Genomic DNA, 72,089 nt, shown 5'->3' with positions numbered 1-72,089 from the left:
CTCTCTCTCTGATTTCACTCTTGCTGCATTCCTTTTTGTCCATTGGGTAGGAGACTTTCAGTTATCTTGTCTGCCTTAAAGTTCACAATAGAAAATGAAAGGCAGAAACAACACAACCTATCTGAATTTTTTAAACATATTTTTAGTTGGTATGTGGAGAAGGAAAATCAAGTATCAGGCTTTTTAGAGAAAAAGTTGTTATAGGAATAAAAAGCAAATGTGCTTTTATTGCATACTATAAAAATGCAGCAGGTGGTTTATTTTGATGGTATGAGAGCTTTCTGCCAATGAGTCATGCTGCATGAAGTGAAAATGAGTTTTAAGAAAAAGACAGACTTGTTTTGTTTGGATTCAAATAATGACAATAAATTACAGTTGAGTAAAAATGTAATAGTCTTAGACAAGTGACACTTTTCATAGTTTTGTTCTGATTAGCTACCCTGCCTTAGATGGTAACACTTTTATTTTTATTGGGAAAACATGTTCAGTTAGTATTTTAAAATATCAGTTTGTATATACTTAATGTATTGTATAGTTAATGTATAGTGTATAACATTATGTATTTATTTCTATTATTGTGCATATTATACAAACTTTGTTTTTTTGTTTTTTTTTAAAGATTTTATTGATTTAATTAATGTTCTGTCTGCATGTGTGCCTGTATGCCAGAAGAGGGCAACAGATCTCAGTATAGATAGTTGTGATAAATGTGGTTGCTGAGAATTGAACTCAGGACCTCTGAAAGAACAGAGTGTTCTTATCTGCCGAGTTATCTCTCCATCTTCAATCTTTGGTTTTTGTTATAGAGATGAAAGAGTTCTCTTTTGGAATTAAGTGAGCAGAGACCCTTGTAATTCCACATAACAACAGAAAATTACCTTTTTTTTTTACCTTCATGATATATATTTCACATTGGTGAGAGCAAAATTTCTGATTTCACAGATCTAGATTGGACTAAAGAATAAGCTTGTTAAATTCCTGAGTGATGCTTTCCCTCTATGCACACAGAACAATAACTGTATGTCATGGTTGTGTTTTCCTCGTCTTCACTATTTCACTTCTCTTTGATTGCTTCTCTTCTTTGCATTTTTAGGTAGGAAAAGTGATTTAATGCTTTTTAATTGAAAAGGATTATTCCTTCATATAATATATTCTGACCACTGTTTTCCCTCCCTCTACTTCTCCCACTTCCGGCATACCTCCCTTCTTCCCCAGATCCACTCCCTCACCTCTGCATCCTTTTCAGAAAAGAACAGGCTTCCAAGATAGGACTGCCAAACAAGACCAAACAAGATACAAAAAAGACAAGACAAACAGACCTCACACTGAGGGTGGAAATGGAACCTAATAGGGGAAAAAGAATCTCAAGCGCAGGTGAGAGAGTCAAAGCTACACTTGTTCCTAATGTTAGGAGTCCCACAGAAGTACTGAGCTAAAAGCCATGACATCTCAGCAGAGGACCTGATGCTGACACATGCATACAAATGCTTGCCACCACTCAAGCAAGTTTTGTGCCACCGCGCCCCCTTTACATCTTGCAAGCAGTACAGATTTTAGGTGGAAGGGTTTTTATCCTGGGTTCATGTCTAGGTTTCTCTTTCTGTAGCCTGTACAATACTGTGTCACCCCAAAGAGAATAAAACATAAGGCAGAAGTCTTTCAGCCTGCATTTGGTCCACCTCTCAACCTTCAAAGCACTGTGTGTAAGCTCTCCTCCCCAGTTGGCCCTGTTATTTTTCAGAGAGCAAGGCTCTGCCTAACATGAGCCTGGGCTTTTAGGCATCTCCATACGGACCTTCTGGGACAACAACCCAGTTGCCTGAGAAAATACAATGTTGGGTATATTTGTTTGCCCTCCAACCAGTAGGGGAGGAGTGATCCCCTTCTCCAACACCCTTGTCAGTATGAGTGAGCTGTCTCTTGTCCTGTTAAACTTCACCATTCTGATGTATAAAATTAAAGCTCAAAGTAGTTTCATTTGCATTTCCTTAAATGCTAAGGATGCTGAACCTGAACAGTGTTTCTCAGCCATCTGAGATTCTCCTGTTGAGATCTGCAATCTGTTTTTTTTTAATTTAATTTATTTTATTTTTTTAATATCATTTACAGTTTATCAACTTTTTATCTCAACTGTAGCCTGCTCCCTCATTCCCTTCCAATCCCACCCTCCCTCATCTCCTCCATGCACCTTTCCAAATCCACCTTCCATCTGACCTTAGCTTATCAGATATCTTAAGGACTGGTTGCAATGTCCACCTTTGAGGTCCAGCAAGGCTGCTCCTCCCTTAGGGGGGGGTGTTCAAAGAGCCAGCCATTGAGTTCATGTCAGAAATAGTCCCTGTACTCTTTACTAGAAAACACACTTGGATGCTAAGCTACCATGGGCTCCATCTGAGCAGGGGTTCTAGGTTATATCCATACATGGTCCTTGATTGGAGATACAGTCTCATAAAAGACCCTGTGCCCAGATGTATTTGTTTCTTGTGATCAAATCAAATCTCCAGGTGATACTCATACTCTCTCTTTTTTCATATGATTCCTTGTCCTCAGAGGACCAGACCCACAGTACAAGTGATGCTCAGCACAGAACTCACTGCCTTGGAAGATGTTTTTCTAAAAAAATAAAATACAATTTCTTAAGCATAAGAATAAAAGCTCTGATCTAAGGTCTGTGAGGATGGCAACAATGTCTGATTTAATGACTGTGCATGCAGATACACACAGATAATAATAATCAGAGGTCCCCTCATCCACCCCCTCAGAAATCTCATAAAAAGTTAATTATATAAGAAACCCTCCCTTAAACAAATACTTAAAAGCCTAAGGTCTTGCCAGCCATGCTTGGACAAGCCTTTAATCTAGGCACATGAAAGGCAGACACAGGCTTTTCTCTGTGGGTTCAATGTTGGCCTGGTTGACAAAGAGAGTCCAACACAGACAGGCCTACACAATGAAACTCGGTCTTAAAAAAAATAAAACAGAAAATCTGAGATGGATTTGGTGGCACAGGCCTTGAATCCCAGTCCTCTGGCAGGAAGAAGCTGGCCAGTCTCTGGGAGTTCAAGGTCAGCCTAGTCTACAGATCTAGTCCAAGACAGCGAAGGCTAAAATAGTATCCCTGTCTCAAAATATCAAATCATAATATATATATATATATCTGTGTGTGTGTATGTGTAATATATATATATATATATATATTAGCTGTATACATACACAGAGAAATTTATTCTGTCAGTTCTTTTTATGTGTAGAGCCTTCACTAGTACAGCTTTCTGTTTTCTTCATCTTCCCATTGAAGAAGAATTTTTACCTGATACTAGTACTCCAATGTGTCATGTTTTTCCTGCTGTTTTTTCTCCTGTGTTGTCTCTTATCTTCCAGGAAAAAAGTGTCTGCAGTTTACCTAACCCCAGCATGAATTCACAGAACAAAAATCTCCTTGCATTTTCTAAAATCTCTCTCTAATTCTTAATACTCTTGGCACCCTTCCACCTGTGGGACAGACTGTTCATTCTGCTACAGGTTGAATAACAGTTGTGCAATATCCACCTTGATTCCAGCAGAAAGAGGGATATTGCATCCTGAGTGCTGGAAGACATAGGGTAAGCTAGGGGAGCACAGGCACAAATGATGATGAAATGCAAATCTCTGTAGATCTGAAGATTTGGTACTGAAAGGAAAGGCTGAGCCATAGATCACTAAGCCTTGTCCCTTCAGTACAGTCTAAACCTAAGGGAGGTGCTCATGTCACTCAAGACTCACTGGCCAATCAGGATCTTCCATCGCTCCATTTGAGGAAAAGGCCGGTTCTTCCTGGCGCCATGGTGCATGTTTTCTCTATAGCTGAGCTGGATTGAATGGCTGGTGTGCTCTGGTATGAGCGCAGCTGCTGTGTGCTGTGAGGGGATTTCACACAATTTCCAAAGATGCAACCTGTTGAGTTTGTGGTCAGTGCCCCCATCCTGGTGGAGCAGGAGGCTGAACAACAGGAGCTGCTGTGTAGGGTCTTTCATTAGGCTGGGTGGGAACCAGCAGCCAGAATCAGCCATGGGAGATGTTCCTTTTCCTAGCCCTGAACAGAGCAGAGCATCTGAATATCTTGACTATATTGGCTTTTGGTTGGGAGCAGAGAAAACTCATTTCCGGAAGAGAAGGTTAAAATGAAATCTTTATTTTCTGAGCTCAGGGAGGCAGCCAGTTCAGGATCTGAACGGCGACCCAAATTAAGCTTTATTGTATATTTAAAGAGTTAAATCCACAAGGGGAGGGCCCCTTGGTGAGTCCTGGGGTCATCCAATCAAATCACTGGGCTCAAGGTCTTTAACTGTTTTCCAAGACATTTGGTCTGGATTCCAAGGCCCTTCATTTATATCCCTTGACATGTGTTCTGGAGCTCAAGGTGATAAAGAAACAAAGACATGAGTGCTCTGTCCGTAATAAGGCAGGGCTTTGTAAGTGATATATTTTTGCAATTTAGGCACATTGATTAAGGGAACAGCAAGTTTTACCACTTAACTGATAATTAGGAAAATGTTTCAAGGGGTTGAGTGGGAGATGGCGTTGCAAGGTTGGGAATGTGTAGTTAGTTTAATCTTGCTAGTAAAATGGAAGAGCTGCTTGGAGAGGGCTGGGGCTCTGGAGGCTGCCTCCTTACACACTATGGGGTTGCATGTTCACAAAGTATTTGCAGCAGGGGCTTGATCATAGAAATGTCCTTGGTAGTGTGAAAACTCAGAGAGGCCTAGATTCTAGTATCTATTACAAGTTCTGACCTTGGCATTTAACATTCAGGTATAAGATTCCTTTGGAGTTAATTTTATGGAGGTTGTAAATAACATGTGTTGAGTAGCACTTCATTATAAAGCTGTGATGTAAATGAGTAGAATTGTTGATGTAAGTGATTTGCCAATATTTAGGTAACAGGAAATCATACCACATAGAGTTTAGCAAAGGGCTAAGTAGATAAGTACTATGCCATGCAGGCCTGTTAGAGATTAGGATGCTAGAAAACACATATTTGCTCAAGTGAATACTCAACAAATTTGTCTCCAGCCATAACCGAGAATTCAGCCCTGATTCATACCAACCATTGGCCCATCTCCATGTCAAAGCATCTAACAACTTGTTTAATTGCCACTACATACTCACAGCCAACATTAAATGCTACACCCTCTCCAGTGTCGTCTGTGTAGCATATCAATAGATTGTGCTACTAGGCAGGAGATAACTTTTCTTCGGAAATATGCCCCCTGGAGGTCCCTAGCAAGAACCCTAACATGGCCATCTAAGCCAAAAAGACGTATTCTGAAAGTCCCACGCTTATGCGGTTGCAAGATTGGATCGATGAGCTTTTTTGCTGTTTCTCTATGATTCTTGTAACAGGACAATTATGTATTCAAGAAAACATTTCTACTAGATTACTGAAAGCTTTAGCAAATAAGAGTAGAAGGAAAATAAAATTTTGGGAGAGGTAATAAATCAGATTCAGCATCAGGAATTGCTTTTGGAAAAACCAAACATAGGTAGTAAAATGACAAGAGTTTTAGGGCTTTCTAAAGAAAATGTTTAATCAGGATGTGTTAGCATAAATGCTCTGGATATTCCCACTGCAGTAAAACTACTACAACACCATTACCAAACACAGGTGTTTATGATGAGGCAAAAAGAAGATAGGCAAACATAGGAGGTCAGAGAGTTTTATATTATACTATGAGTTTTGCGGATAGGCTAGCTCCAGCATCTTATCTCTAAGGAAAGATTATAAATCCTTAGCAGACAAACAGGAGGAATTCCCCTCAATGCTTAACTCTAGGGGTGTTGTAAATCTTTAGCCAACTTGGTTTGGAGAGCAATGACAGCCCCTGGCCTTCCACTCACTAATTAGTAGCAGTAAACTGCGTAAACACCACTAGTTTAAGGTTTTGTATTTGCTTTGATTAAAAGCTTTTAGGCCAAGATTTTTTGTAGACACTGCTTCTACCAGGTTATTCTTTCAGTTAAAATGTAAACTTTGTATTGTTGGTAAAAAGTCTGAATGCTCCGGGAAATATGTCAACTTCAGGTGCTTCTTTATGTAATCACTATATAAGTGTTGGCTTGACTTTCGTAAAGCGAAGTAGATCCAAACCAACACTACCTGGTGTGGTCTCTGTCATTTTGCCTACCTATGTCTGACCTGATACCCGAACGCCTGCTTCTCCTGCGGGTGAGTGACTCCCGACTGGGTTGGCCTGGGGCAATTAAAGACTGGTGTACCATGAAGTTGCAGTTTTTTTCTTGAAAAAAATGCATAGCTCTGTCATATGTGGAAGACATTTAGTGAAAACCAATTGAACAGGGAAAGCCCTATTGTGTTGAAGGATGCCCTTATTAAATAAAGCTTTCCCCAAGACCCTCATGTATGTAGAATCACCTAACTTCTTCTCAAACTCCTCAAATACGCTTGGCAGTGCCAGTACAACCTGTGGCTTTGGGAGATTGCCCCCAGATTCTGAGGTACTTAAAATAAAGCAGTGTTTTTTGTTTTTTGTTTTTTTTTTTTTTCTAAAACCAGCAAGGTCAGGGCATTTGAGGAGGGCTTGCCTCTGATTCTAAGAACCCAACTCTATGCAACACATGGAGATACCCTCATCAGTTCCAAAGTTACTGTGGTCTTGGTAAATAATGTTCTTGAGATCCTGTGTTCCCCTTGTGCAGTTTGTTTTATTAGATTCCTCATGGTTTTATACCATTGTTATGAGCGTTTCTGATCAACTCATAGATATTTCTCATTTCCTTCCATTTTTCCCCAAGAAGAAGTGTGCAATATGCTATTCTTATTAAGAAGCTTACTTAGGATAAGACATAGCTTATGCAAAACTTTCCCATCCTAGCTTTTACATTTTCTTCCTTCTACTTTTCTGAACATTTGAAACCTCTGAGACCTCTCATTTATACCATGTCACCGAGTAATGACCTGCTGTATTAGGAGAGTGGAGTACATAAATCATTCTAGGAATATGTTTGTTGTGTAAATCTCCCAAGTGGCTCAGTGGCTACTTGAACTCTGCAATCTATATTGAAATTGTTTCATATATAACCTGGAGCATAGTAGAGACTTAAGGAGGACTGCATGTATGGAGTACAAAATCAGTTTTAGGCTATCTTCTCTTATAGCATTAACTAGAACTAGATACATGGTACTATTAAAGAAAACTTTTTTAATTAACCATTTAATTGTGTGTGGCATATGTTCTTCCTGGTGGTGAATATTAATTCTAGAATAGCTGCATCTTCATTCTTTTAGAAAAATATTTGAGACGAGTGTGGTTGGCTCAAGTCACATTGATCACAATCTATTGTTCTCCAGATGCATGGCTTTGCTTTCCTCTTGCTTAAAATTCCTAAATTCTCAAGTTAAAGGCTATACACAGCAGAGTTTTAAAAATTACTCATTTGAGACATATCATGATTTGTCTATTGTGTGTGCAGTAGGAAGACAGCTTGAAAAAAATGAAGGTCAGGTTTCTGGAAGTTTTAAACCTTGTTTCCTTATTCAGTTGTTTTGTGATAAATGTTACAAGTTTAAAAATAGGGTACAAAATGGTGTCAAGGAAGAAATGTGGATCAGACTTCAGCAATATTTGATTATCATCCTTTTTTCTTTCTACTAAGAGGAACCACAGTGATGTGAATTAAGGAACTTAATTCCAGGGTTAAAAGGAGTTTCTGAGTTGCAGAGATGTCTCAAGTATACATGGTGTTAGATGTCTCAAGTGTACATGCTGTTATGCAGTTACACAGTACAGATTTCATGTCTTGTGCTGGAACTCAATTCCAGGGTTAAAAGGAGTTTCTGAGTTGCAGAGATGTCTCAAGTATACATGGTGCTAGATGTCTCAAATGTACATGCTGTTATGCAGTTACACAGTACAGATTTCATGTCTTGAGCTGGAATACATGTGGCAAGAACGAGACATAAAATTATTATTTCACATTGTTTTGTTTATGGGAATCAGTAGGACTGGGTTTACCTTCAGTCACTAGGGGGCCATGAACTACAGCCCCATAGCCTACCTTTATGGTGACCTCCATTTACAGAGAGAGGTCTAGAGCATGGGGACTTTCTTTGAAAAAGAATCAGTTGTATCTAGAAGGTAATTTGAACAGTGTAGGGGTCACTTTGAGTTATTTTGTGGGAGTGGTGATGTTTCTGTTTATTTAATTTCTGTGTGTTTACAATCATAGGTAACATTGGCCTACTTCACATTTTTTTCTTGGTTGAGTTTCCTTAGGTATCTTGATGAAATCTTGACTGTATTTTTGGGCTTATGTTCTTGTCATTTTTGCTTAATTCTTTCACAAAATTGTACACAATTTGCATTATTGTCATTGTAAAGTAAGTACAGAAGTCATATTTTGTCTCTGTGTTAAATACATCTTCATAATTCTGCTGAGAATTCTGAATTTTTTTCACATGGTAAATTCAGTTGGCAGCATGCCATCATAAAATGGCATCCAAAGAGCATGCATGGACTGGACCTAGGCACCCTACACATATTTAGCTGATGGGCAGCTTTGTGTTCATGTCTGTCACCTAGCATTTGAAATGGGCACTATGTGTGACATGGACACAGTTGTCTGTTTATGAATCACTTTGCCCTAGTTGGGCTGTGTTGTCTGGCCTCAGTGGAAGAAGATGCACTTATTTTGCATGCAACTTGACATGATGAGTAGAGTTGGTGTGGGGAGGCTTCCCTTGCCTGAGAAGAAGGGGAGGAGGAGTAGGCGAAGTGGGTGGGAGGATGATACCTGGAAAAGAGGACTACGAGCTGTAAGAAGGATATAAAGTGAAAAAATAAATAAAGTAATGAGAAAATGGCTGGTTTCTATGAAAGTGAGAGACTGTGTTGACTCATGATTTTTATAGAAGGATAGTCAATTGAGGGTGGCAGTATCCTTAAGCAGGCAGCCCTTAGCTCGACAAGAAAGCTAGCTGAGCATGAGACGAGGAAGAAACAAGAGAGCAATGCAGGAAACAATATTTGCCATGGTTTTTGCTTAAGTTTTCTTGAAACTTCAGTTTCTATCCTAGGTTTCCAAAATGATGGACTGTGGTCTGACAGGACCAAACAAGTAAACTCATTCATGACTGGAGATGTTGGTGGTTAGGGTATTCAATCACAGCAACACAGTAGCAGGTTAGGAGAAAAAAAAATTATGCCTATGTACATACATAGGAAGTGGAGGTGATAGGATTTCAGTGGAAAATAGGCTCCATGAAAAATTAAGCTAGAGGTCATTTGTGTTGTAATTTGGCCTCAGATATTTCTTATCCTGCTCATGATCTAAAAAATTAAGTAAGGTAGAATTAAAAATTCGGGACTGATTTCTTAGATGGTGATGTTTGTTTTCAAACCTGGTTTGGATGTTAATAATTAGTCAAGGCTACATTTGAATTCTTGATTCTCATGTGTCAGCTTTCTGAGTACAAGTGCATGGATGGAAGATGTACCCCCAATGTGTTCTGTTTTGTCAGCATATTTTACCAATGTTAATATTAAAATGCTCAATACAATTTATGTATGCATATATGGTTTGAAGTTACATGTGTCTTTATGTCCTCATTTGTTACTATATGGCACATCATGCTGAAGGTCTGCCTTGTGAGAGAATTTTCTACAGGTTCTAGATAATGCAACAACAATGAAATTTATTAAAAAAAACATGTTGTATGTGTGTAATATTTTTCTTAGGCTGTGACATATATGAAGACGTGATGACACTTTTGGGGGTTCATTTTGAATATTCTAATTTGATGGTCAAGTTCATGTTGCCAGTTTTCACTGCATTTTTCAGAGAATGTATAAATATTATTTTTTTCTGTTTTATTTATTACTTTCATTTTATATCCCACCTATTGCCCCCTCCCTTATCCCCTCTCAAGCCCACTGTCCCTCTCTGAGTGTATTAATTTTTTTAAGAAATTACTTTGTTTTTTGACTTCACATCCATAGGGTAATCCCTCCTTCCTCTCCTCTCAGCCCACCCTCATCCTTCTTTCTCCCCACCCTAAACTTCTTGTAGGCAGGGTAATTTTTGGATCATGATTTTTGTGATTCAGTTTTTGTTTCCTCTATCCACTAGTCCTGTCTGCTAGCAGGTGGTTACTTCATTTTCCATGTCTCTTTCCTCCGCCCCTCCATTAGGAGTCTCAGTGAGAGTCACACCAATATCCTCTCAGGAACCTTCCCTGTCAAATGACTCCAGCTTGTCAAAGAGATGCCCCTCTCAGTTTCCCTTCTTGTTCTTAACCCTCTCACCTCCTACTACAATTCTCCCTACATCTGATGCCCACATTTGTTTCCCTCCCCATTTCAACTTCTGCCGAGTTCTCTCTTTTTATCCCCTTCTGCTGTCTCTTCTGTTTTCTATTCTGAGTGACATTCTGGCAACCTACCATGGACCCTTCTTGTTTCTTAGCTTCTTCGGGTGGATGGATTGTAGTATTGTTATCCTGTACTATAGGTCTAATATCAGTTTATAAACTATGTGTTTCTATGTCTAGGTTAACTATCTCAGGATGATCTTTTCTAGTTCAATCCATTTGCCTGCAATTTCCATGATTTCTTATTTTTAATACCTGAGTAGTATTCCATGTGTAAATGTACTAGAACTTCTTTATCCATTCCTTAGTTTCTGACTGTTATGAATAAAACAGGTCTGACCATAGTAGAACAAATGTCCTTGTTCTATAATGGGCCATCTTTTGAATATATTCCCTGGAGTGGTATAGCTGGGTATTGAGGTAGAACTCTTCCCAGCTTTCTGAGAATACACCAGATTGATTTCAGAGAAGTTGTACAAGTTTACACTTCCATCAGCAGTGGAGAAAAGTTCCCTTTTTAGTTCCCTTTTCTCCACATCCTCACCAGAATGTGTTGTTACTTGAGTTTTTTATCTTAGTCATTTGAGTGGTGTAAGATGGAATCTTAGAGTCATTTTGATTTCCATTTGTGTGATGTCCAAGGACTTCAATCATTTTTTAAGTGCTTCTATGTCTTTTGAGATTCCTCTCTTGTGGCTTCTCAGTTTAGCTCTGAACCCCATTTTTAAATTGGATTATTTGATTTGTTGATGTTTAATATCCTAAGTTCTTTGTATATTTTTGATATTACCTTTCTGTCTGATGTAGGGTTGGTGTAGATATTTTCCCGGAAATGTTGACTGCTGTTTGTTTGAGTGATAGTGTCCTTTGACTTATAGAAGCTTTTCAGTTTCTTGAGATCCCATTTATTAATTGTTGATCTTAGATCCTATGCTGTCCTTGTTCTATTATCTCCTGTGTTAATAAGTTCCAAATTTTTCTCCACCTTGTCTTCTAAATGATTTAGAGTTTCTGGTTTTATGTCAAGGTCTTTGATCCCCTTGGACTTGAGTTTCTGCAGAGTGATACAAAGGGTCTATTTTCATTTTTCTACATGTAGACATATAGTTGTACCACCACCATTTGTTGAAGATGCTGTCTTTTTTTCCCATTGTATGATTTTATCTTTGTTGAAAGTAAAGTTCCAGTAGGAATGTGGGTTTATTTCTGTGTCCTTATTCCAATTTTACAGGATTGGTCTGCTATCAAGGGTATTTTGTTTTTCATTTGAAGTTAATGTTTGCTTTTTCAAGGTCTGTAAAGAATTATGTTGGAATGTTTTTGGGAAATGGATTGAACCTGTAGACTGCAGTTTTTTAAAGAATGCTCTTTTACTATGTTAATCCTATATATCCATGATTTTGGGAGATCTTACCATCTTCTGATATCTTCAGTTTCTTTCTTTAAATACTTGAAATTCTAGTCATAGAAGACTTTCACTTGCTTGGTTAGAGTTACAACAAAATATTTTATACTGTTTGTGGCTACTGTTCAGGGTGTTGTTTCCCAAATTTCATTCTCGGTCCATTTTTTTTTTTTTCATTTGTATACAGAAGGGCTAGTGAAATTTTAGTTTATTGTGTTCTCATCCACTTTGTGGAAAGTGTATATCAACAGTAAGAATTCTCTGGTAGAATTTCTTGGGTCACCTATGTATTTAAAGTAAATCATCTTTCAATAGTGATACTTCTTTCTTTCTGCTTTGCATCTCCTTGATAACCTTCGGTTGTCTTATTGCTCTAACTAGGAATTAAGGAATATATGAAAGAGATATAGAGAGGGTATGCATCCTTGTCCTGTACCTCATATGAGTGGAGTTTCTTAAAGTTTCTCTTCAAATAATTTGATGTTGAATATCAGCTTGCATTTTACTGCCTTTGTTATGTTATGTATGTGCCTGATTCCTTGTATGTCTGATTTCTCCAAGTCTTTTAACAGGAAGGAATGTTGGATTTTTGCAAAGGCTTTTTCTCATCTAATGAGATGATATGATTTTGATACTTTCAGTTTGTTTATATGGTGGATTACATTGATGGAACCATGAATGTTGAACCATCCCTATATCCCTGAGATGAAGCCTATTGGTTCATCATATATATCTTTAATCTGTTCTTGGATTTGGTTTTTTAGTATTTTATTGAGTATATTTGTGTTACAAACAGCTATGAGCTGTCACGTGGGTGCTGGGAATTTACTCTGGGTCCTCTGGAAGAGCAGACAGTGTTCTTAATCACCGAGCCATACCTCCATCCCCCATGTTGCTTATTATTACCAACATTTACATTGCTAAAATTTTCATCTGTCCTTTGTAAGTGTTCAAAGATATATTTCATTTTAGCAAGATCATACTAATGTTACAGTTTAAAATGAGGCACTTCAGGTTTCTAGACATATATACTGAACTGTAAAGAATGTATAACTCTTTGTAGAAACTTGAGAAAGATTTTTAAGTTCTTTCTTTTTTGTTGATCAATTTTTGCATAATATTCAGAGTCTTATTATGTACCTCTGAGTGTCCCGGAACTTATTGCATAAAGCAGGCTAGCCTCTAGCTTTATGAGATAACCCTGCCTCTGTCTCCTAAGTGATTTTGTGATTAAAGACATCAGAAAATACACCCAGCTTGTTCATTATTTTTAGAGTCAGGAATCATTTATACTCTTTCTCTTATGTGGGCCTACTACTGTTGATCTTTATGCTCTCTCTCTTTCTTAATTGGCATTTTTCTTGAAAGAATATATCCTTATTAGAGGATGCAGAAATTAGAGAGGTGAACCTCATTATACAGTTTCCTACTGAATGGAGTTAGGTATTAGACACACATTAGAAACTGTGTGTCAGAAAATAAGCAGAAGAAACAACAGGATTCCATGAAAATGTTGTAAATGAAGTATACGTTTTCAGTATTCTAAGTATCATGCTTTCTGTTGTACACATGTATGGATTTTCAGAGTACATTGACCTACAATGATGTGCATGTGAACTTCACTCGAGAAGAGTGGGCTTTGCTGGATCCTTCCCAAAGGAGTCTCTACAAAGATGTGATGCTGGAGACGTACAGGAACCTCACTGCTATAGGTAGAACAATGAATTTTCTTTACTTTTTAATATATGGGGAAACTCTATTCATTATTGGTATGCTTCTGTAATTTCTTCTGAATGAAGAAAGGAGGGATGAAGAAGGAGGTCAATGGTTCTTTGATTGAACCAATACCATGACCTAAATTTAGCCTTATTTCCAATAATAAATCATACATTTTCTTTTACTCTATTTTAGGTTATAATTGGGAAGGTCATAATGTTGAAGAGCATTGTCAAAGTTCTAGAAGACATTCAAGGTAATTTTCATCTGTAAACTGATGTGAATATGGTTCTGTGAAAATTTTAATATGTCCTGGAAGACATATTTGAAAAAGAAGGAACAGTGTCAATGAACTGCTTTAAGTGTATATATTGAGGATTACTATCTTGTTACTAAACCATGTACCTTCATGTTAGGTATTTGATGTGTGTTTGCAAGGCACTCCTCTAACAAAGAATACAAGGAAATCATACCTTATGCAAGATCAATGTTTAAATCATAGACCTGTTAGCGCTGTAAGGTACAATCTGCAATTTGTTTAATCTCCTATAACTTAGATATTGCCAAAGGTATTCACATTAAATAGGTGATGAAAGTATGTCCAAAACAGTATACTAATAAACTAGTCCATAGTAAAGCTGGGATTACTCATGTACTTATAGTAATGTTGCTAAGTTTTGTGAGAAGTGCAGTTTTTTTTAGAGTCAAGAATATTTTGGAAAAACCATAATCCCTATAGCACGTCTATAATGAACAAAAATCAAATGTGTAAATGCAACATAAAACCATGTCATTTATTAATTTTCTTTTAATAGGTCTATTATATATCACACTGAATACAAGTCATATTAGTATAGGTTTATTGAAAGAAACAATGTACCACCAAGAACAAATAAAATATATAGTATTCCCCATTTTGAGTAGATGTTTATAAGGTGATATCTATTATGCTTTATATGGGGTATTCAGAGATGCAAGCAGTACAAATAATGACACAGAGGCTTTTTTAATATTTTACAGCTTAGGCAATTTAGGCAGATTCTGAACCCTCTTTTTCCTAACTCAAATGAACCTAGCACAGTGTCCCAATACATGTCCAGCTGTACCTCTTTGTTCAATTTCATGTCCATCTGTTACACTCAGCGCCCTGCTGGTGAGTCGCCTGTCATTTGATTTCTTCTTCCCAGCAATCCTCTCTCAAAAGCTCTGGCCTCCATTTTGTGCCCTGCTATCAGTTATCAGCTCTTTATTATTTACAAAAGATAAGTAAGGATGGACAAATATCTACAAAATATAGGGCAGGTGATGAGCCATAAAAAGAGCAATTCTGCAATCTGGTAAGCACTTAGCTCTCTGCTGACTCAGCAATCAGCATTCACACACACTGACACATTTTCACACAATATACACCAACATCAATTAACTAGTCATTCAACTTCATTAGGAATTCTCACAAAATCACACTTCAGAAAATGTAGTTTTAAGAATATAAAATTCTGCTTGTCACATTTATCTTTGCCAATTTACCATGGTGCACAGTATAGGGAAATTTATTAATCTAGCCACTGTGTTAAAGCTTTGAGGTCTTGCAGTTTTCTACTAATCTGTGGAAAAATATCTTATAGAAAAAAGTATGATATAAATGTGAGACAGGTGAATATTTTTACCATCACAAGTATTTTCAAATATGCAAAACAATCCCTAGAGAAGGAGAACACCATGAACGTAAAAATAATGATGAAAACTCAAGATGTAATTCCTATTTACCTTTAAACCAAAATGTAAAATTATGTGACATGGACAATTAGATTCATCACTGTAATGAATGTGGTAAAGCTTTCATATGTGCCAATTATCTTTGCAGGTATGAAAACAGTCATAGTGGACACAAACCCCCTTAAGATACTCAATATGATGAAGTCTTTACACATCACAGGAATGCCCACACATATGAAAGTATGCATACTGGTGAGGATCGCTATGAATCAAAACAATATGGTAACACTTTTGCAAATAACAGTTATCTCCTAAGACATAAAAGGTCACATATAGAGGAGAAACCCCATAAATGTAACCAGTGTGGTAAAGCCTTTGCACACAACAGTCATCTCCTAAGACATAAAAGAACTCACACTGGAGAGAAACCTTATGAATGTAACCAGTGTGGTAAAGCCTTTGCACGGAGGAATGCTCTCCTAGTAAATAACAGAACTCACACTGGAGAAAAACCCCATGAATGTAACCAGTGCGGTAAAGCCTGTGCACATAATAATGATCTCTTAATACATAAAAGAAGTCACACTGGAGAGAAACCTTATGAATGTAAACAATGTGGAAAAGCCTTTGCATGTAATAGTAATCTTCAAAAACAAAAGAACTCACACGGGAGAGAAATCTTATGAATGCAATGAATGTGGTAAAGCGTTTTCAACTAACAGTAATCTCCATCTACATAAAAGAACTCACACGGGAGAGAAACCGCATGAATGTGACCAATGTGGTAAAGCCTTTGCACAGAGGAGTACTCTCCTATTACATAACAGAACTCACACTGGAGAAAAACCCTATGAATGTAACCAGTGTGGTAAAGCCTTTGCATACAAGAATGTTTTCATAATTCATAAAAGAACTCACACTGGAGAGAAACCTTATAAATGTAACCAGTGTTGTAAAGCCTTTGCAAATAACAGTCATCTCTTAAGACATAAAAGATCTCACACTAGAGAGAAACCTTATGAATGTAACCAGTGTGGTAAAGCCTTTGCAGATAACAGTGTTCTTCTAATACATAAAAGAACTCACACTGGAGAGAAACCTTATGAATGTAACCAGTGCGATAAAGCCTTTGCACACAACAATCATCTCCTAGTACATAAAAGAACTCACACTGGAGAGAAACCTTATGAATGTAACCAGTGTGATAAAGCCTTTGCACAGAGGAGTGCTCTCCTATTACATAACAGAACTCACACTGGAGAAAAACCCCATGAATGTAACCAGTGCGGTAAAGCCTGTGCACATAATAATGATCTCTTAATACATAAAAGAAGTCACACTGGAGAGAAACCTTATGAATGTAAACAATGTGGAAAAGCCTTTGCATGTAATAGTAATCTTCAAAAACACAAAAGAACTCACACGGGAGAGAAATCTTATGAATGCAATGAATGTGGTAAAGCGTTTTCAACTAACGGTAATCTCCATCTACATAAAAGAACTCACACGGGAGAGAAACTGCATGAATGTGACCAATGTGGTAAAGCCTTTGCACAGAGGAGTACTCTCCTATCACATAACAGAACTCACACTGGAGAAAAACCCTATGAATGTAACCAATGTGGTAAAGCCTTTGCATACAAGAATGTTTTCATAATTCATAAAAGAACTCACACTGGAGAGAAACCTTATAAATGTAACCAGTGTTGTAAAGCCTTTGCAAATAGCAGTCATCTCGTAAGACATAAAAGTTCTCACACTAGAGAGAAACCTTATGAATGTAACCAGTGTGGTAAAGCCTTTGCAGATAACAGTGTTCTTCTAATACATAAAAGAACTCACACTGGAGAGAAACCTTATGAATGTAACCAGTGCGATAAAGCCTTTGCACACAACAATCATCTCCTAGTACATAAAAGAACTCACACTGGAGAGAAACCTTATGAATGTAACCAGTGTGATAAAGCCTTTGCACAGAGGAGTGCTCTCCTATTACATAACAGAACTCACACTGGAGAAAAACCCCATGAATGTAACCAGTGCGGTAAAGCCTGTGCACATAATAATGATCTCTTAATACATAAAAGAAGTCACACTGGAGAGAAACCTTATGAATGTAAACAATGTGGAAAAGCCTTTGCATGTAATAGTAATCTTCAAAAACACAAAAGAACTCACACGGGAGAGAAATCTTATGAATGCAATGAATGTGGTAAAGCGTTTTCAACTAACGGTAATCTCCATCTACATAAAAGAACTCACACGGGAGAGAAACTGCATGAATGTGACCAATGTGGTAAAGCCTTTGCACAGAGGAGTACTCTCCTATCACATAACAGAACTCACACTGGAGAAAAACCCTATGAATGTAACCAATGTGGTAAAGCCTTTGCATACAAGAATGTTTTCATAATTCATAAAAGAACTCACACTGGAGAGAAACCTTATAAATGTAACCAGTGTTGTAAAGCCTTTGCAAATAGCAGTCATCTCGTAAGACATAAAAGTTCTCACACTAGAGAGAAACCTTATGAATGTAACCAGTGTGGTAAAGCCTTTGCAGATAACAGTGTTCTTCTAATACATAAAAGAACTCACACTGGAGAGAAACCTTATGAATGTAACCAGTGTGGTAAAGCCTTTGCACGGAGGAGTGCTCTCCTATTACATAACAGAACTCACACTGGAGAAAAACCCTATGAATGTAACCAATGTGGTAAAGCCTTTGCAGCTACCAGTAATCTCCTAGTACATAAAAGAATTCACACTAGAGAGAAACCTTATGAATGTAACCAATGTGGTAAAGGCTTTGCAGGTAAGAGTCATCTCTTAGTACATAAAAGAACTCATACTGGAGAGAAAACTTATGAACATAAATGATGTGGTAAAGCCTTTGCATGTAACAGTGATCTCCTAATACTTAAAGGAACCCACACTGGAAAGAAACCTTTTGAACGTAACCAACGTGGTAAAGCCTTTGCACTGAACAGTCATCTGGTAGTCCATAAAAGAACACATATTGGAGAGAAATCTTTTGAATTACATAACGTGATAATGTGTATGCATTTCAGAGTAATTTATGAAAACATAACTTACCTTGGAGAAAAAAAAAACACTTTATTAATGTAATCAGTGTGGCATTTCCTTTGTACAACATAGTCATCTCTTAAGTATAAAAAATGCATGTTGCGGGAAATCTCTATGAATATAACCAATATCATAAAGGCTTTTCATGTAAGAGTCATCTTGAACAAGAACACCTCATGCAGTGAAACCCTATTAATGTAACTAATGTGTCAAGCCTTTAAATGCCATAATAATATTCATGTACATTGGAGAGTACACACTGGAGAGAAACCAATGTGATAAAGCCTTTCGATGTAATATTAATGTCCTATAAGATAAAGAACACATACTGGGAAGAAGCCTTACAAATGTAACCAATGTGGTAAAACTTGCTCTTCAAAATCATCTTGAAATTCATGAAAGAATTCATATTGGACAGAAAGACTATGAGTGCATTTAACATGGTGAAGCTATTCCACATTTGTATACTCTTCATCATGAAAGAATTCCTACTCGAGAGAAACATTATAAATGTGTTAAAATATGAGGGTTTTGTACATATCTACATTCTTCATTATCATAAGTTTATACTGGAGAGAAATTCTCAAAATATAAGAAATATGGTAAGGCCTTTGTATACTTTGGTCTGCTGAATCCAAAATAACTCAAACACTAGCTCAATGCAAATAACAAAAATTTATTGTCACCAGTAACTACTTAATGATTAGTAACATAACACTCTTGGGAACTGATCTGTGATACATACCCACCCAGTGAACCAGAAAGTTATAGAGGTTCTGAGCTTGAAAATCATAATATCTGTGCTGTTTTACAACTAATTTTTTTAATCAGTAATGATTTAGGGATATTGGATTTGTTTATGTCATTGAAGGTGTCACCTGATGTAAAATGTCACTCTAAAATTTAGTGGAGGCTGGTACCTAAAAAGCAATAAATAGGAATTATTTTTTTTACCATGTTCCAACATGCAAATTAATTTTGCATGTTTTGCATGTCAAAGTCAACTTGAAAGTCAAAGTCTATAAAGGGATAGTAGAGAGAAACCTTACACATGTAAGCAATGTGATAAAACCTTTCCTTAATGCAGTTATCTCCACATACATAGAAGAACATATACTGCACTAAGACCCTCTGGATAAGCAATGTGGTAAATCCTTTTCGTGGAGTTGTCTTTAAAATCAGAAGAAAAAGTCATGCTCCAGAGAAACCTTATGAACGTAGTCAGTATGGTACACTTTTGCACTTCATTATACCATTATAGAAGAGTAAAAGTTTTGGTGTGTGAGCAACCTCTTAAAGCCTTTGCATATCACAGTAGTCTTTGAGAACCTGAAAGAACTCATTCTCAAGAAAATCTGTTAGGATAAAAGATTTGTGAAGGTCTTTGATCAACTAACTTGCATTCAATTACAGGAGATTATTTGGGAGGAAAATTCTAACAAGTGTCAACAATGTATTCATGCATTATGACATTCCATCTTTCTTTTGTTTCCAATTAAAAGTCAATATGGAAAAAAGGCCTAGGAATTTAAACCGTAAGGTAACCTTCTTAGATTTCTCAATTCTCTTCAATTACTTGAAATAAATCATCCAGTTATAAAATTTATGTGTGTGTATTAGTGCTATTTCTGTAACAAAGCACAATGTCAACTTCCAAATGTGTTGGTTTTGCCTTACGGTTCCAGTGGGATATGGGATCTCTGTGAAATGGGAATCACAAGTGTCATACATGGTGGCTAAAGCAGGAAGCTCAGAGCTCACATCCTCAACCTGCAGCATGAAGCAGAGAGTGGGAATTACAGATGCTATGCAGTTGAAACTATCAATCCCACGCCAAGTAACATACTTCTTCAAGAGTGCTGCTTTTCCTAAACATTCACAAATGATTCCAACAATGAGGATTCATTTCTCTGACTTCAAAACTACATGTTTGATTTCTATTACATGAAGGACTTTATGAAGAAAAACTCTGTAGAAACTTGTAGATTCCTCAACACCTGAGTTCCAGGAATGAATGCCTACACAACACACTCATGAGTAAACATATTAGTTTAAGAATTTGCTTTAATTTCTGTTATGTGATCTCAGTATGTCTTTTTGAGTTTATGTTCCTGTCCATTCTGGTTTCCATGAAGAACAGACCTTATGAACTTCTTGTAACAGGAATTATAGAACATTGTAAAAACCTGACCTAGGTTCTGGGAATGAACTTCACTGACAAGCCATGTCTCTAGTACTGTAAATATCTTAAATCTTTATATATCTTGAGATCGAAAAGTAGAAAAGAACTCATAGAAGAGAGCGACCCTATTTGTTTATAAGATTTGATGACTTTGGATTTAGTAAATGTATTCAATTTTGAGAAAATAAACTTTTAAATTTGTTTTTACTATAGCCTTGATAGGTATTTTTCTGCTGGAATGTATAGAATGGGATCTCCATCATCATCTATGTGGTCCATTGCTTATTTCTGTTGGGTAGTGTGTGATCATAGTTTTCAAGGAAGGGTCTCTGAGAAAGTGTGGTACTTTTTTAATGTTTTCATAAATTCCTTTGCTTTCAGCCTTGGCTAAATGTCAGTAATTAATTAATGTTAAAATGTTCAATAGTATGTGTTTATGTATGTACATATTGTTTGATGTCCCATGTTTCTTTATGTTCCCATATTTACTAGATGTCACATCTTGAAGAACTGCCTTCTAAGAGAATTATCTAGAGATATTAGATAATGTAACAGAAACGAGATTTATTTCAAAAAAAAAGCATGTTATGTGTCTGTAATGTAAGTAAGGGATCTTAGGTCATGGCAGATATATGAAGGGTGTGTGACACTGGGGATTATTTTTGTCATTGTTACATGATCTTCAAGGTTACTTTGCCAGTTTTACATACCACAAACTTTCCCCCTGAACTCATTGGTACTCAAACTTAGTTGAAACAGTATATTCATACAATATTATCTTCTATTCAGATTATAAACAAATTGTCATCTGAGGATGGAAGAAAATGATGTGATTTGAATAATAAATGCTCTTAACAAATGAAAATAATTTACTAATTTCCTGGTTTGAAATGTGTTACTTCATTCTTAGGAATAAATACTTGTTCTTAACACTTTCTCAGAACTACAAGTGAATGTCAGAGAATTGTCTCAGTGGGTAAAGTTGGTTGTTGCTAACCTTGATGATTTGAGCTCAACCTCTGGGTAGTAATTATCACTCCTACAATTTTTTTAATATTTGTATAAATATTAAAAAATTTATAATTTTTAATTATGAAATTTACAGTTTGCTGCTGTATATGCAAACTCACACACTAGCACATACATAATTTTTTTCAACCTAAATGAGGGCCATTGTGGTCACTGGCTAAGACTCTTTGGGTTCCATTTTGAGAACTCACATATGGGATGTAGATAATAAATAACAAGTTGTCCTCTCACTGGCACATATATACCGTAGCATAGTTGTATACACACAAACATTTTTAAATAGATAATATTAAAGCAAAAAACCACTTATTGATGACAGAAATGTTTTTCAGGTGTAAATCTAGCATTTGAAGATTTAGTACTGTTCATTAAAAGAAAAATGGTTCCTTTGTACATCTTATTTTATCATTTTGTTCCTTGATTCAAGGATAGGTCATTTTATAAACATATCTCCATTTGGCTCAGAAGTGCATCCCTGTCATTCTAGACCTGGGAGTCCATGGTAGGCTAATCTCTCTGAGATTGTGGTCAGCTTGGTCCACAGAATGAATTCTTCTTTTGTTTGCTTGTTTGTTTGTTTTTCAGACAGAATTTTCTTGTGTAGCCTTGGCTGTCCTGTTCTCAATTTGTAGACTGGGTTGGCAGCAAATTTGGGCCTCATTCTTCCTGAGTGCTGTTATTGTTGGTGTGTGCCGCCATGCCAATATCCACAGATCAAATTCTAAAATATCCATTGCTATGTGGAAGTATCATGTATCAAAATGATTTTAAAAATAAACAGTATATTGCAATTTATAGGTTTGTTTCCCCTCAAGGATACTGTCCACAGTGCTGACAGATGTATTTTGAATTGAAGTTTTCTGAATTGGTGCTCTCTGTCCTTTGTATAAGTGGGAAATGTTGCATTAAAACATCAATCTGATAGATCAGAAATCATGATTACTAAAAGGCATTACCTCCTGAGCAATCTACTTTAGTGGAGTCATTTACTTGATTTTCAGGTAAGAAATTGTGGTCCAAAATAAAAGTTCCAAAGGCATTTCTTTCCATCATTCTTTGAAATTGCATATGTTTCAGCATGATTTTGTGCAAAAAGTGCCCTTAAAGCTCTGATTTTACATTGTGATTACATTCAGAATAGGATTTACTTTAGCATAGATATTATTTAGCATGGCTCAGAGTAGTTGAACCCACATTTGGTCCTATCCATATTCCCAAAGTGAAATCCCAGTGCTTGCTTTGTTGAAGAAAACCATTGCTTTGGAAATGGCTCACATGCTCTTATTGCCTGCCCCAGCAAAAAACTCTTTCTCAGTTCTTCTGCATTGCCTAGTGTGTTGGCTAGTCTAGGCAGTCATTTTGACTATATCTGGACCTATGGCAAACACAAAGAGTTGGGTACTGTGGGGAATTTTTCATACTCACAGCTTTTGAAGTGGAAAAACCCTTCTTTAATCTGAGTGTTTTAAGGTGATAAAATTCACCTTTAGTCTCATCCACAGCTCTGTCTAGTCTGATTATATCCTGTCTATGTAAAGGACATTGAAAGTATTAGCTTTTTCTCTTTTTCTGCTTGCCCTACCTCTGGCTACCCAGTTCATTTTTTTTGCTACTCCTTGGAATTCTGTTATATACTGAAGACCATCTGAGATATTCAGCTACCTGCACTGAATAACTATTTGTTTCTTCAATTTTCCATTGATAGCCATTGTTTGGACTAGTTGGACTACAGCTTGTGAGATATTCAAATGAATAAACTTTCTATATACACAGAGATTTATTCTATGAGTTCTGTTCATCTATGGAATGTTGAAGGATATATATGTGTATATCTGTTTCGTTTTCCATTCCTCACTGAGGAAGATGTGCAGGCTAACAATAATGAACTTCAGTGTTTATCATTACTTTCTTGCTATTCTGTTAGGTTTGTCTCATGGCTATCATTTAAAAAGTAGCTGCAGTTTACCTGAACCCAACATAAGAAAAAACTCAAACCCTTGTTTCCTAAACTCTCTTTCTGTAATTGTGGGACAGACTGATGACTCCACTTCAATTTCATTATACTAGTTATCCACCTTGATTCCAGTAAGAAGAAGGGGAAGGAAGTATTCGTGGGTGACCTGGAAAAGTTTTGTCCTTGGATAGGAAGCCTGAACCAGGAACCAATATGCTATGTACCTTAAGCACATTTTAACCCTAACAGAGGTGTTGATATCACTCAAGATTAAATGGCCAATCAGGGCCTCCATGCAAAAGAGAAGGCAGGTCCTTCTAGATGCGGCACTCTAGGTTCTGCTCTGTTTCTGAGCAAGCTTGAAGGCCCCAGTGTTCTGAGATTTGAGAGTGGACATTGGATCTTTTGAGGAAAGCTCAAGGAAGTTCTGAAGGCCCAAAATGGTGATTGGAGTGTCATTGTTCACAAATGGGAGGTGCAGGATGATGAGGATCACTAAGTAAAGTTCTGGGTCCTCCCTGGGCTGGATGGGAAGACAGGAAGGCTTTGAGATAAGGCACCAAGTGTTATTGAATTACAAATCTCTGCATACCTAGAAAAGTTTTGTCCATGTATAGGAGACTTGAATCAGGAACCAACAGGCTAGCTACCTTCAGCACATTCTACCCCTAACAAAGGTGTTCATGTCACTCAAGACAAACTAGCCAACCAGGGCCTTCAGGTAGACTTGCCTGTCAGGCCAGGAGGCAGGTTCTTCAGGGAGTTATGCTGGAGGTTTTGCTCTGTTGCTGATCAGGTTTGAATGATTCCATATGAAGTGCTCTGAGCACTGCTGCTAGGTGTTGTGAGAGAAGTTCAAGCAAATTCCAAAGTACCAACATGGTGAGTGGTGTGTCACTGCCCATAAATGGAAGGAGTAGGCCACTGAGCAGGGCTGATTGAAATGATGGGCCCTGCCTGGTGGGATAGGTGGAAAGATAGATGGAAGACAGGCACATGTGTTACTGAAATGCACATCTCTGCAGGTCTGGATAAGGCATGGGCCTGAATGGCTAACCTGGGACTGGGACTCTTATACTGTGTATCTTCATCAGGCACTAACCCTAAGGGAAGGGCTCCTGTCACTCAAGACACTGGCCAATCAGTGTCTCCAGGGAGACTTGCCTGTCAAGCTAGAAGGCAGGTTTCATTTACTGTGCGTTAATTTTAAATTGATGACGACCGTTTTTATTAATTGTTGTTACTGTTTGACTTTGAATAAGGGGCTGCAGGGGTTCTCAGCTATGAGGTAGGGATATCAACACTGGACGTTGAATGTGTAATTGAATGTGGAAATGAATGTGCCTTTTAAGAGGAACAAGAAGAGCTCCTGGAGATTGGAAAATTATACAGAAATAGAAATTTCTCAGATGAGGGCCCTGTTTGCCCCTAGCTGGAAAGGCCTCAGCTGTCTGAGTCATTTGATCTCTGATTCCCAAGCAGAAGACCTACTCGCTGCTAATGTTCTGAGGTCCAGCTGGGTTGTCCAAGTTAATAGGAGACTCTGTCAAGGCCTAGTAATCAGGAACATCAGTAGAAGATAGTATTCAAGTTCTTTCCTAGATTCTCCCCTGATGTAGCTATTGGACACTCTGAGGGAGGCTATAAACCATACAATGGTATGTGTGTGAAGTGTGTTTTCCCTGGGCCAGGATAAACAAGTCTGCTGAGCTATGTATAAGAGTCTACTGGGAATGACATGGACCTGGGTCAGACTGTGGTTCTATTGGTCTATTGGGTGACATGGGCAGAAGCCCTTGTCATCTGACCCTTCCCATGTGTGGTTTCCCAGGAACAGGGAAGCTCTTTAGCCCTGGCAGTGGAAAGGTATCGTTGTTATACTAGTACTGTCAGTGTGCACAAACAGTTATTGCTTCTGGTGTGCTATTGGATGACTGATTAGAAAACAAAAAGTCTTGTTCCTAGAAGTTCTGAACCTTGCCTTCTACATCCAATTTTATGTGACAAACTCTATACATAGTTTTGAAACTAGTAGACGTGACATGATTAGGATCATGTTTCAGCAATACTTGATTAGAATCTTTAGAATCTTTATTGGCTTTCTAGTACCACCAGTTTCAATGGCACAATGCAGGGAAATTCAATTTAAGGATACTAAAGCAATTTCTGAGATGCAGAGGTTTCTCAGGTGTGGATGGTGTTAGGTAGGTTGGATATGGCAGATTCCACATCCTGTGACACAGTCCCTGTGGGAGGAAGTAGATGTTAAATAATTTTTCATCCTTGTTATGTATATGGGATTCAATAGGGCTGGATTTGCTTGAATACACAATTGGGGGTGAAGGGCTGCAGAGCCATAGCCCACCTTTTGATAAACATTATTTCCCACAGAGACTGCTTGAGTATGGGGCCTCTCTGTTTGGAAGAGAGATCAGTAGTAGCTGAAGGGTTAGAAATACAACAGTATTAAGGTATCACTTGCAGTTGTTTCTGTAGGAGCTGTGAAGTCTGTTTCATGTATTTTTTTGCACATAGAATGAAAACTTACAGGTCAAATTCACATTTTTCTTTCCATAGTTCCCTTAGATCATTTGGTTAGAACTTGAATATATTTTTAGGCATGCATTTTTGGCTGTATCTTACCATCCCCTCATTCTTTCAGAAATACTGTACATATTCTTGATTGTTTTAGCTTTGTGCTAAGTACAGAAGTCACATTGTCCCAATTTGTGTACAATTTCTTTGTAATCCTTTTGAGAATTCTTAGGTTTTTTTTTTTTAACATGACACATAGCTTTGGGATCTTATACATTTGTAGAAATTTCCTCTTATACATTTGTAGAAATTTTCTTTGGATTGCATTGAACTTATGCTGCAAATTGAATATAGCCAACAGTTTTTAATACATCATTTCAGTTGTGCTATTTACAGTAGTATAAAGGGGTGAAATACCATTTGTTTTTCAAAGGACACTAAGTGTGTAAATCTGAAAACTGATATGAAAGAATGTACAAAGCCATAAAAGGAGGAGAAGGCAGCAGCTCTTGAAGCCTCAGGTGGGGCTGCTCCTAACTGACTTATCCATTTGGAGCTAGTGAGTGAGCTCCAGCACCATCTCTGTGGCAAGAATGAATAAACTAGTCATTCCCCTGATGCAGGGAGCTATACATGGTCTGGCATGGTGAGCCAGAGACCAAAGCCAGGTATCTGTCCACTCAGCATAAGTTCACAGTTTATTTGAGAAAAGTTGTTTTGTTTAGCTCAGAATTGAAGTCTGTGAACCCCTTGAGACAGGAGTCCATGGGACCCTCTCCTGCACACTACTGTAACTGTCATAATTCCATTTTGCCTCTGTAACTGTCACAAAGGGCATCTCCATCCCCTATGTAGGACCCATCCCAGATTATGCTAAGTTTAAGTGAAAACTCTAAACAAAAATTCACTAATATTTGAGCAGGAAAGCCCATCAATTCCTAAATTAACCCCCCCCACACACACACATAAATTATCCCTGAGTTGGAGATCAGACCAATCTCTGAACAACAAAAAACAAAAACAAACAACAAAAAAAAACAAAACAGGAAATCCTGAACTCCCCAAAGCTCAGAACTTGAAATCCTACCAATCCTCACTCTGAAAATCTCTGCCCTAGAAAGCTCTACCCCATAACAAATCTCCTATGAAGACTGTCTGCTCGCTTCTCTGCTGCCATCTCCAGGGAAAAGAGGCAGCCACTCTTGGATTTCTTCTTCCACTCGCTGGATCCTCCAATATAAATCCCTTTTTTGAGGTTTACTGGATGCTCTGACTCTTAGTGGAAAGAGCCAAGAAGCACAGCAGAGAAGAGGCAAAGGATTAGAGCTGAAGATCCTGTTGTACTTCCTCAGTTCAATTGGGGATACCCTTCCATGGAAGCTGTAGCACTTAATGCTGTAGAGACCTCCTCTCAGAGTTGTGTGGTTCTTGGGCTCTCATGTCTCAGGATTCCATTCTATGGGGACCCTGTCCCACCTCAGAGCTGTCTTGTTCCTGGGCTCCCAAGTCCCGGACATCTTCCCACGTGAGCTGGCAGGCCAACAGTTTAATTTTTGTCTGGAGGAATGGTCTATTGATGAGTGTTACCTGTCAGGCTAGGAGGCATTTTCTTCAGCTAGTCATGCTGGAGGTTCTGCTCTGTAGCTGATCATGCTTGAATGATTCGGTGTGAGGTGCTCTGAGCACTGCTGCTAGGTTTTGTGAGGGAAACTCAAGCAAGTTCCAAATCCCAAAATGATGAGTGGAGGGTCACAGCCCATAAATAGGCAGAACAGGCGGCTGAGCAGAGATAGCTGGAGTGGTGGGTCCCGCCTGAGGAAAGGTCGGAAGACAGATGGAAGACAGGCACAAGTGCTACTGAAATGCAAGTCTCTGCAGGTGTGGAAAAGGCACAGCCCTGGGCTGGAAATCTGGGCCTGGTAGTATTATGCTGTGTCCCTCAGCAAAGTCTCCCCCTAATAGAGGTGCTCATGTCACTCAAGACTCACTGGCCAATCAGGGAGTCTAGTCTAAAGAGAAGGCGGGTCCTTCTGGGTGCCCTGCTCTAGGTTCTGCTCTGTTTCTGAGCAAGCTTGAACATCTGCCTGTGATGAGATGTGAGAGCTGCTGCTGAATGTTGTGAGGGAAGCTCACTCAAGCCCCAAATTCCCAAAATGGTGAGTGGAAGGTCATTGCCCACAAATGGGAGTAGCAGGCTGCTGAGCACAGCTCGATAGAGTGGTGGGTCCTGAAGCTGGATGGAAATACAGATTTGTACACTGTTGGAGGACAGTCAGTCACAAGGGCTACTGAAATACAAATGTGTGCAGATCTTGAAAAGGCATGGCCCTGAACAGGAAGCCTGGTACTGGTAGTGTTATGCTTTTTTCCCTTCTGCACACTCTAACCCTAAGTGAGGGGCTCATGTCACTCAAGACACACTGGCCAATCAGGGCCTGCCTGGATAAGAGGAGGTGTGTTCTTCCAGGTACCAAGGTACAGTTGTTACTATTTAGGCAGCTTGCTTCTGGGTTGCCTAGCATCCCTGATGTCATCATATGTCATCTGCCAGGTAGCCACACCTGACAGGCATCGTTAAGTTTCTCCTCAAAAGGATCAACCTGACACTTTGTCTCTCTCTTGCCCTCTTGTCTCTTATCATCTCCCTTTTCTCTGTTGGGGCACACTACTCTCCTCTCCCTATTATGTCTTAATCTCTCCTTCTCACTCTCTCCATTTCCATCTAATAAACCTCTTTCATATAAAATCTGCTGTGTGCATCATCATTTCATTGGTCCTGACATCTGGGCTTTTTGTCAGGAAGGACTGTCCTGGTAGCACCCGGTCTAGTCATTAAAGGACCCCTTTAATCTCACCAAGAGGCCTGCAATATTTTTTCCTGTTCTATCTATCCCTAACCACAATTTAAAACCTACACTTTCTCTCAGCTGCCCTTACTGCACACGCCTGTACCTCTGCTCAAGGCTGCTCAGACTCAGCATCCTGTCAGATGCTCTGACCACCAAGCACCAGGGAGGAAGCTAACTCAGGATGCACCAAAACCAGTTTGAGGAAACTGCTCACACCATACGCTGAAACTGCCACTTCAGATGCAGACACAGCCTGCTTCTAAGCTATTGCTGTTAGGTAAGCAATTGCTGGGGACCCTGTGCACACACAGGTGGTTTTAAATTGCACTGCTGCCTCAGGCTCCATGGGAGAGATTTTAAATTCCCTGCTGAATGCCTGCCCTGAGAGGCTGTCTTGCAGAGGAGGGTTTTCAGTTGTGCAGACTTCCAATCAGCTGTGCCACATGCAGACAGATTTTCAAACCAGGGCATTACAGCCTTCCCACCAGAAAGCACCTGGCCTCTCTGTGTTGCCACAGTTGCACACCACACATGCCAAGCTGCCATGTTGATTTTAAAATAGAGAAGCCACACCATGTACTTGCTCCACCCTCATTCCTGCAAAACTCCATACAGCACATTATAAACACTGGCTCTCAATATTTCTGACTTCAAAGGTACTACTTCCAAGCTTTTAAAAATATTTTCTTCCTGATTTCTGTACAGTATCCTCTTAATATATAAATATATTTAAGTGCTATAAATTCTTATGTACTTATTTTTATAATTTTCTCTGTGTTTACATACATAAGATTCCCTTAATCATAACTAACTCTGTTTATTCTATCTCCTTTTAGACTAGGACAACAACAAGCCTCATTTTAAATTGGTATCTATTAAAATTCAGTTATGTTTTACAATATATATGATTCAGCCCTGGTTCAAAATAATTTTTATAATGCTAAAATTGCAAAGTTAAAAAAGTCTTCAAATTAAGCTAATTTAAAATGCATGTCTAACTGCCTATGTCTTTATCAATTCCTAAATTAATAAATGCTGTGTCTCCTGCTATGAACTGCCTGTGATCCAGATTCACCATTAGGCTTTCTGGCTAACAGGTTTGCTATACTAAATTCAAATGTAAATTTAAAATCGTTTTATACTGTTCTACTCTATTGTTTGTTTTAAAACTCATAACTCAAGGGTTACTATGTACCATTAGTAATAATACTTTAATAATTGTTATAATAAATTAGGATCTATTAATTTTAGAGGCATTTATTTATGTTAAAACTTGATCATTGTGCTATATCTTCACTATCAAAAGGTTAAAATATGCTTGATCTTCTTTTCTTAAAAAATGGTATCATTATTAATGTGTTCTATAGCCTTAGACTTTTATAAGCTATAAACTTTTTATATATTATATACTAAATCATACAATAAAATTTCTGTGTTGTCACTTGAATGGACTATATTAATGACTTTTAAGGCTCCAACTTAACAGGAACAAAACCTAAAGTCCTAATATTTGATGGTTAACAAATGCTAGTTAATAGTCAGTCATCTCATAGCTGATCAAGTCCTCTAACAAATCCAGAAATATATTTATAGTCCTACAGATGCAAACATGGTCTCACTGCCTTCTTTAATAAACAGCTGAGAATGGTCCTTAGGTCACCATACAGGAGTTGGTAAAAGTATAGAAAGAGCCTTCCCGAAAGGCTCACCTACAGCAAAAAGTATGCTCCAGAACTTGGCTGCTGGTCTCAGGCATTTGGCTTTCCCGCACAGAAAACAAGAGGTCTGCAATGCCCCATTCCACTGGGGTATAGCCAAAAGTCAATTCCACAGATGAGTGTTTCAAATGCAGCCAGAAAATGCTGGTCACATAGCTGCCTCAACAAGCCATGGCTGCCTGCTGGCAGACTGCCTCTGGAAGTCAAAATGTTCCCATGCAGGCTTGTTCTCTGTGCCCAGCCATGGAGGCTCAACCAACACAAGAGCCATAGACAATTCCAGCCTTCCAACTCCTTGGCCTGGCAAAGGACAAATGGCTCCTTGATTCAGAGACCTCCACCACCCTCGCTCACCCCAGGATAACATTACAGGTCTGTTTTGGCCTTACAAGGGGTCACACAGACATGTTACCAACTTCTGTCTTGGGAGACTTCAGATGTCTTCTGAGTTCTGTTCAGATGCAGGAGACCAGGCTTAAGCCTGGGTCCTAGAGCTCTTACTGTCAGTCCTAGACACAACATGCCTTGTTGTCAGACTCAAGAAATAGGCCAGGATATAACCTTTTGTCATCTCAGTAGCTAAAGGACAATAAATGTTCATAACAGTCTCAACTATGTCTCATGGTAAGTGACTAGATTCTTAGGCCTAATGATGTTTGAGTATCTAAGAAAATATTTTAAGGTTGGTGAAAACTTATAAATGTTTGCAAGTTTAAATGTTTTAAGGTTGGTAAATGCAAGATATAAATGTTGCAAGGTCTAAGGTGATTTAAGGTATCCTAAATAGGTAAAAAGGCTTAATATTTCCTCCTCTTGCTATGCTACTGTTACTTTGATGGTCCCAAGCTTTGACCTTTATCAATAGAGTTCTGATTTATTAATCTGACTCTAATTCAAAACATTCCACTATACTACACACTTTCATGGTTCCATTTTAAATCTCTATAAGGTTAAGATCAAGTGAGCTTTTGTCCCTTCAACTTCACAAAAGTTTTTTTTGCTTTCTCAGAGCTCACCTTAAAGAATGCTTATCGTGTTAACACAAATTGTATGTCTACTCCATTTTCTACAGTTATATTTCAGTGCAGATTACAGTTGTTATGCTAACATGTCTAAAGTTTTATCTCCTTCATAAAACTTAAACATAATTCTTGTAAACTGAAGGTAATTCATCTGAATCCACCTCTCGGGTCAATTGGGCTCCAGGTAAGGACTACACTTATTGTCTATATCAGAGGGTGGTATTCTTCCCCTTTCCCTGGTTTTGGGACTTCCCTTTCCTGGCTACCTGATTGCTGCATTCCTACATCCAACACAGGCTTATTGGTGAGTCTTTCCTTCTGGTTGGTATCAATTCCTTGCTACATCCATACATCCAACACCAGCCATTTGGTGAGTCTTCACTTCTGCTTGGGGCAAATCCTACCATTCTCACCAACCTACATTCAAACCATTCACCTAGGACCTCCTTCTCTCTTGGTTAAGACTTTCCTTCTACTGGCATGGTTTCTCTCCATCCACCTCTCACTTGTCTATGAAAATCCTAGCTAGGTAAACCATATCTGCTATATGCTACTGTGCCCTTGATCTCTGGCCAGTGCTGACCAGCTGTTGGAACAGATTGTACATACTACTATAATTAAACCTTGCTCTTTGGATGCCGTGACAGTCACTGACTCCTACCTCTCCAGTAAATAGTCCATTCTTCCATTCCTCTAGATTCTCTTCTGGGATGTCTTCTGGAGAACTTAAGATTTCTACAGCTAGTGCTCACTTTAAGCGCCTCTAAGCTTACACACCTCTGTAACCAAACTTGACTTCAATTTTCTTAAATGACAGATCCAAAGCAGACCCTTCCTAATTACAGCCAGTGATTTGGTAAATGGAAGTTACTTCAATTAAATGGAGGTTCCCATGTTCAAGTCTCTTTGACCCAAAGTTTCCAACTCTGTTCTCTCTCTCAAAAGTTTTAAATGTACACCTGAATAAATTTTCTGCATAACTTACTTGACTTTGTATTATATATATATACATATATGTATGTGTATATATATATAGACAGAATACCAATATATAATACATATATATAGAAAGAATACAAATATATAATACATATATACATATGTATGTATATATATAGACAGAATACAAATATATAATACATATATAGAAAGAATACAAATATATAATACATATATACATATATATACAGATATATAAAATACAAATATATTTTTTTCAGTATCCTGCCAGATGCAGATATTTCCTATATCCACAACAGCACCAAAGCATCTACCACAAGTATTCCAGTCTGACCTCACACACTTCCTCAAGCTGGACTTGCAGTTTTTCTCCCAGCCATGGATGTTCTCACAAACACTGAACAGCATCAAAACAGCTTGTTCTTCCTGGACTTATCCAGAGTTTCAGCCTTTTGACCTACCTACAGAGCCCCCCAGTATCAGCAGGACATATCCAGAAGAGAATCTACACCCGTTATTCACTTATTATTATCAAAAGCCCAGCATGATGTGTTTCAGTCCCAGTACAGGTAGTTCCAGGTTCTCCCAGCATTCCTCAGTCCTTACCTGTTAGCTTGCATGGCTGGCAACTCTACAGCCAACCCTCTACCCTGAACTTTCCAGGGCAGTGGATTCTTCTCCTCCTCTTGACCATGTAATCTGGATATTTTGTTATTATTTCTCTCCCCCCTCTCTCTCTCTGTCTCTCAGCAACCAAGAGCTGCTTCCAATGAACCTAAATGTATATACTTTAACTTGTCTTATATGAGAAGCAGCCCAAGGTCTTTAGTTTTTTAATTATAGAAAAAGGGAAGAAAGTTAGCATTTAGGCAGCCTGCTTTTCAGTTACCTAGCAACCTATGATGTCATCATGTGTCACTGACCAAATAGCTACACCTGGCAGGCATGGTTGCATGTTGCTCCTTAACAGGTTCAACCTGCCACTTTGTCTCTCTTGCCCCCTCTTCTCTTGCCCTCTTACCCTCTTCCCTTTCCTGTCAAGGCATCCCCTCCTTTTCCTCATCCTGTCTCTCTTTCTCCTTCTTTTTCTCTCTTCATCTTCTTCTAATAAACCTCTTTCATATAAAATCTGCTGTGCACATCATCATTTCTTGGATCCTAACAGTCCTGGACTTTGTCAACCAGGCCAACATTGAACTCACAGATACAGCCTGTGTCTGCCTCTCATGTGCCTGGATTAAAGGCTTGTGCAACCATGCCTGGAAAGACCTTAGATTTTTAAGGATTTGATTAAGGGAGGGTTTCTTATATCCTAATCTTTTTATAAGATTTCTGAGTGGCTGGATGAGGGGACCTCTGATTATTATCTCTGTGTGTGTGCCTGTGCTTGCACAGATGTTAAATCAGACATTGCTGCCATCCTCACAGTCCTTCTGAGATCAGAGTTTTTATTCTCATATTTAAGAAATGTTATTTTTTAGAAAAATATCTCTTAGCCATTTTGTTTGTGTGAGATCCACTGGAACTGGATTCACACACAGTGGTAGGTGTTGGGGATTGAACCTAGGTCCATCTGGAGGAGTAAGCACCACTTTAACCACTGAGCTGTCCCTCCAACAGTTCATCATTATGTTTAATGATGAGAATAGAGTATTAATTACTGTCAAACAAAACTGTACAATTCATCTGGCAGTGGGATTTTTGGGTGAATAAAACTTAGAGACCCAGAGCTGGAGAGATGGCTAAGAGGTTAAGAGCACTGTATTGTTCTTCCAGAGGTCGTGAGTTCAATTCCTCGCAACCACATGGTAGCTCACAACCATCTACAATGAGATCTGGTGTCCTCTTCTGGTGTGCAGGTGTACATGCAGACAACATTGTAATATAATAAATAAATTAATATTTAAAAAGTCAGAGACATGCTTGCCACTGCTTGCAGGAATGCTGGGGTAGCAGGCATGTGCCGACACACCGGCTTTATTTTTTTTTAATATTTTAAAAAGATTATCTGTGTCTGACTCCCAATGCTATAATCAAAGGCGCAAAGACCCAAGACTACCTTCTCAAAATGCCAGGGACTGGACATGTTTTAATGAAGCAGCACCACCAGCTCCTGATGTGGTGACTTCTGGGAAAAGTGACTGTGCGATGACCTCACGCAGCTCCTGGCCAGTTGTGATCCCAGGGACACTACAGCATTGCAGGGAGACCAGGGGAAAGGCTGTGTGGGCTCTGAGGATGACAATGGGCCACAGCTGCTTACAGCAGCATGAAGAGGCTTTCTGAGCCTCCTACTTCCAGGCTGCTCACCAAGTGAGCGAAGCTGAGGAAGAAGGACACTTTATATTGGGAATAGCACGTGGTGGATTCTGGGATTCCTAGGTGGCACCCAGGCCACAGTCCAGGCAGAATACTGGCAGAGACATAGATGCCTGACTCTAAGCAATCCCAGTATGCATTGCAACGCCAGTATACCGTTTATATAGTTCTCAGCTACAATCCCAGAAGTCCATGGTCTGAAGCCATGTTTGTAGTTATCAGGCAGGTGGACCTCTGCTGCAATAAATCTTGGGATGGTTGGTACTTCCTTTACCAGGGAGCACTCTGAAGTGGGACCTGAAGGGATAGAATTCTGTATGTGACTAGAAGCTTTGTGTTTACATCCCCGGAGCAGCGGCCAGGCCAGGGAGATGGTGGTATGGCCTTGGAGACTCTGATCCTGGAAGTCTCTGCTCCCAGCAGGGTGGATCCGGGAGCAAAGACTGAAAGGGCTGGACTTCTGCTAACCTGCGCCACTGTCAGGACTGGTTTTCCCTCGTCAGCATCCTTCTTATCCCAAGCTGTTTGCCTAAACTCTGAGTCCCACTCACACGGGGAGGCTGTCCATCTTTCTGTCTCCCTGAAGTCCATGAGCAGCTTGTGCTTGAGGCTCCACCATGTCTGCATGTATCCTGGAGGAGGTGGGTGCACGCTGCCAGGGGTTCAGGTTGTGCACAACCTTGTATAGGTTGTATAGGTGCCCTCTGCTGGCCTGCAGGTAAGCGAACAGGCAGGACACTATAAATAATTTTCGGGTGTTGGAGATTGATTAGGTAAGGTGCTCTGTTCTTAGTGGTTAGGGTACTTGGTCTCAGTACATAAGGATCTCACTGCATCTGTTGACTTGAGGGTATACACACATGCTGAACAGTGTATAAATAGTGTTAAGGTACAGGGGGCTGAGTAGCTAAGGTGCTCTGTGCTTTGTGGTTAGGGTTCTTGGGACTCAGTACATAAGAATCCTGTCACCTCTGCTGGCCTGAAAGTATACACACATGGGCAGAGACAAAAAGGAGGAGGATAAAGAAGAGGAAAGGGATGAAGAAAAGTAAGAAAGATATCTGTGTGGTTTTTACAGAAAAACTCCCAGCTAATTGAAACATGGGTACTATTTGGTGTTGATTTGCTTTATTTGAACCAACATACACAGGTAAATGTGCAGGTATTCTATAGTGACATGAATAATTCATGTTTTTCGGCATGGTAAATAAAATATTTTCAACCAGAAGGAAGGTGTGGAACATGGCAAAACAACACATTATATTTAGAGTCTGTATCAAATAAGAGCGGTTTGGTAAACCTTTTCAGAGGAAGCTTCTCATATTCAAAGACAAGAACTATCACTAGCTTAAAGCATTTTCTCGAGGCACCTATATCCTCCCAGTACCCAGGAGAGTCATAATTCCATAAATTCTGGACTGGCAATTTTGATTGCTCACTTCCTGCTTTGCTATCTGAAAATCATAAACCATGCCCAGCAAATATTTCTTAAAGCATAAAAAAATGGTGTGATGGGCATTTGTGAGTCCATCTACAACATATGGAATGCAGTGCATGCAGTGGCCTATGTCCTCCGTAAAATGTTTGAGCAGAACAAAAATGGGTATAAAGAAGACTAAAACATACAGGGGTTTCTACCATGGCAGGGAAGCCTAACTCATAAGCATGGGAAACATTAGGATCTAACATCATTGGTAAGTAATTTACTGTGGTCAAGCCAATACAATATTTTTTTCTTATAATTAAATACATAAGTTTAAATAGAAAAAGGTTCTATCTATCACAGGCTATTTGTCAATATCGGTAATTATCTTACATGATTTTGGGACTGAAAGCACTGATTTAAAGACATTACATTTAAATATATTTCAGCAAATATTTTCCTAGGGTGAGATGAACTTCTGTCTCTGACATGAACTCATCAGGAGGCTCTTTGAATACCTACCCTGAGCACCCTGGCCAGGCCACAGAGGAAGACAGTACAGCCAGTCCTGCTGAGACCTGATAGGCAAGGGGCAGAAGGAAGGGGAGGAGGACCTCCCATATCAGTGGACTTAGAGAGGGGCTTGGGAGGAGATGAGGGAGGTGGCTACAGATGGGATACAAAGTGAATAAACTGTAATAATATAAAAAATAAAACTTTAAGAAAAATGACAAAGAAGTCATAAAAAGATATATGGGTAATCAATGTAGAAATATAACAAGTTACTCTCAGCCAACCCTGAAGATACCTGACAAAACAGGGTCAAATGAAAGGGGACGAGGTCCTCCCCTATCAGTGGACTTGGAAAGGGGTAGGGAGGAGACCAGGGAGGGAGTGTGGGGTTGGGGAGGGAATGAGGGAGTGGGATAGAGCTGGGACACAAAGTTAACAAAATGTAACTAAAAAGAAAAATAAAATTAAAAAAAATAAACTTAGCTCTACTAAAAAAAATATAACAAGTTAAAAAAAATCAAAATTTTTATAATTTCATTCAATATGCCAAATGCCATAAGATACAGACAAAGGGATCATATTCAAAGCAGCCATTTTACCTAAAATATAAGCTATATTTATGACACAAAACTTTAAGAAGATCCTTTTGTGGACAATAAATAGTTTGTTCTAAAGTCAGCAGTAATTGAAAAGTAAATGCTTTCACAGATTATTGAGTATTAATAAGGTAAGTTGAAGGCAAAACCAAAACTGTGTTTCCATTATTAAATTTTAGAACACAGACAGTGCTCATAAGCTCAGGCCATATCTCAAGATGTTAGTGATAAGTTAATGTGTGGGTTTCAACCCAACAAGATATAAACTTAGGATTCATTTAAATGTACAGGCCTTCAAGGAGGGTATCATTGAGAAGATGGCTGAGCAAGTCAATTGAACTTTTCATTCAGTCAATAAGTAAATAAAAGAACTATGAATGTTTAGTATACTATGTAATTTTTAGTATTATGCGAATCAGTAATATTTGACATTGACATTAACATAGTCTGTAATCACAGCTTCTAGTCATAGTATGTTAGGTAAGTTAGTACATCTTTTGTATACATAACTGTGTACCTGTATAGAGGTTCTTTATCACAAGTTATTAATTAGCTACAATGTTAGGTTGCGTTATTAATTTTCAGAAGTTGATTTTTTTGTTATCAAGATAATACTGGTGTGTCAACAAAAATATGGAATATTTTTTCTTTTATTTATCCTTTTCTCTTCTGTGGAATACTTTGAGGAACATTTCAGTGAGTACTTTGAGACCCTTGTAGAATTTATACGGAATCTCTAGATCTAGGCTTGCATTATTTTATTTTTACATTTAATTGAGAAATTTAAATTACTGTTTCTATCATGTTTGTGATGTGTCTGTTTAAATAATTTACTTCATCTTGATTTAATGTTGTTAGATTTTATAATTCTAGAAGTCTACTTTTTTTTTTTACAATTTAAAGTTTAGTTGAATGAAGACATTTAAAATATGAACCTATGATTCTCTGCTTTCCTCACAGGACACTGTAGTGTCTGTTAGATCAGGATTGATGCAGTTGACATGGAATTAAAAGAGAGAATACAGGCATTTCCAGATGGAGGATTTCTCTCTCAAACAGAACACTGATGCACTAGTCTTTTGACAGTGGGGAAGTGGAGATTCTGTGCTGTAGTACCATGGGCTGCAGGTTTTAAGTGGCTTGATGGGGAGAACATATCATGATGGTTCAGTGTATAAATTTCTGGCCATAGTCCTGTCTCTGAGATTTCATTCATGAATTTTGTGTGCTGGCAGTTATTCTTGAGCATGCAGTAGTTTTGGGGGAAGCACTTTCCAGTCTGAATTTTTTCTTTGTTAATGTTTCTATTGCTATGATCCAACATTGTACGTGTGTGTGTGTGTGTGTGTGTGTGTGTGTAATAACAATGAAAAAAGACACCACAATTTTACAAAAGAGCAATGAGGAATGTATGGGAGTGTTTGGAAGGAGGAATGAGGAGAGGTAATGATGAAATTATATTATGCCTGAAGTTATATCAGAATTGAAAAATAATAGAAATAAAAATAAATCAAATCACTATCATTGATGTATTAAACTTTCTTGAAGGCAGCAAAAATTCTAATTGATTTCTTTTTAACAATCTTTGCCACTTTGTTGTAAAATTGAGTCTCTTACTACTGAGGTTTTACTGGAACATGTTCATAAATTCCCATTATTTTGTTGATTTTTGGTGTTATCCTTAGATTTAAAAAAAATGAGTATTATTGGTTGTTTTCATTCTTATATTTAACTATAACTTAACTACAATCACTTAGAACATTCAGTTTTCTTATAAAAGGAAATAGATTGTTCAGCCCTGAAAACATACATACTAATAGCATTATAAAATATCAGCAGTTTATATTTCAAAATACATGAATATATACATATGAAATAACAATAAAAAAAGAAGCTGTGAATTTAAAGGTGAGCAGATGAGAACATGTGGGAAGGCCCAGAGAGATAAAAGGGAAGGAAGAAATTTTGTAATAAAATTATAGCCTTAAAATAATTTGTAAGTGTTAATATCCAGAAGTCAATACCCAGAATGAAAAAGGGTCAGGGACTGATATTTGTATCTTTCTGTATACCTAAACTTAATTTATTTGGGCATCTTGATGAGGAAGTAAATAGTTTTATTTAGGTGCGAACCCCCAACCTGCAGACTTGGAGCCAGCCACTTTACCAGCTGAGCCACTTAAGTCTTTCTGCTCTCTCTTCCACCAAAATCACTCTTTCCCTAATGTCTTTATTGTTTAACAACAGGTGGTCTTAATTAAACTGACAAACAGGTCCAGGCTTGTTGAATCAGAGACTTTGTTCAAGTCTCTGTGAGCTCAGTGGCAATCCTCTGTCCTCTTTCTGAGGCAGGCTCAGAGGGATGGTAGAGGTTTAGGGGCCCATTAACCCTCTGCAATTGAAAGAGAAATGGAGAGAAATGATGAGAGAGATCTCAGGCATATAAACTCACTGAAAAAAGAGTGTATGGAACAAGAAATTTTACTAAGAAATTCCCACAAGCTTACACATGATGATGATGATGTTTATTTCAGGTAGCATCTCCCCTGCAGAAACTGTAGCATATTACGTCTCCCCTTGGGGAAAATATCTTTGACCAGCTGTTATGGCTGGTTTCCTCATGCTTACACATAGACAAATGATCAGACATATAAACCTGTGTATACTCATGCACATATTGCATGGGTGATAAAAAGGAACTCCTTGTAGCCATTGAATTGACATACATTCAAAAACATGTACAAAAAAAGAGACATATTTCATGCAAACATATCAATATGCATATTTACAATTCACAGATGAAGCAAATCCCACTGGGTTTCAATCCTGCTATTGTCTTTTCATAGCTATTATATTTCAGAGACAAAGGAATTACTTCATAGTCAAAACTGTTTACAGATAAAGATGAATTTGAAAATGCAACAGATTACATGCATTTTCATTAAAACTAAGCAGTTCATATTTGGGTATCCATTATAGAAGTTCATAGTGACAAAGGTTGACAAGTATTTAAGGTTAACAGGGTCGAGGTTGCAAGAAGATATATGTCCCCATTATATTTTGGGTTTGGGGACCAGTAAACATCCCTATATTTATGGTGTCTACAAGAATTAATGGAGCCATCCCTAGAGTGAGAACTTATCTGAAGCCACAAATCTATCTCAATCCTAGTGAGGCATTGGGAGGCATCCAGAAAGGTATTTATTGCTACCATAAAATTGTAAAATTGTTTTAGAACAAGTTAACTTCTAAGATTGTTTTAGTCAAATCAGGAATTCCATAATCAGGAATTAATTCATGTGAACAGCATTGCATCTTCATAAAGATCACGTAGGAAGTTTATCCAATCAGAGATGGTAAAAACTCAGAAAGTGAGTGTTCCTTCCAAGCCAGAATGTTTTTGAGACACAGTAGCACAGAATAAAGGAGTGTCAGTGTCTGGAAGCAATTCTGGGTGCATTGGGATACAGACCTTATGAAATACCAGCTCTCCCTTCCAGAAAGCTCACATGCCTATTGAACTTACCCAAATGAATGTCTCTAAGTCTCAAAAATTTTTAAAAAAAAGTACAAATTTCAAAAAAGTAATCATGGTCTAAGAAAGCATTGAAAATGGAGAGTACACTAAATTAATCTTCCAGCTCCTTATTTTTAGAAAGAGAGGAACTATATTTTGCCCTTTCTTTTTCTTGAGTTTTATTCAATCCCATCAACTAAAAATATAAGCAAAGAAACATTGGTGATTTTATTTATTCTTTTGATTATGTCCTATATTTATCAGTCATAATTTCATAATCACCCCTACTTTTTCTTACTTCCAGACACTCCCAAACACACATATTTTTCCAGTGTAACAATAGCTACAATGAGAAATAAAATCTTTTATCAAACTGCCTGATCCTCTGTCTCTTAAATGTTTGGAATCCTTCCTTCTCAATTACAAAAAAAGAAGTTTCTAAAATTTCTGATAAAGATCACACTTGTCTGTGAATATAATGATAGATATTTAGGATGAGGTTAGTAATTTTTTAGGTTGGTTATTGCCAAGATGTGTGTACCTTTACTTCATCCTTAGGGTTATCATGTGATGCTGATCATTGTTGTGGTTCATCGGCATCACAGCAATGTAGGACTGTTGCTTGACAATCCTTATTGATATTTTACTATCCTCCCCTTTGTGTTTCTCTCAATCTCACCTCCCTTATTATTATAACGCCCTCACGTTTTTCCCATTTCCTCGTTGAAATCACTTATACCCTTCTGTATTCTACTGCCTCCAGAGCAGCACCATTCTCACCTTGGAAATGGCCCCTTTTCAATTCCTAGTTTTTCCAGTAACTGCCAGATATAGACTCATATCTGAGTATATACATACTCAGGTTTCAGCTATGTTTTTCTCTTAGAAGAGAAAATATGTGAAGTCTGTCTTTCTGAGCTTGAATTACCTTGAATAACATGCTTTTTTACTAGTTCCACCCATTTAGCTGCAAATTTTATTTTCTCAACTATTGAATAATAATTCATTTTAAAATCATGAACTAATGAACCAATATGTACTTCATTTTTGAGGTTATAATATAATTACATAATTTTCTGCCTTCTCTTTACTTCCCTCCAAATATTCCCAAATACCTCTCCTGTCTTTCTTTCAAATTCATGATCTTTTTTTCATGAATTCATATTATGTCAATATATGTTTGATATAGACTTCTAATTATAAGTTACTTATTCTAATAATGTAACGTCTATGCATGTTTTCAGGGCTGGCTGTTCGCTTTTGGATAAGTAACTGATCTTATGCCCTTTCCTGGGAAGAATATTTATCCCACTGTCAGTCTTTATTAGTTCCCTATAAATTTTTGCATGGGATTGAGGCCACTGGTTTCTTCCTGGAGCATGTTTGCATGTCTATTAGCATTTTTTCAATGTTTAGTTTGTGTTTATGCAGGAATATTGGTAAGCCTTTTTTCTTTATTTTTTTATATTGGTATGTCTTCTAGGTGTAGCTTCTGGTATTAGTAGAAGACACACTACCAAAACATACTCTGATCCTCTGCCTTATATAACTTTTTTTCATCACTTGTTTTGCATGATCACTGTGCCTTAGATCTGGAAATTATTTTGTAGATGTATCAGGTGTGACTGTTCTCCAGAGTTCTGCCTTGTGATTGGTTGTGGTCGTGCTTGTTGTTGCAAGGAAAAGATTCTTTGGTCAGTGGTGAACTATACATATCTGTGTGCATTATTAAAAAAATATTTAGGTTGTAACATGTTTATATTCATGCATGGACTTACATGTATTATAGGAATTTTATGTAAATAATTCATAGTATGATTGCTTAAAACTCTTTCAAAATATTTATTGTTATTTCACTCACTTCCTTCTTTCATATTTATCCACCTTCATATTTAGAATAACTTCCACACATTATTACAAGTAGATCAATTTTTTTTGCCATTGTACTGCTTGCCCATCATGTTTCCTTGTTTCTACAGTTGTTCCATGGTGAATATTCACATCAGAACATTTGGAGCTAAATGCCCCAGAGTAGAGAATGAGAGATATTTGATTTCTGGATATGGGTTACCTAAATTATAAATTTTCTACTTACACGTATTTATGTGTATGATATTTTTCTTATCCATTTATCATGTTAAAGATATTTATGAGTTTCCACTTCCTACCTATTGTGACTAAAATAGCAATGAAGGTGACTGACCAAGTATTTCTAGAGTGGGTTGTTTAGTCATTTTTACATATGTCTAGGAAAAGTGATTTATGGTAGATTTATTTTTCCCTTTTAGAAAATCCTCTACACTTTTTTTTTTTCTGGAATGGCTTAACTTGTTTAAAATCTCCCTGGCACGGACCGGCCCAGTCGGGCTCCCGTCGTCCGCGGGAGAACAAGGCTTTAGACAGGAAGACACGGTTTCGGCAAAGAATTGACAGACAGAGACACCTTGATGGTTTTGACTCTGCTGCAACTTTACTGAAATCAAGCTAGTATTTTTATAATGATTTCACAAAAGGCACCTTAAAATGGCATACTTCCCAGAACATTCAGACTTTTACCAAGAATACAAAGTTTACATTTTAACTCAAAATGCAATGAAACATAAAGCAGTACCCATGAATAATCTTGGCCTAAAAACTTTTTGATCAGAGCAAACAAAGAAAAAGAAACCTCAAATATAGTTTCATTATTGCTAACCAATGAAGAGGAAAGTCAGGAGCTAAGTCAGATGCCTGCCAAAGTCCCTCTCTATATCAAAATCTAACTACACCTTTGTTAACCCTCTTCCCATATGTCCTGCCCAAGATTTTTGATCTTCTCTAGGAACAAGGCACTGAAGGGAGGGGGAAACTCCTGTCAGCTGCACCTCTTATGCTATTATATTTAAGAAGGAGCCTATTATTATTTTAGTATTCTTAATGCCTATTAATACTAAATCTAATTCATTACTTTCCTTAAACTTATTTTTATTAAAGCCTTTAACAATCTAATAATAATAAATTTCTTTATAAAGTTAGTTGTGCTGTTTCAGGTGTCACAGAGAAAGATCAAAGAATTCATTATTCCAGCCCCAGAGCCACAACTGAAGAAGCGTAGAAATCTCAGAACACGTCTCTTTTCCAAGTGGGATGAGTTTGCCAGGGACCTTCCAGGGGGCATTATTTCCGGGGAAATCATATCCCCCGCCCTGTAGCTTATGCTACTATGGCGACACTGGCGTGGGTGTGGCATCTCCCCCTTTCTTGTTTTTAAGATGCAATTCAAACAAATCTCGCTCTACAGTGCGGATGGAGTGGAGCAGTAATTTAAAAAAGACAAGGAAACAGGAGCACAACCAATAAAAATAATAAAATCAGGGCCCCTATCATCACTAAATAATGAATCCAATTCAAAGGATTTAAATTTCTAATTCCTGACTCTAAATCAGAAGCTAAAGAACTCAAACTTGCTTCATCCAAATGAGCCTTGCTAATAGCTGCTATATTCTTTTGCAAACTATCTAAATCATGAGTAATATCCGTATCTTTCCAAACTCCTTGTAAATGATTTTTTTTTTACCTTTTCCCATTGGTCAGAAGCATTGTATGGTAAAGGTGTAACACAAATATATGAGAAGGCAGCATGGCATCGAGTTTCCATCCTCGTGCTAATATTAACCATATCTTGTCCCAAGGCTAAAACTGCTTCCTCCAGCGCATTTATCTTGGATTCTAAGTTTTTATCTATAATAAATTGTTTTAAAAGGGCTAAAGAAATATTTTTATTCATCTCATTAATAAAATCTGCTGTATGTATCTCTTGAACTAACGCTGTAGTAGCAATAGCAAAGGTGGTCAAAATTGCAATTAATGCTGAAATCCCTAAAATAAGTGCTGCAACAAATCTCTTAGGCCTAATCAATTTACTTAGCTTTTCTAAAATCTTTAAAGCAGTATTCTCATACCATTCTTTTTCCTGTAAATCAACAGGAAGCATAACATAAGCAGGTCTCTTAACTAAAATCATAACAGCAATGTTCTTATCCAAACTAGAATCAAGACAATTAGTAACCCTGCAAGCTACACAATGAATTTTATAAGAATTTCCAACATGAGTTATATTAATTTGAGAAATATATCCCATAAGAAGAGCAAAAGCATAAGCAACACATGCCCTGGTTGCCAAAGGCACAGAATTTTTCCTTTTAGGCCTTTTTTGTAAAATCATATTGGCACTAGCTGCCAATCTAAACAACTCATGATGTGAAACTGTAGCATTGGTCTTAGGATCTCTAGAGACCCAAATAGGTTCCACATAACCAGGTGAAAACCATCTTTGTGCTTTTTGTCCCAATCCTGGAGGATATATCCATTGAACTTATCTGAATTATTTTTTAAATATTCAGTATAATCATAATTACCTGAAACAATTGAAAAATCCCAAACCTCCATATGGGTCCCTACAGGCACATATTTAGCTGCAGCCTGAGGGAAGCCACATTCTAACCATTTAGGGGCACCTGTAAGGCTACTTTCTCAAAATTGATCTTTATCTCTAAATTTCTCTGCACAAAGAGGGAGAGGCATAAAAGGAGTCTTTTCAAAAGTTACATTATAATTAAGGTACCCCAAAGTAGAAATTTGAAGCTCCCACATTAATCTTTTATCATTTTTTCTTCTGCCTTTAACTGTCAAATCAGGAGCATCTGTAAGAAAAGTTTGATAATTTATAGGCAGACAACCATATGGTGGAGATCCTTTTAGGGCAATGCAAATGGGGAGCAAATCAGTTCTGCCCTCAAAATTTAAATAAGCTGAGCTATTTATTCTTCCCTCATAATCCTGAAAACCTCCGAGAAGTTCAGTATCATTAGTTAGTACTTTCACATAATCTGGATCCATCCAACCCACAGGGTGTATAAGGGGTGGTTTTGGTACATAAGCCCAATAACTTTTACTATGCACAACAGCATTCTGACACATAAGTAATGACAATACAGCCAGAAATATGAATTCAGGGGTTTTAGGCTTTTGTTGAGCCTTCACCAATCCCTCTGCTTCTCTCATCAGGTGTTTCAGTTGTGTCCATGTTGTCATTTTCTTGGGCATCAACGAGAGCTTCTGCAGCTTCGCTTCCATTTTTCTCCTTTTTTGCTTTTGTCTTTTTTGTTGCCGTCTTGATATTAGCCAGCTGGATGAGTCTATCTGGGATCCAGATGGGGGAGTCGGCATCCTGTGGAAACACACATGCATATCCCCTTCCAGAGGAAATTAGAACATCCGGTCCCTTCCAGGATCCGGTTAACAAATCCTTCCAATATACTTGTGGAAGCTGTTCATTTTTAAGCCCAGACCAATGTTTCATAGCAGGAGTATTGCCCTGCTCATCAGTATTTAAATGGTTTAATACAAACAATGAATGGCTCAGCAAATGACCAGGCGAGAAATAAGTGTGAGCTTGTTTAAGTCTGATAATTTGATTTTTTAATATTTGATGTGTTCTTTCAATAATTGCCTGTCCTCGGGGATTATATGATATACCTGTCACATGATCTATGTTCCAGCTCTGTAAGAATACTGCAAGGGCTTTTGATGTATATGCCAGAGTATTATCAGTTTTTATTCTTCTTGGACGTCCCATAGTTACAAAACATTAGATAAGATGTTGAATGACATCCTTGGCAGCCTCTCCTGTTCTTGCTGAGGCAAATATCATATGAGAGTATGTGTCCACAGTAACATGGACATATGCTAATTTCCCAAATTCCGGAACATGAGTAACATCCATTTGCCATACTGATAAAGCTTTAAGTCCTGTAGGATTAATCCCCATCTTTAATGGATGGTACACCTGAGGACACTTGCCACAGTCTTTTACAATTTGTCTTGCCTCTTGTAATATGAAATAACCTTTTAAGAGCTAATGCATTTTGATGATGTAAAGTATGGCTTTCTTGAGCTTCTAATATATTCATTATTGTTCCTCTTGTTAAGGCGTCTGCCATGTAGTTTCCTTGCCTTAATGGACCAGGTAATTTCGAATGCCCTCTGATGTGGGCTACAAATTTTTTTTCTATTCTATTTTTAATTAAAATTGGTAAATCCCAAAGTAAATGGATAATTTGAAAATGCCCTGTTAAAAGAGCAGTTTCTATTGCTGGAAAAAGAATAGCCACATATCTTGAATCTGTGTAAAGATTAAATTTTTCTGAGAAGGTTTGAAAAGCCAAGATAACCACTTTGATTTCTGCCTTTTGAGCAGAAGTCTGTACATCCTGTCTCACTAGTGGTTCTCTGTCTGGAGCATAAACTGCAAACCTTCCATTAGAGGAACCATCTATGAAAATGCAGAGAGCAGCATCTAAAGGCTGCAGGGAACATTTTCTGAGGAAAATTACCTCTGTTTCTTTAAAGAATTCTGTTAAAGGATGTCTAGGGTAGTGATATTTAATTTTTCCTGAATAGCCCTATAGTGCTATTCCCCAATCTTAATCTTCCATTAATAATATATCTGTTTGTTTTTTATTATATGGAACAATTATATTATGCATTTCTTTTCCAAATAATTCTTTTGATCTCATTCTTCCTTTGCTTATAATTAAGGGACACATATATGGATAAGAAGCAAGCATTTTTGCTTGAGTATGGGGTAAATGCACCCATTCTAAAATCACATTTTGCCATAAACATCCTGTAGGAGTATATGGTGTTTTGAAAATAATTAAGTCCCATTCTTGATTGTAAGCTATCTGCTTAACCTTTGCTTTATTTAATTGTTCTTCCACCAAAACCAATGCTTTAATGGCTTCAGGAGTCAGATTCCTGGGAGACTTGATTAGAATCCCCTTGTAATAACTGAAACAAAGGACTCTATTCTCCTGTGGTTAATTTTAAATAAGGCTTGACCCAATTAATATTGCCTAGTAATTTTTGGAAGTCATTCAATGTTTGTAATTTATCCAGCCTGATAGATATCTTTTGAGAACTTATATAGTCATCATAAATTAATTGACCCAAATAACTTAATGGCCTATTCTTTTGAACCTTATCTGGAGCTATAATTAAACCAAATTTAGTAAGTTGCTTAATAGTATAAGCGAGAAGCTCTTGTATAACTTCCCTGGAGAAATGGGCCAACAATATATCATCCATATAATGAATAATATATGCATCCTTATATCTCTTACTGACTTCCTTTAAAGGTTCATCCACAAACTTTTGACACAAAATTGGACTATTTTTCATCCCTTGAGGTAAAACTTTCCAATGATACCTCCTATACGGATGTTTTAGGTTTACTGATGGAACACTAAAAGCAAATCTTTTACAGTCTTTTGTATATAACTTTATTGTAAAGAAACAGTCCTGCAGATATATTACTATTATTTCCCATCCCTTAGGATCTGCTACAGGAGAGAGGAGGCAAGGTTGTAACACCCCCATATCAGTCGTTGTAGCATTAACAGCTCTAAGGTTTTGCAAAAGTCTCAATTTTCCTGATTTCTTTTTAATAACAAATATTGGAGTATTCCAAGAACTATTGCTTTCTTCTATATGTCCTTTATCTAACTGTTCTTTTACTAGATGTTCTATAGCCTGTATTTTTTCTTCTGTAAGGGGCCACTGATTGAGCCATACAGGCTCTTCTGACTTCCAATTAATTTTATCTGCATAAAATGAGCTTCTAGTGGATCTTATAAAAAATGCTGATTGCTTAGATTATCTTAGGTAACTAATTTTACATTCATCTCTTTCACCATATCTCTGCCCCATAATGAAAATGGCAAGGATAGCAAAACATAGGGCTGAATCATTCCTGATTTTCCCTCTAGTTCTCATTTTAACATCTGAGAACTTTGAGCTACATTAGATGCCAACCCTAGCCCTAGTAAAGAGGAAGAAGTCCTTTCACAGGGCCAAGAGGAAGGCCAATTTGTTCCTGCTATACAAGTTTTGTCTGCCCCTGTATCCATAAGGCCTTGCAGATTTTTTCCATTTATTTTAACTGTCATAAATGGTCTTTCAAAACCTATGTCTTGTACCTAGGCCACAACATCTGAGGAGCCAAACTGACCTTGCCGTCTTTCCTGTTTTAAAACTGGATTTGGTAAATTTACATAAGGCAACAACTACAATTGAGCTATTCTTTGTCCTTTATGTAGCTGTATAGTTTCCTTTAATGGCTTTACCACAGAACCTCAAAGTTTCTCTTATAATTTGAGCTTCAGCCGATCATTAAACCAACCGTGCCTTGAGGTAAAGTCCCTAGAAAGAAGGTGGAGATTAAGGTTACTCCATCCCATGATGAAAGAATTATATCTTTATTCACAAAGAGGTCCAGACCAGCACTTCCTGGAGTGGCCCTAGGCAAATCATGGAGAGTAAATTCTGGAGCTTCAGGATTGAGTAAACTCTTTGGTTTACAATTTCTTCCTCTCTTTTTGCTTCAGGGCTGAGAGGTTGCTCCTCATTTAGTTTTTTTTTTTTTTTTTTTTTTTTTGTCTCATCCTCTGAATTTTCCTCTTTTTCTCCTATCAGAGAAGTTCCACCGTTGTGGAACTTGGATTTGCATTCATTTTTCCAATGTTTCCCCTTTTCACATTGAGGACAGATACCAGGAGCAGGACCCCTTTTTGACCTCCCCTGTGTATCTTCCCCTGGACACATTCTTTGTATGTGCCCTGTTCTTCCACACTTAAAACATGTGGGTTTGGAGGAGTCTCTTTTCCCTCCTCCATGAGTATTCTTAACATAGGTGCTGAATGTCTGACCTTTCATGGCTGCTACATATGCTATGGCTTGCATGACTGCTGGTGAGGCATGCACACAAGCCTTTACGTAATCTTGAATAGATCCTGTCTTTCTCAGAGACCTAATCAGGTCCTGGCATAGGAAATTTGCATTTTCCCATGCTAATTGCTTTAACAATATTTCTGTTCCCTCAGATGGAAACAACATCTTATTGATTGCCTCCTCAAGTCGAGACACAAAGTCTTGATATGATTGCTCATTTGTCTGCTTGATTCCTGATAAAGTAGTTCCCTTGGTTCCAGGGGGTGGCAATTTTCTCCATGCTTGGGCAGCATTATGTGTAATTGCTTCCAAGACTTCTCTTGGTATTTTTACTTGAGATTGAGGAGTAGTATAGTCTCCCATCCCCAGCAGCATATTTATCCCTGGTTTTGTCACTCTTTTCTTTATAAATTTGGTTAACAGTAACTTTTGATCTATCCTCATAATCAGTTCTCCAGAGAACATAATCTCCAGGACTCAAGGTAGCCTTAGCAGTTTGGTGCCAGTCATATGGAGTTAACCAATGACTTGCAACCATATCCAACACCTGCAAAGTATAAGGAGTGGAGGCCCCTGAAGTCTTTACAGCAGCTTGCAGCTCTTTTAAAATTTTTAATGGAAGAGGTTCCCAAGTAGGTTCCTCATCATTCATTCCTTCCACTACTGGAAAGGTAAATGTTAAATCTCCTTTTCTTCTAGCTTCTTCCATAGCTCCTCGAAAACCAACAGGCACCAGAGGCTTTCTCCTCCTACCAACTCTATCTTTTTCTTGTTTTTTTTTAGACGCTAGAGCCACCAAAGGAGGATCTTGATCATGAAAATGATCCTGTCTTCAGAGGGCTCATATTTAGCTGCCTCATCCTCCAGATCATCATCATCAAAAGGATCATCATCATTCTAATTTTTACTAGATGAGGAGGATTCATATTTAATGTGCTTAAATTTTAAAGATGACTTATTTTTAGTTCCATAGGATTTGGTGGGGTGATTAATAGGTTCCGCCTCATTCGTCTGATCTAGAGACACAGAGGTTTCATGAACCATACCTTCAAAATCTGACTCATTCGTTAATAATTCTCTCATTTGTAGCCAGAAAAGATAAGCATGTTTGGGGAGTTCCTCTTCTCCGTGTTCTTGTAAATATTTTCTTATCTCTTTACCCACTCATTTCCGATCAGCTAAAGTCAACGAGCCTTCAGCCGGGAACCAAGAGCTGACCTTCTTAATAAAATCAAGAAAGACCTTCAAGACCTTTTCTGAAACTCTAAAGCCACGATTTGCTAACATATGTTTTGAAACCGAGAGGAACATTTTCTCTTGCTTTGATTCAGATTGCCCCATGTTTCTATTTCTGATTATTTGCACTTAACTGCTCTTCTTTATCAGCAGAACTGCAGTTTCCTGGTGAAAGCCTTACCCGTTGCCTTGAAAGAAAGAAAAGAAAGAAAAGAAAAATATTACCTGTCCAAACAGCCCTGTTTGAAGCGCCACCTGCCATGGACTGACCCAGCCGAGGTCCCACACCCGTGGGAACTCAGAGATTTGGATATCAGGAAGGCACGGTTTCGGCGAATGACAGTCAGAGACGACACCGAGATAGCTTTGACTCTGCTGCAATTTTACTGAAGTCAAGCTAATAATTTTATATTAATTACACAAGGAAACACCTTAAAGTTGGCATACTTCCCGGAACACTTAGATTTTTACCAAAAATACAAAGTTTACATTTTAACTCAAAAGTGTAGCCAAACATAAAGCAGTGCCCACAAGAAATCTTGGCCTAGGAACTTTTTATCAAAGCAAACAAAAAACAAAACAAACAAACAAACAAAAAACTCAAACTGCAGTTTTATTATTGCTAACTAGTGAAGAGGAAAGTCAGGAGCTGTAATAGTCCTCTGAGCCAAGTCAGATACCTGTCAAAGTCTTTCTCTGCATTAAAGTCTAAATACACCTTTGTTAACCATTCTCCCATATGTCTTGCTAAAGATATACGATCTTCCTTAGAAAGAAGACACCAAGGGGGACACGATCGAGCCAGCTGTACTTTTTTATGCTATCTTTTCCTAAAGAGGAGCCCACTATTTTTTCACTATTCTTATAATGCTTTCTGATACTGAATCTGATTCATTACTTCGTTTAAAAATTTATTTTTCTTCCACTCTATTCTTGCTAAAGCTTTTAATAATCTATCAAAGATATGTTTCCTTGAATAGTTAATTGTGCTGTTCCAAAAATCACAGAGAAAGAACAAAAGGCTCATTAATCCAACCCTGCAACCGAGGAAGTGTAGGAATCTTGGAGTACATCTTTTTGGCTTAAGTGGCCAGGGGAGACACATTGCCAGTGACCTCCAGGGAGCCTATTTCCTAAGGAAACTTATCTTCCATCTAGTAACACAATCTTTTGATATGCTACATTGATGACGCTGCAGTAGGTGTAGCAAGATTTATTTAATTAACCTAGAGCACAATGCTGGGCAATATTTACTCCATACTAAACCTCCAAGACCACAAAGTTTCCTACTATTCAGATTTCACCCATTATACTTGTTTTTAGTCATATTTTAGGTCTGGTTCTTAGCTCCAGCTCCACGTGGTTCTAAGACCTCTCCTGTCTGTTCTCCTCCTCTCCTTTCCTGCCTCTTTCTTCTTCCTCCCACTCTGGACCAGGATGTCCCAACCTATCCTCTCTATTGCTCAGCATTGTGGCTGGTTGTTTTATAGAATATACAAAGAATGAATGGTGGCATATTTACACAAACTTGAGACAGGTAATGATTAGAATAAGCAATGTCCAGACTGAAACCAGGTAGTGGGAGAAAGAAATCAGCTTTTGAATGAACAAGGGTAAATTGTATACATTCCAAAAGAACATTATACCAACTATTTTATTTATTTATTTATTATTTATTATTTAATGCAGTGTTCTGCCTGCACACCAGAAAAGGGTACCAGATCTTATTATAGATGGTTGGGAGCCACCATGTGGTTGCTGGGAATTGAAGTCAGGATCTCTGTAAGATCAGCCAATGCTCTTAACCTCTGAGCCACCTCTCCAGCCCTGATTCCATTGTTCTTTAGTTCATGTTCCTTAAATTTTCTAAAACATAAATGAATGTGTAACAAACATCTGTAGAAGGAGGCATTGATTTTCAAGGAAGAAAATGAAAAGATGATTCACAAATGCCTTGATGATTCTTTACTATGATCACACATAAATTTGAATGAATACTGCTGACTTTATCTCAATGGCTCATGTCACCATGTGGTGAATTAAATTTATCATTGTGTTTTCAGGATGATGTTTCTTATTCAAGGCCAGTAGGAGGCTATATGCTGCCTTAGCTGATCTAACTGGATGACTGAGCAAACAGCAGCTTTTTAGGGGGAGGTGGGGAGGCCAGCCTTGAACTTGTGATCCTCTTGTCTCAGCCTCCTGAATGCTTGGGTAACCAGGCTTGGGCCACTAAAGTGAGAACATTGAAGCACATGGTACATTTATCTGTTTGGGGGGGATTATCACATTTTGAGATTTTCTTTTTTTTCTTTTTTTTTAACTTAGGGAAGAGTATATTTGGCTTATGATTCCAGAAGACTAGATGGCCACAGTGGTAGGGAAGGCATGGTTGGCAGATGCAGGAAGCTGAAAGATCACATTTCAACCACAAACAGAAAGCAGAAAGAGCAAAAAGTGGGATAAGGCCATAATCTCTCAAAGTCCCCATGTCCAGTAATGCACTTCCTTTAGCAACAGCCATGCCTCCTAAAGGTTCCATAGTCACTGCAAACAGGGCTACCAACTGGAATGAACGTATAACATATTTTACACATTTAAAAAGTTATTAAAATGTATGCCTTTGCCATGTCAGGCAACCTCTAACCAACTGTAATTCCAACTTCATGGGATCCAGAGTCCTATTCTACCCTCCGTGGACACACACACACACACAAACACACACACAGGGACATATGTGTCTTTTAAAAAGTAAATGTGCAATCATCCTCACAACTAGAAAAGCACATTTTTAAGAGGTGCAGCTGAGAGGCACCATGATAATGTGGCCTTGACATGCAGAATATTTCCTTACATGTTTTACACCTTTCTTCTTAAGTAAAAGTTTTTCACATGTTCTCTACACAAAATAAAAATAGAACCCTGTGTCTCCCCACAACACCTGCCCTGTGGATCTTCTGTAGTTAATTCCTGCCTTCTTTGATTTCTTTTATTTCAAACCCATTAAGAATTTCTTGTGATGGAGATTTAAAAAAATGAAATAAAATGAAGTTTCACATCTTTCTCCCATCTCTATTTTTTTTAATAAACAGTACTGCATGCCTTCCTTTTGAATGGAACTCAGCAATGGGTTACAGGCAAGTGCCAGCAGGTGTGGTTCTTATTTTTTGTTTTAATATTATTATTATTATTATCATCATCATTATTATTATTCATCTTTTGGCTTTTTGAGACAGGGTTTCTCTGTGTAACCCTGGCTGTACGGTACTTTCCTTGTAGATCAGGCCTGCCTGGAACTCACAGAGATCCACCTGCCTCTACTTCCTGAGTGTTGGGATTAAAAGTGTGTGCCACCATGCTTGTCATGATTTTCCTATAGCCTGGGTGAAGTCACACTGTGTGACTTAGGACATGTCCAGAGTTGTGAGTGAAGAGCTGGGAGGGAATGCAAGCCCTTATTTTTGGAGCCAGGGTTTCTCTGTGTGACTTTGCGTGTCCTGGACTCACTTTGCAAACCTGGATGACCTGGAACTGACACCTGCCTGTGTTTGCCCCACTGACAGTCAGAGGTGTCTGACACCATACTTGGCTTTTTGTTATAATCTTTAAAAATGATTTATAATCTCTGATTATGTGTCTGCCTTCCTGAGACCATCCTTATTTTGACTGGGAGAGTCAGCACTCACTAAAAGAAAGGGGGCAGGGACCCCAGGATTCATTCTCCAGTGAGCAGGGACTGGCTGGGCTTTGGCTGAGCAGGAGAATTTAAACTGGACACATTTAAACTGAAATTAAGCTGAGGCTGAGTGTGCAATAAACTAGCTTTACTTAGTAATGGAGGGTTGTGCTTTTTTCCCTCTCCTAAAAAGTATAAATCCCATCTATTTGTTTGTTTTTATATGTCTGACTGTTTTGCCTGCATGGGTAGGTGTGCCTGTGGACCAGGAGAATGCCTGGTGCCTGAAGAGGCCAGAAGAGGGAGCTGAATGCCCTGGAACTGGAGTTAAAGATGGGATGAGCTACTAGATGGGGAACAGACCTGGTCCTTTGCAAGAACAAGTGCTTTTATCTCCCAAGACATCTCTATAGCCCCTGATCTATAAAAGGCATCCATGATCTTGTTCTCAGTGTTGTGGCATATTGGTAGAAATCTTACTATATTGACCCTAAATCTAGAAGGCGGTCACTGAAATTTCTGGGATCTTGTGACACTCTGCAGCCAGCATGACCTTGCCCCCAGTGTTATAGGGGTCAGTCAGGAAATTGGCCAAGACACTGCAGAACACCAACATGCTGGGTGTTGGTAGTCTGGCTTCTGTAAATCAGTCAGGAAACTTCTAGCCAGGAATGTCATGGTGGATGCTCTTCAGGGACAGGACAGCTGGGTGTCCCAGAACACAGTAGAAAGCAGTAGTTTTGTCCTTGTTGAATATGATAATTGCCATGGCCCAGAAACATAGATTTGGGTCAATCCAAATTCCACGTTCCAATGTGCAGGCAGTCCCATGAAATATTTATACTATTAGAACAGCCATAAATGCTCTTAAGTTAGACCTTAGAAAAGTAGATTATGGCAAAGCATAGAAAACTAAGTTATGGGACTCCAATGCCATCAGGTGAAATTCTTAACACCGGGCCTGCCAGATGGTTGTGTTCTACTTAGCACACTGTTATAGTTATTCATCAGTCCTAGAACACTAGGTCCAACAAAGAGGCTGACAAGGAATGGCTAACAGGGCCTAAAGATGGCCCAAGACAAATTGCTATTAGGCTCTGGACACACTAACATCTCCACATCACTCCAGGTCTGATCTGTCAGTCAGACTCTGTAAACATGATTCCTCTGTGGGAATTCTCATTACAATGATGAGGTGGGCAGTCAGGTTCAGGGTGTGCAACTCTGTCAACATAAGGGAGACATTCCCATCCCACCAAACTCCACAGATGACAAGTCGAATCCCAGAGCAGATGAAGAGGACAGGCAGGTGACTGATACCTGCAACCACCTCAGTGTTCCTGAATTAGAGTAATATTCACACACACACAGCAACATTCTCTCTCTGTCTCTGTCTCTCTTTCTCACACACACCCCCCAAATGAACCATGAAAAGAGCATCAGAGTCGCTTGCTGGGTGATGCAGATGACTGTGCTGTGGTGGCCAGTGAAGAATAAATAGCAGAGGAAGCAACAGCAGAAGATGATCAAGAGATGGCTTAGGATTCTAGGATTGTTCTCGAAAATGGGGCAATGCTTAGTACTTCAGGAAATGACCTGAATGAACAGCAGTGATAACAGAGAAGAACAGAGGTAAGCCAAAGCCATGACCAAGGGACCTTAAAAGGTGGGGCAGATCACTTGTTTGGGGAAGTGGGCTTATGTCACGGGCACACATTTTCATATTTTGTAGAGAAGAAATTGTCAGGCTCCAATTTTCCAGAAATCAATGAAATTATTGACATGTTTATTGTTATTAATAAAAGAGTGAAGAAAAAAACATGAGGGATACACGTCGGTGCAAAGATGTTCACTCACACAGAAATACCATAAAAGCATGAAACCAGAAGCCATAATGTACATAAAGGAGCTGTATATATATAATAAAAAGCCTTGAAAACCCACAAACATGTCCTTGAGTTTTTCTGTTGCTGCTCAAGGGGCCAACCTGTTAGCCTGTTAGTCTGGTTTGTTGCCCCAATAAGCCTCCCTTGGAGAAACTTAAGTTTTATACGTATTGTTATTATTATTATTAGTAGTAGTAGTAGTAGTATTTAAAGAGATATTAAGTGTTCTTTCTGGAGGGAGAGAAACTTTATTGATGATCCATGGTGTAGTTCTTGTTTTTTTTTTTTTGAAAGATTTATTATTTGTGGAGTATTCTGCCTGCATGCCAGATGAGGGCGCCAGATCTTACTACAGATACTTACGAGCTCCCATGTGGGTGCTGGGAATCGAACTCAGGATGTTTGGAAGAGCAACCGGTACTCTTAAGTTCTGTGCCATCTCTCCAGCCCCCTTATTTCTTATTTTTATTTTTAATTGTTATTTATTCATTTTACATCCTTGTTGTAGACCCGCCCCTACTCTCCTCCCAGTCCTACCCTCCCTGTTTCCCCTATTACCCCTTACCTGGCTCCTCAGAGAACAGGATAACCCCCCTCCCCTGTGCCCACCAACCCATGCCAGTATATGAATTAGCATCAAGACCGAGCTCATTCTCTTCTCCTCTGGCCTGGAGAGGCAGCCCCGACAGGGTTAAATGATAGAAAAGCTAGTTTATGGGTCAGGGTGAATTTCATATGTGTGTTGGACCTGCTTTGTTTACAAGGCCTTGTTACCCTCATGCACTTCATCCCCTCTGGCTCTTACACTCAGCACACAGTGTTACTTGAGCTGTTAGGGGAGGGATTTGCTGGAAACATCTCATTTAGGGTGGTAAGGTCCGAGGCTTCTCACTGTCTGCGAATCAACTGGATGTGGGTCTCTGTATTTGTTCCCATCTGCTGCAGGAAGTTTTCTATGATGGCCGAGCAAGGCACCGATCTGTGAATACGGCTGTGCTCCTTTAGCACAACTGTAGCATTTACGTTTCTCTGATGTCCCTGGCCTGTGCAGACTCAGGCTCCTGGCCAATCAAGCCATGTTGGATCAAGGTTCCTTTTTGTGAAGTGGGCCTCCTGAAACTCAACCAGATATTAATTGGTCACCTCCATGAAATTTGTGCCACAAGCACACCAGCAACTCTTGTAGGCAGGTTACCACTGGAGAGTGAAAGGTGTATGGCTGGATTGGTGTGTACTTTCCTCTTTATGGTTAATGTTAAGGGGAACACGAGTACCCACAAGCATGCATGCCATGTCTTCAATGTCTTATGTATTGTTGAAAAAGCAGGCACTTGAGAATAACTATAAAGTTATGCTCCAAGAATCTGAAACTTGGTGGAAATTAAACTTTCAGAAGTTAGCATGGCTCCTCTTCATTTTCCTAGTTCCTCCTGTACCCTGTTATTTTCAGGTATTTCAGACCGAACAAAAAGCAACTTTTCAGGCTGGAAATGGACTGTAGTTTTCAGGTTAGATATAGCAGTAGCATAAAATTTGGTCAGTGGTGAACTATACTTATCTGTGTGCATTATTATAAATATCTAGATTCCAACATGTTTATATTCAAGAATGGACTTACATGTAGTACAGGGATTTTATGTAGATAATTCACAGTATGATTGCTTAAAACTCTTCAAAAATTTACTGTTATTTCATTCACTTCCTTCTTTTATATTTATCCTCCTTCATAATTAGAGTACCTCCCCTGGTTTATCCCAATCAGATCAATTGTACCTGCCATTGTATTGGTTACCCACCATGCCTTCTTGTTTCTACAGTTATTCCATGATGAATACTCACAAACCAACATTTGGAGCTCGACGCCCCAAAGGAGAGAATAAAAGATATTTGCCTTCTGGATATGGGTTACCTAAATTATGTTTTTTTTTTACTTACATCTATTTATATGTATGATATTTATCATGTTAAACATATTTATGACTTTCCGTTTCCTACCTATTGTGAACAGAATAGCAATGAAGGTTACTGAGCAAGTATTGTAGAGTGGGATGTCAAGTCATTTTTAAGTATGTCAAGGAAAAGAGAGCAGAGTCAGGTAGCAAATTTATAATTTTTGTTGAGAAAATTCTCTACTCTGATTTCTGGAATGGCTCAACTGTTTAAAAGACACACCACCAACCCCTTTCCAGAAATTGATTTTCATGCTTGGTCTATAGAAGAATCTCAGATATCACCTAAAGCCCTGTATATAACAGGGCTAAAAACTCCCTAAAATAACAAAGAAAACAAGTATTTGTTCATGTACTATTTATCTCAATTACTTTCATGTAATTACATTTTGAATATATATATTGTCCAAAAATTAATAAATAACATGCATAACTTACTAAAATGTGTTTTCAGCAGCAGCTTCTATTCTAAAATAGATTGTGATTGTTCGACAAAGTGAGGGGATCTTATTTCTGTTTAAATATACATTTAAGAAAAAAGTTACTTAAAAGTGGGTAAATAATTTAATTTCAGTATACTAATGGGTTTTATTAGGAAAAAGAAAACTAATACATCAAACTGATCAATTTTTATTTGCTATTTTTTGTTTTTAATACATCTCAAAGAGTTTTTATCGGGTCTTAAGAGAATAATGTAGCACTTAGGGAAGAAGATGCACCCCAGCAGCCCTGCACTAGAGGCCAATATGGAGAAGACCTCCACAGCCACGACGGCTTTGCCTTTGGTGCTCTGGTAGACAGGGATGAAGATGACCCAGACACTGAGGAAGATCAGCATGCTAAATGTCAGGAACTTGGCCTCATTGAATGTGTCAGGCAGGTTCCTTACCAGGAAAGCCACAGTGAAGCTGCCTAAGGCCAGGGTCCCTAAGTAAGCCAGAACACAGTAGAAGGCAGTGACTGAGCCCTTGTTGCATAAAATGATGACATGAGCATGTTCAGAGTGTTCATCTGTGTCAATATAAGGAGGTGAGGTTCCCAGCCAGACTGCAGAGAGAATAAGTTGGATCAGGACACAGATAGGGATGACAGCATTATAGATGCCTGAGACAAACAACCTTCTCATTGTTCTTCCTGGTTTCATGACCCTAAAGGCCAGAATTACAGTTATAGTTTTTGCCAAAATGGTGGAAATAGCCAAGGTGAACACAAGTGCAAATGTTATTTGTTGCAGTATACAGGAGACATTGTTTGGGCGTCCAATGAAGAGAAAGGAACAGAGGAAGCAGAGGAGGATGGAGATGAGCAGGGTGTAGCTGAGAGTCCTGTTATTGGCCTTAACAATGGCTGATTCTCGGTGTTTGAGAAAGACTCCCAAAACTGCAATGGTGCTGACAGAGAAGCACATAGCTGTGCATGCCAGTGCCATGCCCAGAGGATCCTCAAATGAAAGGAAGGTCACTGCCTTGGGCAGACAGTTGTTTCTCTCAGGGTTTGGGTACTCATGACTTGGGCAAGTGATGCACTCCTGCTGGTCTGTATGGAGAAACTGGATCAACATTTCACCTTATATAAATATCTATTTGTTGCACATTTAAAGTGTTTTCCAGTGATGTGTGTATTCTGGTATATTCTGCTTCCTGTTACTGCCAAGTACATGAAATCTTTATAATTCACATTTTTACTGTTTATCTTGTTTAATCCAAAATAAGCTTTCTTCTCAGCAGCTTATCACTGTTTCTCAAGGACAGTAAAATGTATTTTACTTGTATTCAGATAAAGAAATACTGTCAAGTGAGCCTTCAAATCTTTTTTTTTACACTTTGAGTTTCTAAGTATGTGTACATTGTATTTTGGTGACATCAATGTATAAATATACTTCATTGTTTCCACCATCATGGATTCTTCTCATTTTTCTTGTTACTCACTGTTTCAGTGGATATTTGTTATCCCACTCCTATAATTTTTCTAAGGTAACATGGGAGTAAGTTAGGTCTCACCTCCATGACCTATGAAACAGTTCTGATTTGGTGGTAAATATCCAGCCCTTGCATCAACAAACTCCAGCTCTAATCTCAGACCAATAATTACCTATCTCAGCTGTGGAAGTTTCAAATAAATTTCTATAGTCTTTGACATCCTTTGACTCAGGACAGGACTCTTTGTCTTTCATTATTAATTGCAGAATTATCCTGGGAATTGTTCTAATTTTCACTCTTGTTCTTCCAGTAATATTCTGAAGACTGAAAAATGACTTGCATGTCATAAATTCCATAAATCTACCAAAATGTTTTATCACAAAGAGAGAATGACAGCCATATTCACTGAAATTGTTGAGAGTCATTTGCCAGTATAGTTGCTTGGTGCTATTCCAGCAAAGCTGAGATTGTTACAATTGTTCTATCTCTAACTTCTGTTTTTTTTTTTAATTGTTTGTTGCATTACTGGGGACTTTCTGCACTTTGATTCACTTTCTGTTCTTTTTTTTCTACATAAAAATTATGTCTGAGTCTTTTTTTAATTAGGTATTTTAATTATTTATAGTTTATTCACTTTGTATCTTAACTGTAGCACCCTTGCTCATGCCCTCCACATCTTCCCACACTCATATCCTCCCATACCCCTCTCCAAGTCTGCTGATAGGGAGGTCTTCCTTCCCTTCCCTCTAACCCTAGCCTATCGGGTCTCATCAGAGCTGGCTGCATTGTAAGGAGAACAGGGACTGCCTCTGAATTTAACTCAGTAGCTGGCTCTTTGATCACCTTCCCTTAACAGGGAGCAACTTTACTAGGTCATAGAGGAAGACGATGCAGCCAGCCCTAATGAGACCTGAGCCTTATGAAAATACTAAACTTAACTTTATCTGTCCACTCTTTGAAAATCTTCTTTATGCCCTGGAAATTGTTAAGCAGAGTTAAGCAGACAGAGAGATGAGACCATTATTTCAGGAGTTTTCTTGGGGTATGTGCCCCTAAATAGTATATTGGTGCAGGGTAAACAAATGTAATATGCATACCCTGTGAGGCCTGGAGATTCATGTATAGGTTTAAGATATTTTATTATAGGCTTAGAGCTCCCTGAAAATGTAGTTTAAAGATAGAAGTTCACAGAGGATACATTCCTGATGAAATAAAACTTAGTAAATGAGATTGACTTAAATAAACTTTTTCTAGTTTGTAGCATAGATAATGATACATATAGTAAAAGGAGATATTTCTTTGTATTTGCTATGCATAAAAAGACCAGTTAAAGTGTTTTTTGTTTCTCTGGACTACACTCATAGTGCAAACAATACCAGCCTAAAAGCAGGCTTTCACATATTAAATGTGTTTTCTGTGAAGGAGACATTCTTTAGATTCTTTAAAGTAGAGTTATAGGGATAATAATGATAATCAAATATGTTTTGTGTGTACTTTTTAAATTGTAACTGAACTTTTATCCCTGGATAATGAAAAAAATCAAACATCCATTCTGTACCACTTGTATAATCATTAATCTGTGTTTGTACTGTGAAACTTGTACAAACAAGAAGAGCCTTGTCAACAATAAGTCAGAGCCAAAGAAAGGTCTTTATGTTATAAGTCAGCTGCTAGATTCCACTGACCACATCAGCTGACTAACTCCCTCTCATCGTTGACGCCTCATCAGCTCTCTGGAGCACCCTGTAGGCAAAAACCTCTCCTTTCCATGCTCACGCTTGCCCCACAGAAAGGCTCCTGGCACAAGCTCACAGAGAATGAACTGCCAACAGTAAAGCATGCAAGGGACAGATATGGGATTTCTGCACATATATAACACTTGTGCAGCTTTGTCTTTATGGGGACACCTAAGAGCAAGACCAAAGCTTTCTCTGACTCTTTTGTCACCTAATTTGACTGCCTTGTGTAGCCTCAATAACAGAAGTTGTGCTTATTCTTATTGAAACTTTATATGCCAAGGCTGGTTGATATCCATGGGGGACTTCTTTTTTTGGAAAGAAAGGGAGGAGGGGCACATTGGGTTGAGAGGGTCTGAGAGGAGAGGTGTGAGCAGATGCTGTGATAGTACACGAATTAATTAATAATATAATAAAAAGAAATAATAGCTTTGTAATAGAAATGAGTGAAACAGAAACAAAGAACACAATACATAGAATTAACCAAAGGAAGAGCTGTCTCTTTCTGAAGATAAAGAAAATTGACAGACCTATATCTCAAGTAAATTAAGGAAAAAATAGAGTACTCAAATTAACAGAATCAGAAATTACAGAAAAACTTTACTACAGAATTCAAAGAATTTCAGAATATTCTAAGGAAATACGTTTAAAACATACTATATTCTAGTCAGCTTAAAAGTGGTCATGAGATGGATAAGTTTTAGATTTGTTCAAGCAACCATTAGTCAAAGTTGAATTCAACAACAATTCAGCAACCTAATTAGAGCTAAATAGACCCAAGTGTAAATTCAAAAAATTACAAAAGGCTCCCACCAAAAAAGAAAAGGATGAAAGTTCAAACAAGGAGAATCCAAGATGGTGGAGACCAGTATGCACCTTAACTGAGGGGCAGAAATGCAGAGACTCTGACCTGTCCATACACTGGTTTCAGAGACGTATAAAGAAGAAAAGAACAAATGTCTCAAAGAAATTCAGGGAAATAGAGGGCAAACAAAGAGAGGCCATCATATATAAGAAACCACAATTAAACAGGTGAAAGAAATTATTAAAATTATTCAATTCTTGAAATGGAATTTGAATCAATAAGAAAACACACAGAAAATCCTGGAGATGGAATACGTAGAGAAGAGATCAAGTACCACAGAGATAAGCATCACCTACAAAATACAGGAAATGGAGGAGAGAATCTCAGGCATTGAAAATACAATTGAAGAAACTGATCTGTCTCTCAAAGAAAACATATAATCAGAAAAGTTCAAGGACTCCATGAAAATGTAAAGCCTAAGAACAATAAGAATAGACTAAACAGATGATTCCAGGCTCCAAGGTGCAGAATATATTTTTAATAAAAATCATAGAAGAAAATTTCTCCAACCTTAAGAAATGATAACCTTAAACATACAAGAGGCTTACAGTACACTAAATAGACTAGAACAGAAAAGAAAATTATCTTGCCATAAGATAATCAAAACAATAAATCTACACAATGAAGAAAAAATATATCAAAAGCACAAAGGAAAAAGATCAAGTGAAATATAAAGGCAGACCTATTAGGACCACACCACACTTTCCAACAGAGCCTATGAAACCCAGAAGGGTCTGGGGAGATGTCATGCAGACATGAAGTGACCACAGATTCTAGAGCAGACTACTGTACTCAGCAAAACTTATAATAAACAGAGATGGAGGAAACAAGATATTCCATGACAAAACTAAGTTAAAACAATGTCTTTGCACTATCCCTGACCTTGAGAAGCTACTAGAAGGAAAACTCCAACCCAATGAGATCACCTACACCCATGAAATACACGATATAGATAACATCAGAAGTTGGGCTGGAGAGATGGCACTGGCTGTTCTTCCTAAAGGTTCCTGAGTTCAATTCCCAGCAACCACATGGTGGCTCACAGCCATCTATAATGAGATCTGGTGCCCTCTTCTGGCATGCAGGTGTACATGCTGGTAGAACACTGTATACATAATAAATAAATCCTTTAAAAAAAAAGAAAAAGAAAAATCAAAACAAGCACATAAATACACTATCCGCAATAGCACCACAATAAAAGGAACCAAAATTCATTGATGACCAGTATCTCTCAACATCAATGGAGTCAGCAATCCAATAAAAAGACACATGCTAACAGAATAGTTATAGAAACAAGATCCTACATTCTGCTGCATACAATAAACACACTTCAGCCCCAAAGATAGACACTACCTTGGAGGAAAGTCCTAAAAAAAGGTTTTCCAATCAAATGGAACCCAGGAGTAAGTGGCACTACCATCTTAATATCTAATAAAATAGTCTTCCAAATTAAATTATTCAAAAGAGAAGTGAAGGATATGTTGTCCTCATCATTCAAAAATCCACCATGAGGACAACAATATCTTGAACAACTATGCCACAAATAGAAGGGCACCTGCATTTGTAAAAGAAACATTATTAAAACTTCAATCACATATCAGTCCCAACACAGTAATAATGGTAAATCACCTCACTCTCACCAAGTGACAGATCATTGTCACAGAAGCTAAACAGTGAAATAATGAAGCTTACATAGGTCATGAATCAAATACCTAATAGAAGTCCTCAAAAATGGTCACCCAGACACAAATATGTCTTCTTCTCTACAAATCAAGGAACTTTCTCAAAAATTGAGCATATATTCAGGCAAAAAGCAAGTCTTAACACATACAATAAGACTGAAATAATCCTTTGGATCCAATTACACAACCATGTTCTAAATCTGGACCTCAACAATGACAAAAAGAGCAAAATGTCTACACATACACATGGAACCTGAACAATTCTACTCAATAACAGGTGTCGTGGAAGAAATAAAAAAGTAATTAAAGATGTCCTAGAATTCAATGAAAATTAAGGCACAACATGCCCAAACTTATGGGACACAATGAAAGCAGTGCTAAGAGGAAAATTCATAGACTAAGTGCCTTCATATAGGAATTTGAGACATCTCCTACAAGCAATCTAATAACACAACTGAAAGACCATGAATAATACAACAAGATGTAGACAGGGCCAAGAGGAGTAGAGGGCTGGAAATAATCAAATTCAGTGCTGAAATCAATATACTAGAAATGAAATGATTCAAAGAATCATCGAAACCAAGAGCTGATTCTTTGAGAATATCAACCAGAGAGACAAACTCTTAGCCAAAGTAACTAAAAGGGAGAAAGACAGTATCCAAATGAACAAAATAAAAAAGGAAAAGGGTGATAGAAGGACAGAAATCATGGAAATCGAAGGAATCATTAGGTCTTACTTCAAAAGTATATACATCACAAAAACTTAATATCTATATAAAATGGACAATTTTCCTGGTAGAGTCCACTTAGTTAAATCAAGATCAGGTAAATAAAACATCCTATCTTCCCCAAGGAAATAGCGGAAGTCATCAAAAGTCTCTATCCAAAAAAGCCCAGGGCCAGATGGTTTCAGCTCAGAATTCGACCAGACTTCAACGAAGAGTAAATACAAATACTCTTCAAACAATCCCACAAAATAGAAACAGAAGGAACATTAACAAATTAATTTGATGAAGATGCAGTCACGTCACAGTCAAGACCCAAGACAGACATAAACTTCAGACCAATTTCCATCATGAACAATGACACAAAAAAACTCAGTAAAATAATCGCAAAACGAATACAAGAACACATAAAAGATATAATCCACCACTGTCAAATAAGCTTCATCCCAGGCATGCAGGAGTGGTTCAGTCTATAAAAATCCATCAATTTAATTCACCACATAAACACACATAAGGAAAAGAATTCCATGATCATTTCCATAGATTCCAAAAATCCAATGCCTTTTCATGTATAAAATTTTGGAGAGATCAGGGTCACAAAGCACATACCTAAACATAGTAAAGTCAATATACAGCAACCCTATAGCCAACATTAACCTGAACAGAGAGAAACTCAAATCAATCCCAATTGAGGACTTCTATTAGGTATTTGATGCATGACCTTTGTAAGCTTCATTATTTCACTGAAATCAGGGACAAGGCAAGGCTCTCTGCTCTCTACATATCTTTTTAACATAGGAATTGAAGTCATCTGTCACTCTGCAAGGAATTTAACCTATGATAGCATTAGATCTTAGAATATAAAGAATATTTAATTTTCAACATTTGATCATTTCCAATAATACATAAAAAAATTCTGTTTGTATTATGGTTGTCTAAGGATTGGCCTTTATAATAGAATAAATAGTAGATTCTCATAATTATATTAATGTATTTTCTTTATGACTTTTTATTTTTCTGTAAAATTTTTCATTTAAAAAATAATATAATTACCTCACTATGCCTCTTCTTTTTCATTTCTCTAAGTCGTCTCCCAGACCCACCTTATATTTATTCACTCTCAAATACACAGGCTCTTTATTTTCTCATTAAATGTGTTTCTGTCTTGGTGTGTGTGTTTGTATATAAAAATGCAACCTGCTCATTCCATATGATTTTACTTATATATGTTATCACACAGTTGACCACAACCCTAAAAAGGCAGCCATGTTTTCATTTACAAAGACTTGCTTTTTTCTATTGTTGATACTGAAAATAACAACTGTGTTGTAAATGCAGTTCAGTTTCTTCTGCATTCAGAAACAATCAGATATGTAGTTTTCCTGGAGTTACTTTGAAGAAAGAATCATTAGGTTTGTTAATCACAGAAATACGAATCTATCCTGGACAACTGGAGAACTCACAATTAATGGAGAGCTCATAACATGGAACACTGCAAGAGCTGAGATGGCCATTCTGTTCACCCAAAGGCAGGTTTTTGAAAGTAGGGTGCATATGACACAATAGCATGAGAATTGCCACTCTAAGCTTCACACATTGTGTGGCTTCAGCAATGATTAAAAATGGATTCAGGGATGAGGGTTAGAGACATAGGGAACAGCACTACATTATGACACCAAGGTCACTTCTTAACTTTCCCCGTCTCCATTCCCAAGCAGTTTGAGTAAAAGTATTATTTTTCTACCTGTCTGGTTAGAAATGTGCTGCTCTGGACAAAATGCACAAGAAAAACAGCAGACAGGTCTTTCTTTTTGTAGAACTTTCCAGAATCCTGGACCACAGCTCTGTGTACATACAGATTGCGGAGTCTGAAAGCAACACAGAAAAACTGGTCATGGTATCAAACATCACTTTAAAATAGTTTAGGCTAAATACACGTAACCTATGGAAATTGCATTTGTTTATGAGGAACTCTGAGGTTTTAATGTGGGAATGTAGAATGGAGATTTCAACTTACCACACTTTCCAATACTAAATGTTCAACATCCCTTTTTGGTGACCAAACTATGACTCACTACTGCCTATCCTGTGTGAAATGTGTTGGACATCAAGATATCCTCTTCTGTGAGGCAGAAAGCCAGAACTTATTTTATTGTATGAATTTTGGGACAGTTGGATTTTAAGACAAGTATCCAATCATAAAACTTGCCTCCAAGCACACTTATTTCTACCTTTATATTTCCAATCTTATAGTAACACCCATGCACTCTGATTCAGCTGCAAAAGAAAGTTCAATTTTCTCATGAAAATGTTTTGGCCATTGGTGAATTATAATCTGTTACTGTGACTCTTACCCTTGACTCCCAATGCTAGGGGTTGTTTTATGCCTTTCTTTTCAAACATTAGTGACGTCATCAAATGGGACTTTCACCATTTGCATTCTTTTTTTTCTCCATAATTTTATTGTTTTCATTAGTTACCTTTTGTTAATTCTGTATCACAGCTGTATCCCTCATTCCCTCCCCAATCCCACCCTCCTTCCCTTATCTCCTCCCTGCCCCTTTCCAAGTCCACTAATAGGGGAGGACCTCCTCCCCTTTCATATGACTCCCAGTTGCATTCTTAATAACATAACTAATAAAATCCTAGTGCAATTTTAGTTTGTTATGTTAGAAATTTTGTAGGACAGGAAATATTTCTCTTAGATCTCTTTTCTTCCATGTGAATGGAAGGATGCTTGAGCATCAGCTAGCCTTTATAATTAAGATGTGCAAATTTACAGAACTTTGTGTGCATGTGTGTGTTTACATATAGAAATACACATACGTGCCCTTATATAACCATGATCACTCAATCATTCATTCACTGCATTATGAATGAACACAAACATTCAAATTCAATTCATCTAATTGTAGCTAAGGAATTAGCTGACATTATGTGTGCATTTGTATGTATATTTATATGTGTATGTATATACATATATGTAATTCTGAAATATTAGTTCATTTCTGATTTAATGTCATCAAACAGAATTAAAGAGATGTTTTAGTATTTAACATGCATGCCACATAAGCAGGAAAACATGAATTTGATCATGATGAAAGGATGGAAAAAAGTTGGGTACAGAAAAATAGGCCTGTAATCCAAACTTTATGATCATGAAGACAGAGAGAGAACCTAGGTAATTCTGTCCACTGAGTTTAGCAAAATCAGAAAGTAAGGGTTTCACAGATAAAAATAAAGTTGACAGCAATTGAAGAAGATAACCGTGGTTGACTGGGATTTAAGAAGCACACGTGTTCGGGTGCATGAACACCCACACACAAGCTAATAGTCAGAGTAGAGCTAAGAAATTAAAATTTCACAATCATTTTAAAAGTTCAAAGAATCATTATACAATCAATTTTTATAATTCTTTACAAATAATTCCCTTCATATTAAATACTGAAAAATTTCCAGACCTGTTTTAATTTGCTTGGCCATTGAATCAGAACTTCATTGATGAAAAAGCCTTGATCTTGTGCACTCTTGAAGATGAACTCACCCACTTTAAGTAGTAATGCATTTTGAAAATTATATGCAATAAAATTTTGTATATCATATGTTTCCCTAATATTCTTGTTCTCATCAAAGCTTATTTTATTTCCAGCAGCATTTATAAATTTAATTTTCCTCAGAAATGGATGCAGCTGAAGAGAGACATCATATGATATGAGTGGCCGAAACAGGTTACTGGCTGACTTTAAAGAGAAGCTCATTTTCCCTCTCTCTACCATGGCTTTCTTTTTGAAAGTGCTTAGTTTGTTTATTTGTCTTCCCAGTTGTTTAGTGAGATTAAAATTATTCCCCATAGAAATAATACAAGAGCCAGTGAACACAAGTAGAAATATTGTCTATGAGATGGAAGATAGTATAGTGTGTAGCATGTCCTTAGTTGGAAAAAAGTCCTGTGCCTTTCCAGCACCAGAAAAAGAAATATTTCCATTTAGAAGATGTAGAGTTGAAGAGGATCCAAAATGGCAGCACCCGGTGGACAGGGTTACTATGGCTTCAACTGTCGTGACTTCACAGCAAGTGGGGCCGTGCTGTGGAATTGAAAATGTTATGTTGTATGTGTCTATGCTTCACAACTGTACAGAAGATACTAGAATGAAAACCCCCACCAAAGTAAGTAAACAACACCCAGAGAATAACAGAAAATAAATAACACTGCTGCTGCAATAACAAATGAACAAAAACACAAAAACTTGCTGCAATCATAAAAATCAAAATAACAGGCACTAGCAATCATTAATCATTAATATCAGTCAACATCAATGGACTCAATTCCTCAATAAAAAGACAAAGACTAACAGAATGGATGCTGAAACGGGACTCATCAATCTGCTGCGTACAAAAAAAAAAAACACAACTTAAAAACAAAGGAGGACATTACTTCAGAGTGAAGGGCTGGAAATATGTTTTTCAAGGAAACTGACCCAAGAAGCAAGTTGAAAGAAGCCATCCTAATATCTAATAAAGTAATATTTTAACTGAATTTATTCAAAACAGATATGAGAGGACACATATCATAGCAAAATGATACATATGATAGCAAAAATCCACCAAGATGATGTCTCAATTCTGAATATATTGGTCCAAGTGCAAGGGCACCTACATTTGTAAAAGTAACATTACTAAAGCTTAAATCATACACTAATACCTCCACAGTCATAGAGGGAGACTTCAAAACCCCACACTCACCAAAGGACATATCATGAAGACAGAAACTAAACAGAGAAACAAATATACTAACAGAAACAAAAATCAAATGGATTTAATGGACATCTACAGAATTTTCCCCCAGACAAAGAGGAATATACCTTCTTTTCAGCACCTCACAGAAGCTTTTCCAAAAGTGCGCATTGACTTAGTCAGAAAGCAAGCCTCAATAGGTACAAGGAAGTTAAAATAACTCCTTGTATTTTATCAAACTACCATGGATTATCAAACTACCATGGATTAGATTTCAATAACAGTGGAAACAAGAGAAAACCTTAAAAAAATCATGGAAACTGAACAATCCAGTGACCACTGGGTCAGGGAAGAAATAAATTAAAGATTTTCTAGAATTCAATGAAAAGGAAGGGACAACATACCGAAACTTCTGGGACACGATGAAACAGTGCTAAGGAAAAGTTTCAATGCATTAAGTGCCTTCCTAAAAAGAATTAACAAATTCTTATAGTAGAAATTTAAAAACACATGTAAAAGATCTAGAACAAACAGAAGTAAAAACAACCAAGAGGAACTGGCATCAGGAAGTAGTCAAGCTAATGGATGAAATCAGTATCAGAAAAATTGGAAACAATACAAAGAATCAGTGAAACCAAGAGCTGTTTTTTTTTTTGAGAACATCAACAAGATACACATACCTCTAAACAAACTAACAGTCAGAGAGAGTGTATCCAAATAAAAAAATCAGAAATAAAAAGGAATAACTCATAAGAATCATTATATATTATTTCAAAAGACTATTCCACAAGTTTCAAAAATCTAAATGGAAGATTTCCCTGATAGATTTCACTTACCAAAGTTAAATCAAGATCAGGTAAGCAGGTTAAAGAGTCCTATAACACCTAAGAAAATAGAAACCGTCATCAGAAGTCTCCCAACCAAAACACAATCTCAGAACCAGATGGCTTTAGCATAGAATTTTACCAGAATTTCAAAGAGGAGCTCACACCAATACTTCAGAAACTATTGTACAATACCAAACAGAAGGAACATTGCCAAACTCATCCTATAAATCCACAGTCACACTGGTACCTAAACCACTCAAGGACCCAACAAAGAAAGAAAAGATCAAACCCATTTCCCTTATGGACTTTGGTGCAAAAATACTCAGTAAGATACTGGTAAAACCAGTCTAAGACCACATCAAATACATCATCCACTATGATCAAGTAAGCATCATCCCAGGGATGCAGGTATGGTTCAAGATAATTACATCCATCACTGTAATTCACTGAAAGAAATAGTAAATAAACATGTTCATCTCATTAGATGGAAAAAAAAAAGCCTTTGAGGAAATTGAGCATGACTTCATGATAAAAACCATGTAGATCTCAGGGATACAAGGCCCAAACATAAACATAATAAAGGTAATATAACAATGAGCCGATAGCCAAAATCAAATTAAATAGGGACAAAATCAAAGCAATTACACTAAAGTCAGGGACAATAGAAGGCTATCCACTTTCTTCATATCTTTTCTGTGTAGTACTGTATGTTCTAGCTAGAGCAATAATACAAATATAAAAGATCAAGGGGTCCAAATCGGAAAGGAAGAAGTCAAAATATCCCTATTCACAGATGATACACTAATATATATAAGTGACCCACAAAATTTTACCAGAGATGTTGTACAGTAGACAAACTCCTTCAGTACACTGGCTGCTATAAAATTAACTTATAAAATCAATAGTCCACATGACTGTAAATGATAAATTGGCTTGTAAAAAATTAGGAAAACAGCATACTTCACAGTAACCAGAAATAATATATCTTGGTGTAACTACCCAAGCAAGAGAAAGACCTCTGTGACAAGAACTTCACACCCCTGAAAAAAGAAACTGAAAAAGATAAGAGAAGATGGAAAGATCACCCATGCTCACGGATCAGTAGGATTAACATAGTAAAAACAGCCATTCTACTAAAAGCAATCTACAGATTCAATGCAATTACTATCAAAATACCA

At 37.7% G+C, this 72,089-nt stretch overlaps 1 pseudogene; it reads left to right on the top strand.

The window, feature by feature from the left end:
- Positions 1-13,362: 13,362 nt before the first annotated feature.
- On the top strand, positions 13,363-51,302 carry LOC110544793 (zinc finger protein 431-like; annotated as a pseudogene).
- Positions 51,303-72,089: the final 20,787 nt, after the last annotated feature.

The sequence above is a fragment of the Meriones unguiculatus genome (assembly GCF_030254825.1).
Source record: "Meriones unguiculatus strain TT.TT164.6M chromosome 13 unlocalized genomic scaffold, Bangor_MerUng_6.1 Chr13_unordered_Scaffold_44, whole genome shotgun sequence".
Taxonomy (NCBI): Eukaryota; Metazoa; Chordata; class Mammalia; order Rodentia; family Muridae; genus Meriones; species Meriones unguiculatus.
The sequence above is the reverse complement of the archived record's forward strand: the minus strand, read 5'-3'. Positions and strand labels throughout refer to the sequence as shown.